The following is a 69712-nucleotide window of genomic DNA, read 5'->3' on the forward strand; positions in this document are numbered from 1 at the left end:
TTACTTTCTGTTCTTCCTGGTTTCTTGAGTCTGGCACTTATTTAGGAACAGGCAGGGGCTCACACAGGCTCCCATTATCCTGTACACACAACCATGCACAAGCACACATATGCGTGTATCTGTGTGTACAACAGGCATGTATATGCACCTACCCATGCACATGTACAAAGACACGGCGATTTGTATATAGATTAGCACACACCTTTGTACCTACACACATGCATGCACTACCTACATAGAGAACATGCACATCCTCACCATGCCACCTCCTACCTTTGGTCTCCTCATTCTTCTTCCTCCCCACTACTCCTTCTTGGCTCCTATGTCTTCCCTGACCCTACCTACTGTCTGTCTTCCTTGAGTCTGGCCTTCAGTGAGCTCCTCTGTAGTCTCCCCATCCTCACCCTCACTTCTAAGTACAGTCAGCCTGCAGTTCCTAGCATGGCAAACCTCTAGTCACTGTGCAAGGGTTCCTGGGTGATGGAAGGGAGGAGATGAGATAATTCTGCTTCTTAGTTACAGATAAAATAAACTGAGGTCTGGGGAGTGGGAGTCATATCTCAGCTCAAGGAATGGAGACCAATGAATCTAGATTCCTCCCATTTTGTTCGCTCAGTGCTCTGGCTGCATCAAAGCAGAAGGCCCAGAGCAAGGAGCTGTCACTGCTCTCCCTGCCTCCCAGCCCTCTCCCATGATCCCCTGCTAGTGCCCAGGAATCCCGAGTCCTCTACAGTAGGGGGTAGAAGGAAGGGAGAAGAAAAGGGGGAGTTGATTTGGGGTAAGATTGAAACTGATATCTGACTCGAACATTGTTCATTTGGCTTTCCACAGGAGCACTGATATGGTAGTGGGCAAGGCCAAGGCCCTGGGCATTGGCCTGGGGGAAGCCACCCTCCAGGACACTCTCCTTGGGGGAGCCACACTCCAGGGCCCCGTGAGCCATCCCCTGGTCCACATCACTGAGGAACTAGAAGAAACAGGACACAAGAATGGGGAGCCTGAGAGGGTTGCCATGCTGACCTGATATGGGGCCTGAACTAGAATCTTCTCTTCTTAATAATCACCTCCTAAAGGCCTATCTTCCTTCATATCCAGCCTGGCACTCAGGGGACCCAGTGGTCTCTGAGATCCCTAGTTGTAAGAATGGGGCAACCAGCCAGGCATTTTTAGAAGATTGGCTCAGTGGTCCTGATAGCATGTGGTTATATAAAGCCACCCCTCCTTTCCTTTTCACTTCTGCTACGGCCCATCAAAGGGCCTTAGATGGAGGCCTCCTCACCTCTATCCCATCGTACATACCCAGACCTGGTGAGCCTTCCAAAGTTCCATCTTGCATGCCTCACTCTACAGATCAGAAGCCTTCGATGGATCCCTACTGTCCAGGTCTTTTTCTCACCATTCCCTAAACATAGATTGACCTTTCCAGACTCCTTAACTTTGCTCAGTTCCCCACCCTCACCACTCCCCCTTGCCTCATCCCCAGGTCGGGAATGCCTTTCTTCCAAGCCAGCTGAAGCTCCATCATTAACACGAAGCCCATTCGCTTCCCTAAAGCCCATTAGGAAAAGAGAGGTCCTCTCTCTTTGCACACTGTTCCTTCTCTACAGCTTATATCAACTATCACATGGGCCTGACCACACTCTACCCAGTCGGCACCAATTTATGGGCTGGCCTTTTATCTCTCCAACCAAACTAAGCTACTCAGGGCAGGGCCCACAACTTCTACACATCTAGATTTTACCACCCCAGTGCCTTGCATGGAGTGGCATTTGTACAGAGTTCAGGGACAGCTATACTCCAAAGACCCCTGGGTTCTGACTCACTCCTCAGCCCCACTCTTCAGCCAAGGCACCTCCCTGCACCTACACCCAGCTTGCTTGCTGTGAAATCCCACATCTGAGACCCTCTCCACTTGCCGACTCCCAGGCTTCTTACACTGCCCGTATCCTAGTGCTACCACAGCCCTCTAGCCAGGTGGGTCCACAGCGCATCACACGTCCCCTCCCTCACGGCCATTCCTTGACCTAGGAGGCAGCAGTGCCCTGGAGTGAGTGGCTACTGGGTGCTTCTAAGAAAAGGGGCTGGGGATTTTCTGAGTGTCTCTCTTCCCCCTCTCCCAGCCCCATACTCCACACCTGAGTAACAGAATTGGAGCTCCACGTATGATGGGTGCAGACCCAGGTCCCGGTCCAGACAAACGTGAAGAAAAACCCAACTTGAGCAGGTGCCAAGCGCACTGGGGAAGAGCAGGGGACGCTGAACTGAGCCGAGAGACACGTGTGATTATAGTCGCGCCACCTCTTGACCTCTTGGCGCCCTGTGCAGTGTACTGCGGGCGTGGAGGGGCTCCCTCTTTCCGACTGGAAAAGTCTGCATTTCAAGTTGTGAGGCTCTCTATACTTTGTTTGGGGTTGCACTTCCTGGTTCCTTACGGGACCGATGCTCCCCAGGAAAGGCCAGTGTGCGGACTACAGCCAGACGGCCGGACTCCTAAGAGCAGCTCTCAGACCCCCGGGGTACAGGGGGCCCACGCCACCAGCCCCGGGGTCTCAAAGGCAGCGAGCCCGCAGCTCTGGGCAGCAGCGCCGTGGGAAGCCTCTGTCCCCGCCCCCCGATGCCGCGCCCATTGGCTGGGCTCCCCGTCAGCCCCGCCCAGCGATCGCCCCGCCCGGCGTTTACGCATGCGCAGGAGCCCACCGCCGCCCGCGACCGCTTCAGCACCAGAGCCCGGACAGCGGCGCCGCCCACGGGCATGGACCGAGGTAGAGGCAGTACCAGCAGCGTTCCGGCTCCCGGCCCCGGTCCGGAAGGGGAGCAGCGGCCGGAGGGGGAGCCCTTGGCCCCAGACGGCAGCTCCCCGGACAGGTAGGGCGGACGGCTCCGCAGACCCAGCTCACAGACCTTCCCAGCACCCCCGCCCCAGTTATCCCCAGTAGCCGCCATATGTCGCCCCATTCATTCCCCAGCCTCTCCCAGAGCCCCTTCCGGCACCTCAATGCTCCCAGTCCCCTGACCACGCCCTCATTCTGCCGGGTCAATTTTCTCTCTCCCTGATACCTACCCCTTACTGTGAGCACCCGCAGCGCCCTCACCACCCTGGTGCCGGCCCCACCCCCTGTTCCTACCTTACCTCTAAGGCCTGGGGTTCCCCACGGGTTCCCCACCCCTCCGGCCTCCCGAGCCCCTCCCTCTAGGCCCTGTCCCCGTGTCTTCTCAATAAGCCCCAAGCCCGCAGCGACCTCAGTCTGAGTTGCTGCATGTCAGTATGCTCGAGGGTGCGCATGTATTGTAGACGGGAGGCTCGCCAAGGTGTGTGTCCTGGGGAGGGCAGGCGCTCGTCGGCCACGCCTGGGACTGTCTTTGTCCATCACCGTCAGTCTCCACCCTGCCCCGCATGGCGGGCTGCACACGTGTGGGCTCGAGTCTCTGCGTGTGGCAGCTACCTGCCCTTGCTGGGGGCCCTAAGGCGGGCAGGCTCTGAGGCTCAGGCTGTGGTCAGAACTGTCCCTGAAAGAGCCCCAAGCGGACAGGACCGGAGGAACATTTTCCTACTGAGGGCCCTGATCTCAGTGCTTCTCCTCTCCCTTTCTCCACCATATGTGTGAGGGAACAGCCCAGCCAGGTAGCAATATGGCGCAATTTCTGTGCCCTGACTGATCTGCTGCCTCCAGAATCCCTCCCCTGATGTGACATTGCCTTTCTCTCCTGCCTGGACTGAAATAAGAGGCGTTCTTTGGGGGCAAGAAGTAGAAGTGGACACATTGTCTCCAGACTGCCGGAGTAATATGTACATTCTGTACCTCAGAACAAGAGGAGGTCCCACAAGTAGAGAGAAATAGTTTCTTCCCTCAATTGTTAACATATCAGCCTGGACAAGTTGAACCACCTTTCCATCTGAAAGGCACAGAGCTCTCTTCAAGGGGGTGAAACACAGAATGGATGTGTTCCCTGGCCCAGGGGGTTGAGTGGGACTATGGCCTGACCAAAGAGCCAGGGGGGGGGAATGGGCAGGGACAGTGACAGGGTTAGCAGGGGCCTGGGACCAGGAGTATCTCTATAAGGGGCTGGAGAGTCATTAGGTGCCTTGGATATTTTGCCAAGGATTAGCCCTGTCTGGTATGCTCACTTCCCCTGCACACGAAGGTCGTTCTTGGGCACAGGAACCACTTGCTCTCCTCCAGCAACTCCCTGGACATCCCTCTCTGCATGTCCCCAGAGATTCTGGACACTAATCAGGCAAAGGGACTCTGTTCAATTCAAGAAACACAAATACTCTCCTGCTGATAAATGCGCAGTGAATGTTACAGCAAGCAGGTGTGTGTGCACGTGCACCCACACACACACACACACACAGTCCTTTACTACTGCATTGACTAAAGCACAGTTTGAAATAATTCACTCTTTGTGTTTTAAAAATTACCTTTTTATTTTCCCAGCGGCATGAACTGCTCCCCCATCCATCCTGGCCACTGTGTGGGTCACATGGAAGTGCACGTGGTTATATGTCTGTGGGCTGGGGGCAAGGCTGATGCACATGTCCATTGCCCCTACGAGGCTCCCTAGTTGGGGCTCTGCATCCGGGGGCCTGTCAGCTAGGCCCTGACTGCTGTGGCTGGCCTGTCGAGGAGGCCTGCGTCACCGCTTCCCATCTGCCTGCCTGCCCCAGTCACTTGGCTTACAAGCCGGTGGGCCCAGGCAGGCTGCCCAGGAAGTTGTTCATCCCAGTCAGAACCATGGAACTGAAAGGGTAAGAATGAAAGCCCCCTGGGGAGGCAGGGCCTGGAGTGCTTAACTTGTATTATTACTAGGTCTCCTGAGAATAGAGGGCAGCAGGAGCTGGCAGGAGAAAGCTTTTATTCTGAGAATAGTTTGGCTGTTCTCGAGACAAAGGGTTGGTCCTACAGCCATAAGAATGTGGAGGGTTTCAAATTCTGCCACATTGCCAATGATGGGCACAGTTAAGAAGGATAAGATTTGGGAACAGCTGATCCTAGGACCGTGGAGACGGATAGAAGAGGTTGAAAGAAGGGCCTGGGACCAGGAAGACGTCAGTAGAAGCAAATCAATGGTAGGTGCTGGAATTCCCTTTGAATGGAAGCCACCTAAGGAAGGGGTTGGGCTTATGAGGTTTGGCAGACTGGTTAAGGGAGAGTGCTTCCGTTATTTTCTAGTACCCCCTGGAGTGCTGGCTTCCCTTAATGAAAAAGAAACTGACACTCCAAGTGGTGGCCTGGATCCTAGGACAAGCCCAGTGCTCAATGAGTGCTCTAAGGCCATGGGCAGTTGGCATAGGCACCCTGGCTGCCCCACCCTCCTGACTCCTGGAAGGCAGGCCCTGCTCTAAAAAGGGAGACCAGGACTAACGGGTCATCTTTGTGCCTGCAGGATCCAACCCAGACCAAGCTCAGTGCCCAGTATGTGATAGGTGCTCAAAAAAGATCTACAGAATAAAAATCTTGAAGAAGATGTCATAGTTACACATAAACCCAGGACATTTATCCAGCTTCCTTTTGGACAATGAAGATGGGCCTATACGGTCTTTTATCTGCCAGGACACTGGTTGCTATGTGATTAACTTTATGGAGTCATCTGAGGCCTTGCTTTCGAACAACTGGTAGAATTCCTATTTTTATAAAAGTTGAGTTAGTAAAAAAAAAAGTATCAGTGACTTAAACCTGAGATCAAATTCTGCTGCAGCTCTGGATAGCAAAAAGGAAAGTATTTATAATTACATATGTAGTGAGATTCTCAAGGTGTAAGACGTTCTCAAGTAGAAATACATTATCTGAGGTGCATAAAGAGGTCAAATTGTAAATATAAATATACTTCTTAAACTACATGCTCCCTGCAATACTGAGTGTGATAAGCAGCAGGAAAGCAAATGTGCCTTCCACATGCCCGGCACCTCACATGGTGTGTCAGTTAATTCCCATATCAAACCTGGGAGGGGTCGTTGTCATACCCTCACTCACAGACAAGGAGGCCAGTGCTCCAAGAACTGTGTCTTTCCCAAGGCACCAGAGCTAAAGGACAATGGAGCCAGGAGCTCACTTCCACTCCCCCATTTTACTCTCAGCATAAGGGTCATTCTCCCCAGACTGCTATGCCAGCCGGCCAGCCTTCTGGAAAAAAGAGGATGAGTTTACCTGTTCTTTCCAGTTCCTCTTCTCAGTCTCTGGTCAGTACCCAGCCTCTGTGGGCAATGTCTACTTGCATCGGGATTCTGGCTCACAGCCCCGCAGTGCAGCAGGCAAGACTGGAAGCCAGGGGTGGCTCGGCATACACCTGGCTCTCCCACGGGAGCTATGCAAGCTCTGGCAAGCCAGGTGTCCAGGAAGATGGGGGAAGGAGACAGGGCTCTGCCAAGGCTGCCCAGTCCAGAACTCCTGAGGAAACCCTGCCATTGCCCTCAGCACTCTGTTCTGTAGCCATCTTCTCCTGACCTAGGTCTGGTAATCCAGTCACTGAGGCAGGACTCCATGTCCCCTGTATCCAAGGAGTGGGGCTGGGTCCCTGCACAGAGTGCTGTGCTCATGAGTAATTTTGAAAGAGGAATCTATTTCTGACTCCTCCCTGGCAAGTTCCTTGGGGGTGCCAGCCGCCTCTCCCAACTGTGCACACACTTGCAAAGCAAACCTTCTGCCCCATGGCCCAAGGTTGGTGGAAGGGCAGCAGCTGCCTCTACCAGACTTTCCCTCACTACCCCCATCCCTGGTCAGGCTCTCCTCTGGGCCCCTTCAGCCCTCTGTGACTTCCTCTCTCAGAGCACTGAACATATTGGATTGTCCACATCTCCCACCTACTATGAGTGCCTGGAGGGTAAGGGCTGGGCCCTCTTCGTCCTAGAACCACTATCAGCAGCCTGTATGGCACTCAGTATTCATTCAACAAACATTTCCTGGGCACCTTCTGTGTGCAAGATACTGCTCAAGGCCCTGGGGATAGAGAGATGAACAAATGCATGCACCAGGCCCCTGCTCTCCCAGAGCTCACATTCCATATGAGAGACAGGCAATAAACATGACAACTATATAATATAATGTTCGGTTGTAGCAAATGCTCTGAAGAAATATAAAGCAGGTAGGGGGTGGCAGGGGAATGCGAAGCTGGTGGGTGATTATTTAGAGAGGGTAGTCAGGGAAGGCTTCTCTAAGAAGGTAATCGTTGAACTGAGACTAGAATAAAGGGAGGGTGCAATTATCTGTGGGAACAAGAGTACAGCAGGTACTCACTAACTATCTCACAAGACAATGAACCGATGACTGTAGCAGAAAGAGCACAGGACTGCAAGTCAGAACCAGGTTCAAGGCCCAGCTCTTCACATCTCACTGAACCTCAGTTTTCAAATATATAAACATGGAAAATAATTCCCTTGTGGGTTTTTGTAAGGAGTAAATAAGATCCCACATATAAAAGCACATTCACTGCCTAGAACAGTGTCTGTCTTGTAGCTGCCAATAATGTTTTTTGAGTGCATGGACAGATGAGTGAATGAGACAATGAACCCCAAGAGGTAGGTTGGGGATGTAGACCCAGGCGCCCTCCACCTTCCTCATCTTTCCCCCAGGAGTAGTAATAGAGAAACCCCAAGCCCCGTCTCCTTGTCTTGGCTGGCTTACCGAACAAAGCTGGGGCACAGGGTGGCCCACCACCATCCGCCACCCAGTCTTCCCTGCCTTCTCTCTCCCCAGGTCCCAGAGCAAGGCTGTGGCCCCTGAGGCAAGCCCAGAGAGAAGCAGCTCCCTCCACAGCTGCCCCCTTGAGGATCCTTCCAGTTCTTCAGGACCTCCACCAGCAACCTCTACCCTCCAGTCTGTGGGCCCATCCAGCCCCTTGGCCCCTGCCCACTTCACTTATGCCCGGGCACCACAGGAATACCGAGGGGGCAGTTCCCTGCCAGGCCTTGGGGACCAGGCAGCTCTGTGCTCCCAGGGCTCCAGCCTCAGTCCCTCCCCAGCCCGCTCACAGCATGATGGGGCCTGGAAGCCACCATCCGTGCAGCACCATGTGGTCAGCGTCAGGTAAGGAGCGGTCCAGCAGCCTGTCAGCTGCCACTGGAAGGTAGGGCAGGGCTTAAAAGTGGGGCCAAACGCCCAGGCTCTGGAGTCTATCAAGTGGCAGCCCAAGATATCCCCTGCCTCTTATGGAGGAAGCAGCCTGGATGGAAGAGAAAGGAAGGGTTGCAGCTGGGGAGTGGGAAAGCCTAAAAGGTTTAATGCCATCTTCCTCTATGTGCCCCATCCCCACCCCCCACCCTACAAGAGGCAAGCAAGTATATTTTCTTCTCTTCTACAGGCAGGAACGGACCTTCCGGATGCCAAAGAGGTAGGCCTAGCCCTTGTCTGGACCCCGTAGTGACCGGGCTATGCCCAGTATAGCCCTACCACCCCTTCTTGGTGGTTCCTAAGCTCACGCACCCAACTCAACACCAACTCATGTGGGCTCTCTTCCTCGTTCCCAGCTACTCCCAGCTGATTGCTGAGTGGCCAGTGGCCGTGCTGCTGCTGTGTCTGGCTGTCATCCTCCTCTGCACCCTGGCTGGACTCTTGGGGGGCCAGCTGCCTGACTTCTCCAAGCCTTTGCTGGTGAGGGGCCAAGAAGAGGGAGGGTGCCCCCAGGCTTGGCCACCTCAGCTCAGTCTAGGGCAGACAGTTGGAGTGGCCCAGCTGGGGATGGGTTGGCAGTGGTGGGCTCTCAACCTCCAGAGACAGTTGGGGAGATGGTACAGAGGTGATACTTTCATCCAACCATCCAGGCAGGCAGGCTGGCTTTCCCTGCTCCAGGGACCCAAGGGGCCATGCCAAGAAGGGCCAGCTGGAGAAGGCCTCCCCCTGCTTGCCTGATCTCCTGGGCCCTCCTCCCTGCAGGGCTTTGAGCCTCGGGACACAGACATCGGGCGCAAGCTCATGGTCTGGAGAGCACTGCAGGCCCTCACGGGCCCCAGGAAACTGCTTTCCCTTTCCCCAGACCTGGAGCTGAATAGGTAATAAGTTCTCATCTTTCCACTGTTGGGGGGATGGGGGAAAGAATGAGGTCTCTAGGGAGGGGCCAGCAGGTGACCTCCTCAAAGGTGGGTCAGAAGAGCTTGCTGGGGCCCCCTAAGGAGTAGCTTCTGGCCTCCTCTGAACCCCCCACCTCTAGATGGTGCCTGGCATCGATTTTCTCTTTACCGCAGCTCAAACCCCCACACCACTCTGAGCCCCACACCCTGGAGCAGTGCCCAAGAGGGTATAGCCCGGCCCCGGAGGATGGTGGAGCCCCTGGAGGACAGAGGGCAGGAGAGCTTCTTCTGTGGCCCCCCTGGTAAGCTGCAGCCTGGCCAGCTCCTGGCTTAATGGTGGTCCCCACCCCTCCTATTAGAACAGGAGAGCCCAGGAGACCAAATTTGGGCAGATAGAAAGGGAAGGAGGCCAGCTGATTACAATAAAGCCAAGGAAGTTGGGTTACATCTGGGAAGATGAGGCAGGTCTCAGGTGCTCCACCAGGTAGGGTCAAGCTGGGTGTGGGTGGGGCACAGGAGCTGGGATGCAGGCCCAGAATGAGGCAGCCAGGCACAGGTTTTAGGCTCCCGAGAATCTGAACCTCACATGGCCCTGGGTAAGCATCTTCCCTTTGCTGGGCCCAGGACCTGGGGCCACAGGGCTGAGCTCTGGGGGGGGTGTGTTGCAGAAAAGAGCTATGCACAGCTGGTGTTCATGTCCACCTCAGCGGGCAGCCTATGGAACCTACACGCCATCCATTCCATGTGTCACATGGAACAGGACCAGGTGAGCTGACTGGGGAGGTGCCAGGGGCTGGGGGTGAACCATGGACAACAGAAACCTGGTCCCAAGGAAATACAGCTGAGCCAAGACTGCCAGCATAGACTGGGGAAGAGCATTTCGTGCTTAGAAAAGTATTCCAACCCTGCTGAGAGGCTCCAGGTTGGGGTGGGGAAAGAAGAGCCAAGACAAGTGCTAAAAGACAGACCATGCAGAGCCTGGGGATTTCCTAAAGGTCCTGAAAAGGAGCCTCAAGAGCTGTTGAGGATGGCCCCAAGCCCCCAACCCCCATCAATTCAAGTAGTGCCAATGCAATTGTGCTAACTAAAGAACCATAACATCTGCAGAAAGGTTTGCTGCTAAAAACAGTGTGAGCACCACTCAGTAGCCCAAGCTGCGCACTTTACACGAGGGCATCTAAGTACCAAAGACACTGGTTAAGAACATGTGCTCTGGAGTCCCATGCCTGGATTCAAGGCCAGCTCCAATACTCCCTCACCGTGTGACTTCAGGCGTGTTTCTTAACCTCTCAGCACCTCAGTCTTTGTACCTATAAAATGAGGATAAGAATGGTACTTTGTCATCAAGATGTTGTAACGATTAAGATAGAATTTGTAAAACTATAGCACAATGATTGGCAATAGTAATCTCTCAATTAATGCTACTATTGTCACCATGGTCTCAGATCCAAGGCCATACAGCAGCCGGTGGCAGAACAGGGCCTCTAGTTCCCAGACGGGTGCTCTGTAACTTCTCCAGCTTTAGTGATGTCAACAGCAAGTGGGAGAGAAAAGGAGGCCTGAGGTCTGAGTAAGAGACAGCCTTGTGCCTAAGAGGGCTTAAGCAGACCAGTGGACAGAGGGAGGGGGCTGGGGTGTGGCAGTGCCCCTGAGCCTGGAATGTTTTGGCCTCCACGTTTCTCACCATTTGCTTCCAGTTACCTGGACCTTTGGCCCTGTTCCATCTGGTGCTGCCACTGCCACGCCTGCTCCTGGCTCAGGACGTGCAGAGTTGGAGTGTGTGACCGGCAGGGGCCCTTAGGGAGGGTGTGTGACCTCTCAGGCTGAGGCCGCCTCAGGCAGCATCCCTGAGGCTCCTCTTTGATGGAGTCAAGATGTAGGGCTGACTCCTTGGGCCGGGAGACAAAGGCAGATCTGAGAGACAAGCCCTTCGTTCACTGGGCTCTAGAGATACTTCTCTGCCTCTGCCTTGCAGCCTGAAAGGAAGTGAGGGGGCCTTGGACAGGGCTGGGGAAACCTGGGCCCCTGCCCTGCTCCTGAGCTCTCTCCTGCTGTCTGTGCCCTACAGGTCCGCTCCCATACCCGCTTTGGGGCTCTGTGCCAGCGCACAGCAGCCAATGAGTGCTGTCCCAGCTGGTCCCTGGGCAACTATGTGGCCGTGCTCTCCAACCGTTCCTCCTGCCTGGACACTACTCAAGCAGACGTAGCCCGCACACTGGCCCTGCTGCGGGCCTGTGCCCTCTACTACCACCGTGGTGCCCTGGTGCCCTCTTGTCTGGGACCTGGGCAGGACAAGCCCCCACGCTGTGCCCAGGTTCCCACCAAGTGCTCCGGGAGCAGTGTCATCTACCAACTCCTGCACTTTCTGCTGGACAGGGACTTTCTGAGTCCCCAGACTGCTGACTACCAGGTGCCCTCCCTGAAGTACAGTCTGCTCTTCCTGCCCACCCCAAAGGGTGCCTCCATGATGGGCATCTACTTGGACCGCCTAGCCACCCCCTGGGGGCTCTCTGACAACTACACGTCCATCACTGGCATGGACCTGGGACTCAAGCAGGAGCTGCTGAGGCACTACCTGGCCCAGGATACGGTGTACCCCTTGCTGGCCCTGGCTGCCATCTTCATCAGCATTGCTATCTACCTGCGTTCTCTCTTTCTCACACTTATGGTGCTGCTGGGGGTGCTGGGCTCCCTGCTGGTGGCCTTCTTTCTTTACCGAGTGGCCTTCCGCATGGCCTACTTCCCCTTCGTCAATCTGGCGGCCCTCATCCTGCTCAGCAGCGTCTGCACCAACCACACCCTCGTCTTCTTCGATCTCTGGCACCTCAGCAAGAGCCAGCTGCCCTCTGGGGGGATGGTGCAGCGCGTGGGCCGCACCATGCACCACTTCGGCTACCTACTGCTCGTCTCGGGCCTCACCACGGGCGCCGCCTTCTACGCCAGCTACCTGAGCCGCCTCCCGGCCGTGCGCTGCTTCGCCCTCTACATGGGCACGGCCGTGCTGGCGCACCTGGCACTCACGCTGGCCTGGCTGCCCTCCTCTGCCGTGCTCCACGAGCGCTACCTGGCGCGCGGCTGTGCAGCCCCGGCACAGGGCCCCTGGGCCGGCAGCGCCCCGGGGCGGCTGGCACTGGCGCTGCAGCGGCGGCTCCGCGGCCTTCGGCGGGCCACCACCCGCACGTCGCGCCTGCTCTTCCAGCGTCTTCTGCCCTGCGGTGTCATCAAGTTCCGCTATATCTGGATCTGCTGGTTCGCCGCGCTGGCGGCAGGGGGCGCCTACATCGCCGGTGTGAGCCCCCGCCTGCGGCTGCCCACCCTGCCGCCCTCCCGCGGCCAGGTCTTCCGGCCCAGTCACCCCTTCGAGCGCTTCGACGCAGAGTACCGCCAGCAGTTCCTGTTCGAGCGGCTGCCTGAGGGCGAGGGCGGCCACATGCCCGTGATTTTGGTGTGGGGCATCCTGCCTGTGGACACTGGGGACCCCCTGGACCCTCGCAGCAACAGCTCACTGGTGAGTGATCCTGTCTTCTCCGCCAGCAGCCCTGAGGCCCAGCGCTGGCTGCTGGCTCTCTGCTACAGAGCTCGGAATCAGAGCTTCTTTGGTGCCCAGCCGCAGGGCTGGCCCACACTGTGCTTCGTGGAGGCCCTCCAGCACTGGATGGAGAGTCCGGGGTGCGCCCGCCTGGGGCCTGGCCTCTGCTGTGGCCGCTCAGGCTTCCCCTGGGCTCCCCAGGTTTTTCTGCACTGCCTCAAGATGATGGCTCTGGAGCAAGGCCCCAATAGCTCCTGTGATCTGGGACCCCGCTTCAATACCCAGGGGGGCCTGGCTGCCCTGGTCCTACAATTTCAGACCAACTTCCAGTCCAGTCCAGACTACAGCCAGGCCCACCACTTCTACACTGAGGTCAGCCACTGGCTAGCCGCTGAGCTGGGCAGGGCGCCTCCCGGCCTCCGCCAGGGTTGGTTCACCAGCCGTCTGGAGCTGTACAGCCTGCAGCACAGCCTGAGCACGGAGCCTGCTGTGGTGCTGGGCCTGGCTCTGGCGCTGGCCTTCGCCACGCTGCTTCTGGGCACCTGGAATGTTCCACTTAGCCTGTTCTCCGTGGCAGCTGTGGCAGGCACCGTACTGCTCACCGTGGGGCTCCTGGTTCTACTCGAGTGGCAGCTCAACACTGCCGAGGCGCTCTTTCTCTCTGCCTCTGTGGGCCTCTCGGTAGACTTTACTGTTAACTACTGCATTTCCTATCACCTGTGCCCCCACCCTGACCGCCTGAGCCGCGTGGCCTTCTCGCTGCGCCAGACCAGCTGCGCCACAGCCATGGGGGCTGCAGCCCTGTTTGTGGCTGGGCTGCTCATGCTGCCCGCCACGGTGCTGCTCTACCGCAAGCTGGGCATCTTCCTCATGATGGTCAAGTGCGTCAGCTGTGGCTTTGCCAGCTTCTTCTTCCAATCTCTCTGCTGTTTTTTCGGACCAGAGAAGAACTGTGGGCAGATCCTCTGGCCCTGTGCCCACCTGCCGTGGGATGCTGGCGCTGGGGAGCCTGGTAGGGAGAAGGCAGGCCACCCACGATCAGGGCCAGGGGGAGGGCCTGCCGGGTCCTGCTCAGAGCACTACGAGCTACAGCCCCTGGCGCGGCGCCGGAGCCCCAGCTTTGACACCAGCACAGCCACCAGCAAACTGTCCCACCGGCCCTCAGTGCTCTCTGAGGACCTACAACTGCATGACGGCCCCTGCTGCTCCCGGCCCCCTCCAGCACCTGCCTCCCCACGGGAGCTGTTCCTGGACCACCAGGCAGTTTTCAGCCAATGCCCGGCCCTGCAGACCTCTTCCCCCTATAAGCAGGCTGGCCCCAGCCCCAAAACCCGGGCCAGGCAGGACTCCCAAGGGCAGAAGGCTGAACCTGTGCAGGCCCCCTCCGAAGCCCCAGCCCACACCCCCAAGCGCAAGGCTGCAGAGCCACCTGAGTGCCTCTGCTCCTCAGCCAGCACCCTGGAGGGGCTCAGTGTCTCTGATGAGACCTGCCTAAGCACCTCTGAGCCCAGTGCCCGTGTACCAGATTCTGTGGGTGCCTCCCCAGAGGACCTGGACGAAACTGAGCAATCAGTTCCTGAGCGGGGCCAGCTGAATGGGAAGCGGGACACCCTGTGGCTGGCGCTGAAGGAGACCGTGTACGATCCGTCACTGCCTGCCTCCCACCAGAGCAGCTCATCCTGGAAGGGCCATGGGGGGCCAGGAGATAGCAGCCCTGTGGTGCTGCCCAATAGCCAGCCAGATCTGCCAGACGTTTGGCTGCGCAGGCCCAGCACCCACACTTCAGGCTACAGCAGTTGAGGGAGGCCCAGGACGGCTGGACCAGGGCACAGAGCCTGTCAGGGATGACAAGGCAGGGGCAGAATCAGGCTGGAGCCTCATGGTGTTCCCTCGTGTCAGCATGGAGAGGTCTCACCCTCCAGCTGTGGATTTTAAAGCCTGCCAGATATTCCAGCCTTGATCCAGACTGCCGCTTACTTCCCACATCTGGAGGATTCCGTGGGGAAGGTCTTTGGAGGGAAATGCCAAGCTCTCCTTGTGACCTGCTAAGGGCTCGTCTGCCCCACAGTGCCAACCAGGACCCACCCTCTGGAAGGGGGAAGGCCAAATATGTAGCTCCAGGTATTAGGGAAGGTGGACCTGGCCCCCATGCCACGCAGCAAGAAGTCCAGTGGAACTAAGGGACCCAGCTCTTGGGACCCTGTGGGGGTACCTCAGTGAGCAGAAGAGCCCTGAGGAACCTCAGTAGCCTCCTGGGCCTCACACCTTTTAGGGGCTCTTTAACAGGACACTTTCTTTTCTTTGGGGAGCTTCTCTGGGCCAGTATTGGGCTGGGGCTTCTGTCCTGAACTGCCCCCTCACACAGCCCAGTCTGACCAGAAATTCGTCAAGGCCGGGCAGAGGTGGCAGCTGGGAGTGAGGCAGGAGGAGAAGCGCTGGCCGGTCTCAGAGCATCCCTGTTCTATTGAAGGCTTGTACCTCGTGGGAAGCTGTTCTGGCAGAGAAGAGTGGTCTCCCTTGCTAACAGTCAGAATCCTTTCTATCCCTGCCTCTTTCAGTTTACAGAACACTTCCATTCCCACTGTCTCCTTGGAATCTCACTTCACTATGGGGTAGCCTGCAGTTGGCTAGGCTCTTTTGCCCCTAATTTATAGGTAAAGACATTGAGACTAAGTAAAGTTAAGCGATTTACCCCAAATCACAAAGCTAGTAAGGGAGAACAGGTTTCCAGACTCCACCACTACAACTCCCACTCTCCTTCTCGCTGCCTACCCCAGGGACATTGGTCTGTGGCTGTCCTCATCTTTCACCGCCAGCACCCTCCTGTTACCGGCATCCTCTGGGGTCTCTGAGTAAACTCCCCTCCCCCCCTTTTTGGCTTCCATCTCCAGAGAGAGCTACTGTGAGCAAGCCTGGAATTCCCCCATCATCTCTATGTGTCCCGCCTGATGAAGGGGCCTCCCTCCCCCTCCCAGACAGAGGACAGCAATAACTTAGGCCTACCCCTTTGGGGAGCGTGTGAGTCTGAAGCTGTTTCCCAGGTAGGGTTCCCAGCTTCCAAAGGACAGGTCTCTCTGCTGGCCCTCAGCAGACCAAAGGCTGACTCCTCCTCCCCAAAGCAATCAATCTCTCTGGAAGGTTTATCCCATGTGAGAGCTCATGACAGAAACATCAGCAAGTTTCCTGAATACCTGCTCTGCATATGGTACTGCAAGGGGACAGAGGCATGGAAGGAAAATCAACCTCTACCCTCAAAGAGCTCAGCCTGTAGCGGGGTAAAATGCTTACACATCTGCACAAGCATGGGTCACTGAGGCATCTGCCTGTCACCATCAGTATTGCTGGAGCTCAAGTACCCAGGACTGGGTAACCAGGAAGGCTTCCTGGAGGAGGCATGACTTGAGCTCGGCTTCAGAAGTCTTATGTATCTCAGACTGGAAGGAACCTTAACAATCATCTATTCCAGCAGTTTTCAAACTTTGTAGCCTCAGGACCTTTCTTCAAAGAATCTTTGTGTAGAAACACAGTATATAAAACATAAAAAACAGCTGCTCTGGTGAGTGCTGGGTGGGGGAGGACAGAGCCAGTTCAGCCTCCTTTTCTGCTGTGCCTCTCAGGGGGCCCTGGAGAACCCCTCAACTTCCTGACTCCTGCACAGAATGTGGTGTGAAAACCCCTGACTCAGGCCGTTTTACAGATGAGTATTACAGAGGGGAAGGGAGTTTCCCAGGGACAGTCTGTGTCAGAGCTGGAGACAAATTGGGGTATTTTGTTTTTATCCTATATTGTGGAGACCCACCTCGCATCCCAAGCAGCCCATGAAAAGTGGGACAGAAACCCAAATGAGACAGGCGTTGTGGAAGAGACAGAAGACTATGGACAGGATACTTTGCAAGATAAATAACTCCCACCCATTTCACTCGACACCAGGAAGTGGAGGGAGGGAGTCGGACCTGACTTGGACCTGTGCCCCTAGAGGTCTGCTTGGGCCCCTCTCTGCTCATGTCCAAGTGGAATTGAGCCTCTTTGGCTTCAGGCTGCTCCTCGGGGTCCTGACTTCTCTGCACCACAGACCATGTCCTTCTGTTATCACATAGCCAGGCTGAGAGAGCCCTGGCCTCACCTGGGACAGTCAGCCAGAGGGAGGACAGGTAAGCCCTTCCTCCCGAGCATGAGCAAAAGTCTGGCCTTGACTCAAAAGAGAGTCCGGCGTCGTAGATACTTCTCAGCAACTCACCGAGGTTCTTCTGCCCTGTGCTGTGGGAGGGCAGCCGGGACCTGGACCAGAGAGAACCTGCTCCTCCACACCCTCTTTTGTGTCTTGCAGGGGGAAACATTGGTGTCTGGGACTGGAGCTTCCAAAGCTTTGCCAGAACACAACCACTGAAATGTGAGAGCCAGGGCATGAGGTGGGCACCAGGGATTTGGGCACACCTGAGGACCTTATTGGGAATTTCTGGGTCCCATTCTTCCAGGCCATGGCCATACAACCCTACTGGAAGGCAGAGGAGCCAGAAAAGCTGATGTACTGACTGGATTTGTTTTTTGTGCCTCTGGGCCCAAAGGACTGGAAGAACCCAGTGGCAATCAAAAACTTCACTTCGTACCAAGAATGGCCTAAACCCAACAGCAGGCACCCCACTTCAGCGGGTAATCCAGCCTGCCTCTCTAGCCCCAATTTTGGAAAGCATGATTTAAAGCATTTTCAATTTCCTTTGAGTTTCAGCAGATATAGTCACTTTGTTATTATTGTAGGTGGTTACAATCAGCCAGTTGGCCCAGGACATGTGGGGAACGGCTTAGACGCATGTTGTGAGGCCAGGGAAAACCAGTCAAAGCATTCACGTTTGGTCTGGAAAATTCAAGAAATGGTCTCTTACCACTGAGACACTTTAAAATACAACTACATTGACACTCATTTGGGACTTGAGAGTATTTCTCCTAATCGTGTCACAGATCCTTGAACTCACAGATTATGTGTGGTGTGTTTTTAACATGTAACTTGGTATAGTGTGTTACTATGGGAAAACCTGTCCTTCCATGGCTGTGGCGCTTTAGTGACAACGTTAAACAGAGATCGATTTGACTCTCAGAATCTTAGATTCTGGCACATGGCATATGCTATACCATGGTATTTAGGCAACATCCCAGCTTGAGCCTGATTCTGAAAACGACATCTCATAAGAGATTTATAAGCCAAACTTGCTCAGCCTCCTGCAACTCATTCCATTCTTCTCCCAGTGAATGACAGACAGGGAGGCAAATGAGGGGTATCAAGAAAGAGGATACATTGATTTACAGCCTTCGCCCGGTGTCTGGAGAATTCCTGTTCTTTTATCCCATGGTGGCCCCATCTCGGCTTTGGATAATACACATGGGCAATAACATGCCCTCTGGCACCCCATGCCATGCATCAAGATCCCGTTTGCTGGGGGATAGGAAAAGCAGACATTCCTCACCCTTTCTACCCTCACCCTTGTTCATAGGGGCATCGGTAACACAAGGAGTGGAGGTATTTATGTTTAAGAGAAGAAATTGTGACACAATCCACCAGGAAGATGAGAAACGAAAGAAAGCCATTATGTGCTATGTAAACGGCTAGCTGTCCCAGGCCACCTGCGCTGAAGAGCCCTGGAAGGACTTTGATAAACTTATAATTATTATCAGGCCTCTGTGTGGTTATTCATGTTATTCCTCAGCGTAGGAAAAAGATCAGCATTTTACCAAATTCACAAACATTGACTAAGAGCTTCAGTATTGCTGAAGAAAATCACACAGGTGGGCAGATGGTGTGGATCTGAAGTCATGACCTTCAACCTCAACTGGAACCTCAGCCCTGCCTAGCTGGTTTCCATTCTAATTACTAGCTTCCATTGTTTGTAGTGACCATTTCGTACTTTCTCTACCTTCCCCAGATATCTGATGCCCTCCACCTTCCACACCCCCACTTTCAGTAGACAGCTCATTCTTCATAAAGAAAACTGGAGGTATCAGATAGAAATGTCCTCACCTTCAAGGCCTCAAGTCCCCAACTTACCTCCCTCTGCACCAGCCTGCTTCTCTCCCCATCCCTTCTGTTACAACAAAGGAAGCACTAATGGCTCCATCAATGGCTTCACACACTGCACCAGAGGCCTTCAAACTAAGGCTTGCATTCCCACAGCAACATGAAGGTTTTCCAAAAGGTAGGTAGACACAGACCGTTTTTCAGGGAATCGATTTCCAGAGCTTCCTTCATAAGTTCCTTCTCCTCTTATTGATCAGCCTAAGAAGGAGCCTTAGGTCAGCCAGTTCTGCTTGATCTCCACTTTCCCAACTGACTCCCTCCTTCATTTTGAATCCTACTCTGGCACATTGCTCTGCAGTATAAAAAAACAAAAGGACTACTTGAGAATACTCTGCTTGAAGAAGTCCTTGAGAGAGCAAAGCCTAGAGAGTTGCTTTGAAAAATTTTGAAGGGGGCAGCCCTGTAGCTCAGTTCTGTGCCTTCTCCATTTAATTTGAATTCTTTATTTTAATTGAAAAACAAAATTAAAAAAAAAATTTTTAATAAAACAAAATCTTACGTTTTCTGATGGAAAGTCAATCTGATTTGGCTGATGGGTTTGACACAGAGGACTGGCTTTGCAAATAGGATATATGGTGGACATTTTCCAGAAATGGAATCTTTTAAATCTGAAGCTTCATGGTTCGAACAAAAATATTTTTAAAGTACATATACAACTTCCCCTTCCAGCCAAGATCGAGTAGCAGGGACCAGATTTACCCTCCTTTCTAAAACAACCCACCAAAGAGAACAGTTTTCACAACTCTGGACATAAGACAACAAAGGACAGTGATCCCGATGGATAAGAAACAAATGAGGTGACCCTATGATTGCCTGGCTTACTGCTTGAGAGAGTTTCCAGGATATATTGCAGGGAGGGAGAACCCAGGCAGGGCCAGGCAGACTTCCTGAGCTGAGGAGATAGCTCAGAGTTTGGGGCAAACAAGGTAGCTAGAGTGCTCAGGACAGAATACTGGAGAAGAGAAAGGTGCGCAAAGAGAGAGCGAGAGAGACAATTCTGGAGATCTACAAAGGGCTTCCCTCAAGTATTCATCAGAACACTGCTCATCGTACAAGTGTGAGGAAACTATTTAAGACCAAGGAAACAGAACCATCAAAATGATTAGAGGGAACTGTAGCCACTAGTCACACAGGGCTGGAACATTACCTATTCCCATTAGCCAGACTGGAAAACCTCATAATTTATGGAGCATTGGTTAGAGTTCTCAGAATGGTCTTGCCTCAGTAGTGAGGACTCATTAGCCCTAGTTTAAACACTGTTCATTCCCACCTAACAAATCTTAAAAGCAAGACCCGACAGAATCAAACTGTTTCTAAGTAATGTAACTGCATCCCAGAACAAACCTCCAAAATATCTACAGGAACACAAAACCAGCACTCAAAAATGTAAAATTCACAATGTTTGAGGCCTAGTAAAATTACCAGTTATGCAAAGAAGCAGGAAAATATGACCCAGAGCGAGGAGGAAAATCAATTGGCACCAACTGAGAACTGATACCTGTATGAGTCACCTGACAAGGACATCCAAACGATTATTATAACTATATTCCATATGTTCAAATAGCTAAGTAGAAACTTGGAAGATATTTTTTCAATACCCAGATTGAACTTGTAGAGATGAAAACTAAAATGTCTGAGATGAAAAATCAATGGATGAAATTAAAAACAGTTTAGACTGCAGAAAAAAGATTGGTGAACTTGAAGACATAGCAATAGAAATTATCCAGAATGAAATACCAAAAGAAAAAATAATTTTAGAAATAAATAAAGAGCATACATAATATATAATATTGTGTTTCCCTGAAAATAAGACCTACCTGGACAATCAGCTCTAATGCATCTTTTGGAGCAAAAATTAATATAAACCTGGTCAATATAATATAATATAATATATCCAGTCTTATATTAATTTTTGCTCCAAAAGATGCATTAGAGCTGATTGTCCAGCTAGGTCTTATTTTCAGGGAAACACGGTAGGTAGAAAGTGTGTCCTTTACAAATATTTAAAATTATGAAAATATTTAGGCATTAACTACAAATGGGTGAGAAGGTACATTGGTTTTTTTGTTTGTTCGTTTTATTGTTTGTGGGAGTACATGAACAAAAGAATTTGAAGATGCTGCTGTAGATGCCAACTTCCTTTCCTCTTTCTCTATGGCTTTGCTCCTTTGATCATCCCTTCTGTCCTCTGAAGTAACCTTTTCTTCCTCTCAGCTGACTCATTCCCTTTGGCACATGTATCAACTAGGATCTGCATCTTCGAGATTCCCCCCAACCCACCTCCAGTTGCTGCCCAATTGCTCTACTCCATTCACAAACTCTCTATACTTGCCATCTCTGCTTCCTCATCTCTCATGTACTCTTCAACCTGTTCCAACATGGCTTTCACTCAAATCTCTCCACCAGAATTTCTCTTCCTATACAATGACTTATTTGTTGCTAAATTAAAGGATCCTTTTGATTTCCCATCTTGCTTGCCCTTTCAGTTATTTTCAATAGTTTACCACTGCCTCTTTCAATAGTTCCTCACTTCTTCCTTCTTAGCTACTAAGATACCACCATTTATTTGTTTTCTTCTCACCTCTCTGGCACCTCTTTATCAGGTTTTTTGGCTGGCACCTTCTTATTGTAACTTCTAAATGCTGCTGTCCCTGTCGTTGGCCCTAAGTCTCTCTGTACACTTTTTCCGTTGGTGATCTCATTCAATATCACGGATTTAAATGCATCCATATACACGTGACTCCCAAGAGTGTATCTCCAATCTAGACTCTCCTCTGGGCTCAAAGCTTGTATTTCCAACTGCCTGCTTGACAGTTTAAACACTTGAATGTCTCAGAGGCATTTCAAATGTACCATGATCAAAACTAAACTCTCAATCCTCCCCAACACAAAATAGTGAGCATCCATACAATTATTCAAGCCTGGGAGTAATCCTTAAGATCGCCTTATCTCTTATCCCTCCTCCTCCCCCCCACTTCCAATCTAGCACCGAGTCCTGAGATTCACCTACAAAAGCCAAGTCTTAAATGTGTCTGCTTCTCTCCATTTTCACTAAACCACCACCATCATGGCCAAGCCACCATCATCTCTCGCTTGAAGGATGACCCTCCCAGTGGTCTCCCTAGTTCCACTCGTTTCCTTCAATCCATTCTCCCCAGAAGTGGCCAAAATGAGCTTTTAAAAATATAACTTGAGTAATACTCTCCTGCTGTAATACTATAATGGCTTCCCATGACTCTTAAGATAAAATCTCATTTCTTTACCTGTGTCCTACAAAGGCTGCCATTCTTCCAGCTTTATCTGTACCACTCTCCTTTCATCTTTCAGTCCCTCCTAGGAGAAAAACCCATTCCTGCCTTAGAACTTTGCATTTCTTGCCCCTCTCCCATTGGTCATCTGTTTAACTCCCACTCATCCTCTGTTAATCTAACGTTACTCAGATGTCTTCCCTGACTCCCCAATTTAAACTAGGTCTCCCTGCTTTTCTCCCTAATAGTACATTGTATTTTTCCTTCATAGTTGTACTAGTTGGTAAATATATATTTATTTGGTGTTTGTTCAGTTTTATTGAGATATAATTGACAAGTTCGTGTGATTATTTGTTTACTGTTTTCTAGATTGTAAACCCCAGGACGGTAGAGCCAAGGTCGGTCTTGATATTTGCTACACCACCCCAATCGGCGCACTTACAATAGTGGTCTGGCACATGGCAGAAACTCAATAAATATTTGTTGACTGAAATGAATGAGTGAATTAAGTGCTTGAGAACTCTGCCCTGATCGCTAGGAGTAGCGTTGAATTTCCGCTTAAAATCTGGATAAGTGCTATAAAAGTTAGGACTACGAGCAGGTCCCCCAGATATTTCAGCCCACAGATCCTCTTCAAACCTGTAATGTGTAGTTTGCGCCCACCCAACTACCCTTTGCTTTTGGCAATCAGGCATCACATAATATTCCTGACAATCACAAACCAAACAAAGGATTGTGACATGGACTCTTAACGTGACTGCGTTTGCGTCCCAAGCCCGGTGGCTCATAGCTCCGTTCAGGCGGGCAAAGTGCACCACTCCCCTCCCGCGCCCAGAGCCGGGGGCTCCAACACCCACCGCCCGGAAGCTCAAGCTCGCGCCTCAGCTCCGACCTTCCGTACAGCATGGCAGCTCCCGAAGGCGTAGCTCTCTCTAGTGTCTGACGTACAACATGGCCACCTGCAGGGCGCTCACGGCCGCCCCTCCCACCCGATCACCGGAAGTTTCCATTTGAAACCCAGGCGGCAGACTCAGCCACCAGTACGGCAGTTGCGTTGGAGCATCTTTTGAATCAGAGCGACGAGAGCTGCGGGCAGGAGGAGCAGACACCTGGGTTCGGTTCTCCCGGGGCGGGGGACTGGGCTCATGTGTGGGGCGGACGGGATGGGTTGTAAATAGAGGAATTTTTCTCTCCCGACTCCTCCCCCGAGCCGGAGCCGGCTGGGTCACTCTTCTGGCCTTTCACCAGCGGGGGTGGGGGTGGGGGGTTGGGGAGAGGAGATGAGGGCTGGCGGGGGGAGAAGGGGCCGACCCACCACGGGATAACCTTCGCCTTCCAGCGCCCAGCCCTGCCGCCTCGTTACGATGACCAGCGTGGCTAAGACAGGGTGCGCCCTGCAGCCTCCCTCTGTGCTGAGCGGCGGCCCACCCGCAGGTGGGTGCCCATGCCGCTCCTCGGGGGTCTGGAGGATCAAATCGGTGGCCGTGAGTCGGTGGCGCGGGCAGGTGGGAGGGCGTTCTATCGGCTCTGACAACCTGCTAACTCCCCCAGAATCGGGCTGTCCAGGTTTATGATGACAGGTAGGGGAAGGGCCATGCTGTAGGGTTTTAGACCTGCCCTGCAACCCGTGCTCCCTCAAACCTAACCGTGCTACGTTCACCAATTAGATGCAAGCTGCTGATTGCTCTACGATATTCCCATTAAGCTAGGAATCCCTTTTCAGTTACCCGTTTTATTTCCAGACTTGGGCTATCTGGAGGGATTGGTTTGGTTGTCAGGAGGAGAAAGGAGAGAAATTTGAGAAGCAAGATACATGGGGGAAGAAGCAGGGTTTCCCGCCGTATCTCGTTCACATTTGTATCAGCACAGTGTCTCTCATATAGCACATTCTCAATAAACATTTGTTGAGTGAAGTGAGGGAGAGGGGTCAGGCCTAGCTAGAGCATTTGAGAAACGGGAGAAGAGACACGATTAGAACTTTTTTATTGCTTTGCATCTTGCTTTATGTTACTTGACTTGTGGTTGAAAGTCATTGCCTATGGTCTGCAGGTGTCCAGCTGCCTAATCTAGAGATTATATAGCACAGAATAAGCTTCAAACATCAGAACCTGTTGTGGGAGAATTTGAAGCATCTGTTTAAGAGCCTTTCCCAGTGACTACATGCAGCTAGTTGACCAGCAGTAGCAAGATTGATCTGTGAAATAAATAGGCTTTTCTCTGAAGGTTTAAACGGTTATCCTGCTTGTCTTATGTTACCGCAGAACACCTGAATAGTAATCTTGGCATCAACAGGGCCTAGCAGTGGGTGGGGGAACTGGAGCCACGTGTCCTCACTGCCTTTCCCTTAGAGGGCAGTGCCCATCCATCAGTGGGGAGTGACTGGCTCTCCCCAGCCAGGTTGAAAGTTTTCCTCTTTGCTTTCTATGCCTGTCCCAGCTTCATGATCATAAGTAACCTCACTGGTTTAACATTTTCAGGCTGTCTCCCAGGTTTTTTGTTTTGATTTTGGGCATGGGTTTGTTTGTTTTTTATTATATTTATTGAGGTAACATCGGTTAATAACATTATATAAATTTCAGGTGTACTACTTAATAATATGACATCCGTATATGCTATTGTGTGCTTAACACCCAAAGTCTAGTCTCCTTCTGTCACCATATATTTGACCCCCTTCACCCTCTTCGTCCTCCCCCTCCCTCTCTGGTAACTACAATTCTGTTGGCTGGATCTATGAGTTTTTTTGTTTGTTCGTTTGTTGCTTTTTGTTTTATATCCCTCATATGAATGAAATCTTATGGTTCTTGTCCTTTTCCATTTGATTTATTTCACTTAGCATAATACTCTCAAGATCCATCTATATTGTCACAAATGGCAATATTTCATCTTTTTAATGGCTGAATAGTACTCGATTTGTTCCACATGTTGTTTATCCAGTCATCAGTTGAAGGACACTTAGGTTTTTTTCCATGTCTTATCTACTATGAATTGTGCTGCAATGAACATAGGGATACATATATCTTTATGAATAAGTGTTTTCACATTTTTCAGGTAGGTACCCAGAAGAGTGATTGCTTAGTTGTATGGTAGCTCTATTCATAATTTTCTGAGGAAACTCCTTACTGTTTTCCATAGTAGCTGCACCAATTTACATTCCCACCAGCAATGTACAAGGGTTCCCTTTTCTCCACATCCTCTTCAACACTTCTTATTTCTTGTCTTATTAATTATAGCCATCCTAACAGGTATGAGGTAGCATATGGTTTTGATTTGCATTTCCCTTATAACTAGTGATGTTGAGCATCTTTTCATATATCTGTTGGCCATGAAACTGTAAAGAGTTCGATTTATTCAACAAGCAGGTATCGAACCCCTGTTAGTATGCCAGATACTCTCAAGCACTGGGGACACAAAGACATATTTTAGAGTAGTTAGGGAGACAGTCTGATCAAAACAACTATGCAATAGGTAAAAGAAACTCACAGCAGTTTGAGCGTGGCCTTAGGAGAGCTTAGCAAGATGGTTCGATTCCAATGGTGTCTGATGAAGGATTCAGCTGTATTTTGTCCTGCTTACTGCCACACTGCCCCTCATTTAGCTCTTTGCTTGTATCAACCTCCACTTTCTAACCTTTTTTTTGGGGGGGAACAGGACTTTATTGGGGAACAGTGTGTACTTCCAGGACTTTTTCCAAGTTAAGTTGTTGTCCTTTCAGTCTTAGTTGTAGAGGATGCTATTCAGCTTCAAGTTGTTGTCCTTTTAGTCTTAGTTGTGGAGGGCGCAGCTCAGCTCCAGGTCCAGTTGCCATTGTTAGTTGCAGGGGACGCAACCCACAATCCTTTGCGGGAGTCGAACCAGCACGCTTCCTCCAACTAAGCTATCTGGCACTGGCCCATGTGGGAATAGAACCAGCAGCCTTAGGCTTTAGGAGCACAGAGCTCCAACCGCCTGAGCCACCGGGCCGACCCTCAATCTTCACTTTCACATTTATACCCCGTGGCCATTTGGTTTTGGCTACACATAAACACACTGCACTGTCACATTGAAAGAATTTTGGTTTCTGTCCCCAGTTAGTGTAGAAGTCTTATTCTTCGAAATTAATTTTCACAAACTGAGTTGGCCAGAATGACATACAGGTTTCTAACTTAGAATGGAGCTCTCTTTGTTATAGAGTTGCAGGTGTTAGGTCACAGCGCTTGAGGTTTCACCCCCCTGTTTTCCTTTGCAGACACACAAACTCGAGCCACCTCTAAGAGCCTGTTACCTGTTAAGTCCAAAGAAGTCGATGTTTCCAGACATCTTCATTCAGGAAGTTCAGAGAATGACGTTACAAAAATCATCAAACCAAGACGAGAGACTGGGTGAGTCAGATCGTTGGTATCCAGTTAGAACATCTTGCTAGTAATTGCTCAATACCAAGAATTTAGCAAATCGGCTCTTTTGAGAGCACAAGGCACCTGAGCGATTGACCTGTAGCCAGTGACCCAGAGCAGTGCAGCATTGCAGAGCTGATTGTCCGGACCCTCTGTGTTGCTCATCTGAAGAGGCACAGCAAGGGTTATGATAAGAGGTAGTCTTGCCTTTCTCACCACTGGCTCTGCGTGTATAAATGGCATTACTGTGGTCAAACACCAGCCCTAAGTGGGTATCATGGCAGGTGGGGGCTAGTTGTTAGCCTATGTTGCTGTTCTGAGCACCGTCCAGCCCAGTGTGTATGTATGTCCCTCTACGCAATGCTCGGTCTTGCATTGTGACGTTGACATGGATAGTCACAACAACCACATGAGCAGGTTGAGGTGGTCAGGAAGGGAGCCCTTTCCCTATTAATAAGCCTTTTTCAATAGTCTGGGCTGAAACAAAAGTGCATGGGTCCTCAGCTTCTCAAGCTTGTGCTATCACATTTGCAATGTATATAATCTCTAGTTCTCTTCTCAGAAAACCAGGCTCTTTGTTCTGCCTTTTTCACAACACACATAACGACATACGACGATTCTCTGATTCCTTTGTTATTGTTTTTTAATTGAGGTATAATTGATATATAACATTAGAGTTTCAAGTGTACATGATAATGATTCGATATTTGTGTATATTACAAAATGATCACCACACTAAGTCAAATGAACATCCTGATCTCTTTGTCTTTGCTTCCCTAGGCAGGTGAAAGCTGCAGAAACTACCGGCAAAAGGAACGTCAAAAAGAGGTGAACATCAGGGTAAATGAAATCTGGCCACCATTTTAGGGTAGTGGCTCTCAATCCTGGTTGTACATCAGAATCACTCATGTTTTATGTGTTAGAGTCTGGCTGCCGCCCCAGAGATCTGAATGGAATTTTCAGGGGTGAGACACAGACAGCCTGGTTTGAGAAACACTATGAGGGCAAGATCAGTGATGTTACTGTGTTCATTGCTAGGTAAGAGCTTTTCGGGCTCCATGCCAGGACCACTGCTGATTGGAAATCAAAGCCAGCTATGACCCATCAATGTAGTATGAAGCTTTCGGGAGAGGAGGGGCTGTGTGTGGTTAGTGATTCTGAAATGGTGTTTCTTTCTGATGGTGGTGCTGGTGCTGGTGAAGGTGAAATCCTGGAGAGGGACCCATCTTTCTCTGAGGCTAGCTTGGACATTTTGTGGTCCTGAAGACACAAATAACATAAGCTGAAAAGTCAGTAGAAATCAGTTCTAATTCCAAACCTGGGCATGTTTTACAAGTTCTGAAAACAAAATACTATTAAGAAAGACTCTGAGAATTTTGAAAAGAAGGTTTAATATTGATGGTGATAGTGGCCATTATTTATTAAATGTTTATTATGTGTCAGTAACTGTGCTAAGAATTGTACTAAGAATTGTGCTAAGAACTCTCCCTTATCCTTCACAATAATATTATGAAATGTGGGTATGATCCTAATTCTAAAAAAGAGGAAACAGCCTCAGAGAGGTTATGCAACTCACTGAAGGTCATATGTCACTATGTAATGAATCCAGGATTTGAACCCCTGTTTGTGAGACTCCATAGCTCATCCTCTTAACCCCTCCCCCTCTTCATCTAAGTATATATATCATTACAGTTACAAACCAGTGAGTAAGCAGAAATCAGAGGAAGAGCTCAAGAATAAGAACCAGCTCTTAGAGGCTGTCAACAAGCAGTTGCACCAGAAGTTGACTGAAACTCAGGTAAGAGACCCTCTGCGCTTGTGCCATCAATTGCACTGGGCGATACATGTGGAATCCGAGGGACAACCCGTCAGATGGAAGCAAGCTTGTAATGCCCAGGTGCCCAAGTGCAGGAAGTGAAGGTGCCAGGCTTGTACTATGGCTGTCCAAGAGCAAGGGCAGTAAAGACCACGCAGAGGAGTGGGACAGGCCTGATCTGTCTACGTGGCACCCCAATAGGAAGAACTGAAGGACCTGACCCAGAAGGTGGAGCTGCTGGAGAAATTTCAGGACAACTGTTTGGCAATTTTGGAGAGCAAGGGCCTTAAACCAGGTAAGAAGTAGCACGCAACAGCCTTCAAAGGGATCTGTGCATGTGCCCCCTCCTGGGATGATTCTGGACCAAGCGTCAGGAGTCCAGCATGGCAGCAGCTGGCCCAGTCAGTGAATGGATTGCCTGGCAAAGCCCTAAAGATTTGGGGGAGCTCCTCTTTGTTCTTTTGTGATACGGACTATGCCTGACCAACAGCATTTCAGATAGTTGGGGAGAGAGGATATTGCTTTCTTATCTGAACACTTTATTCATTTGGTGCAAATTAGACTAGAAATATTTTATTTCTTTCAAGGGAGATAGCATACAGGTAACTGTCCCTGGTAGGAAGAGAAAGAGTTGATACTGTTTCAAGGGCTCCTAAACCTGGCTAATCGGCCGAATCACAGTGGTTAAAATGTGATTCCTGTTCTGACCCAGTCCCTTTGCAGAGTCTGTAGCAAAGAGGAGAACACAAGAAGAAATTGCCCGAAGCCTGTAAGAGGGTCTCATCCTGACTCGAGGAGCCTGAGAATGCCCAGGGGAGGGAGCCAGGCTGCTTTGAATTAAGGAATACTGACTTTGAAAGCTACTGGTTAACCTGTGCATTTTAGGATATATTCTTTATAGTCTCCATATATGTTTTGTATGATTTTAATTTGCTTATGCCTATGCACTACTTTTACCCAAAGTAATAATGATTTTCAAGGCCTGAAAAGCTTTTAAAAATAGCTCTGTGTTTATAAACAAAAAAGTCCAACCTATACATCTCCTTTGGACAAATTTTTTGCTGAGCTTTGGAGAAAGCAGAATGAATTTTTGGCCATCTCCAAACCTAGAGAGGAGGGAAGTAAAATATAGCTCTGGAGGGCAGGCATGGGTGACCCTGTCAAGGGGAAAACTCAGAGGTGAGAGGGAGCATCTGCCTGGAGAAGTTCCTCTCCTGATAACTCCTGTGGTTGTCCTACAGGGATTTTATTTTCTTTTGTATAAGTACAGTTCCTTAAGCAAGGCTGACTTTGTTGTCTCCATCAGTTTTAGGCAGTGAGACCCTGGCATCACAGCAAGAATCCACCACGGATCACACGGACTCTATGGTGAGGGCACAGGTGTGAGTGAGCGAGGGCCCAGGTACCGTGGGGTTCTACAACTCTAAGAAGGTCTCTGCCATATGCTCAGCAAACCCCGAAAAGCAGCCTTTAGTTATCTAGGACAGTGAAACAGAGCGGTGGATGTGTACTTAAAATATTATAGCATATTTTACTTGGCAGATGACTTTGTGCTTACAAATATAAGTGAGTCTGAGTTGAAAACATGCTACTTTAAAACACATAATAGGATGGGCCCGTATAGAGAGCTTTCTGGTTTCTCTATTCTACACTTTACCAAGTTTCTCTTCTTATTCCTTTGCTGAGAACTATGGGATGTAAAGGTCCAGCCTGAATTCAATTTGGCTTCTCTTTGGTTCCTTCCCTAAGGTAGGGAGGTAATTGTTTGGGATTAAAGTCTTTGAGCTTCTATGATCTCTTCTCTAGGAAGATCAATTGTCATCTTAGAATCATAGAATATTAGATATGGAAGCCTTCCTCAGCTCTCGCAGGCTATTCGTCACCCGTTCAATGGCTACTACGTCTTGTTCATATTGCCTGTGTAGCAGAGCTCATGGAAGCAGGGTAATCTGTCTGTCCTGTGCACTGACTTCCTCCAGGGTGCCCAATAGAGAGCCTGGCACATGTGTGGACGCTCAGCAAATGATGGAACGGAAGGGATGTTAGCAATCATCTAATTCAATTCTCCTTTCATACAAAGAGATTAGTTTACATGAAGAAAATGTTCACATTTCAATAAAGATTTATTACATTGTACTTTCCTTTTAGTTGCTGTTAGAAACTTTGCAAGATGAGCTGAAGCTTTTTAACGAAACAGCCAAAAAGCAGATGGAGGAGTTACAGGTGAGAGGCAGATATCACCGTGCGGCAAGATTACCATTTCCCACCACAGTAGATGGATCTATGAGGGCTCTTTCTTATTTATCTACTTATTTATTTTCAATAAACTATTTTATAATTTCAGATTTATAGAAAACTTGCAAAGATAATAGAGAATTCAATTCCCCTGATATTAACATCTTGCATTATCATGGCACATTAGTCAAAACTAAGAAACCAACATTGATGCGTTACTGTTCACTGTTCCAAAACTTCATTTGATTTCACCTTTTTTTTCCAACTAATTTTATTCTCTTCTAAAGACTCTTAGAAATGTTCACATCTGCAGAGCATTGAAGCAGAGTGCAACATACTAGGTTGCTCCCAGTTAAGAGTGGACACCTGGGTGAAATCCATGCTGGGGAAACTTGATACCACAAGGAAACCTATAATAGGAAACCCAGCTCCTTGCATCTGGACTGCTTTGGATTGCTTGGATGAATTACACTGAATCCTAGCGGATTTATTGCTCTGGTTTAGATAGAAAAGTCTGTAGTAGAAAGGGAGAGTTCCTAAAACCAGCACAGATAAACAAATCTAAGTTAGAAAATACAATGTCAGTGTTCCTGTGGGCTTCCTCAATGGAAGAGAAGCATTATGTTCTGACATGGTATTGTCTTTCCTCTGAGTCAAAGTTTTGTGGGTTTTTTTGCTTGTTTGTTTTTCTTTTTGAATGTCTTTCCATGCAGGCCTTAAAAGTAAAGTTGAAGATGAAAGAAGAAGAGAGGGCCCGGTTCCTGGAACAGCAGACCTTATGTAATGGTCAAGTAAATGATTTTACAACAGCTCTTCAGGAAATGGAGCAACTATTAGAAATGTGATAAAAAGCAGTGGCTACATGGCTCCCTCTTGGGGATAAGCTCTCAGAGGAAGCCACTAAAGACATCGGCTTTTGGCCATGATCTTCTAAGACTCACCATCCCCAGAATGGAAACAGTTTCTGCAGTAGGATTAAGGATAGTTTGTGCTGAAATGACAGTTTTTCCTTTAAGCAAGTGTTCCCAACTTCCAGATGGGCCAGCTCTTCTGAACCTCACGTGTAAATAATTGAGGTCTACAAGAGGGGGTCCTGGAAGCTTGGATCAACTACTAGGCAACAAAGGAGCACACTGTTAGAATCAAGAGACTAAACCAGCCACAGCCAGAGGATCCAAAAGGTCCCATTCACATGTGCGGGAAGAAGCCCTTAATTGTACAGTGGAGCACAGGTGCTCCACAGGAGACATTAAGAAGCCATGCTGTCCTCTTCTGACTTGGAGCACATTCTGTCCCATCCTGATTGGGCTCTATACCTCATTGTAAATTTATGAACTTGCAGTTACTTGAAATGGCTTAATAAATGGGCTGAAGGAATAGATCGCAATAACACCTACCTGAAACAGTACACCTTGGAGCTTTTAATCTAAATCACTTCTGTGAGTTTTTTTTAATATAAAGGATTACTTTTAAAATAAATATTTCTGTAACTATTTGGATTGTAACATTGAGAAATGAAAATAGACTTTTAACCTAAATATATTCACTGAAAACTATTGAACTAATCTAGGCAACAAGTTTATGACTGATTTAATCCAGAATATTTTTTCCTTGCACTCCTGCCTACCCGTCTTCCAGGAGCATTAGCTAGTCTTCTGAGGCTATTTCCTGTTAGTAGCCGTGGGTGTCAGCCTCTGAAGGTTTGTGTCACTGTGTAGCTGCCCGTGTTCTCCCTGTACTCCTAAGCATGGTCATATACCTGCTATTTGCTTTATACTGGCCCCGTGGATCCTTAATCAACTAAAGCGCATGGCATGCTGCCCCCCGGTTTACCAAAGGCTCAGCCATGTTTCATTGCGTAATCAAACGAGGCAAGCTTTGGCTTTGGCCAGCTCCCATTTTTTCTGCACCTTCCAATGTTTTTCACCAAACCTCCCCACCATTCAGCATTACTGAGGCTTCCCAGAGCCACCCAATCAAGCCAAGTAATGCCCCGACTCTAACTGACAAGGCTAAAATTCTTTGCCTTCACACACAAACATTCATGCATTTGGTTATGTCCCAAATATTTTGAGGGGGAAAACCAGTTAATTCTCACCAATGAGGGGCTGAACATTTTCTCCTTCCCATTTTGGGGATGTTTATAGTTTAAAAGATTGTTTACCCAAATTATTTTTTGTTTGTTTTTTGAAGAACTAATTGGCTTTAAGCGATTCATGAATCAGGCAGCATCCCATCTAGTAACTAGAAGGGCGCTCCCATAAATGAGTTTTTAATTGCCATTTCTAGCCCCCCAAAATGTTCTACTTCTTTCTTGGAAGGAGAGGGTAGGAGACTTAGTTGTGGGGTCCTCACCTCCTTGTCATGCCTCCCTAGTTAACTCCTAGGAATGTAACTTTCAATATTGTTATTTATCCCAGTGTAGAATTCCTGTTCTCTCATGGCCTGGTCTCACCAAGGCTTTTGCCACCCAGTTGTACTCTGCACCACTAGTCAGCATTTGTGCACTCTTGCCTTTTGTTCTCTGACCTCTGCTGTTCCATCTGCCTTTTGTACATGTGGCGGTGTTCTGGGTGCTTACTCTGATCTGGAGCCTGAAAAAATTCATACATAAACTCAGCAAATAGTGATCTGCACCTTCCACTTTACTAGATGCTGTAGGAAACTTTAAGGGAGCATGACATTCTTAACTTCAAAGATGCTTGCAGTCTATTTAGTAAAGCAAAATGTGTAGGTGATACAGAAGTTAAATAACAAAAGGCAATACTGGGCCAGCCTTGTGGCTCAGGCGGTAGAGCTCCAAGCTCCTAATTCCGAAGGCAATACTGACAGGGTTGGGTGATACAGTTGCGTTCTGTAGTAGTTCACTATGGGCTAGTCTTGGGAAGGCTTCATGGAGGAGGTAGACTGGTAGACTGGGGACTGAAGGAAAAGTAACAATTTGGAAAGAGGACCTTCCAGGTTGGTGAACATGTGGAGAATTGGGAAGAGCGGTGTTCTCAGGAGGCATGGACGCTCCACGTCCTTTCCCCACACCTCCTATGCTTCTCTTCCATCTGGCTGTTCCTGCGTTATAGCCTTTTATAAAAAACTGGTAATCTAGTAAGAAAAACGTTTTTCTGAGTCAGTGAGCCATTCTAGCAAATTCTTCAAACCCGAGGGGATCATTGGAACCTCCAGGGAGAAAATAAAATGAAAAATTGAAAAGAAAAAAAAAAGGGACTACCCAGATGAATTTTAGGAAACTGAGTGAGAACACTGGTTAGGCTTGTTGAGAGGGTTCAAGATGAGAGGCGATTGTGTCAGACACTTAACTGAGCACTTGTAATATGCTATGTGGGTGTTTATGTTCCTCCTTATGCCCATTCTCGTGTCATCCTCATAAGCACTATTACTCCTTTTTAACAGCTGGTGAAATAGGCTCAGAGAAGTGAAGTTGATTTACCAAGGTCAAACAAATATTGGAGAAAACTTTGAGCCAGGGAATAACTGGAGTGGAAGATGCATGGTGTTACCCGAAGTTGTGAAGAACCTGAATGCCAGGTTCAAGTGTGGAATTTTATATTAGGCCAGTGGTTTCCAAGCTTGCTCAGTTCATGATGTCCCTAGTGTTTCAGTAATATTTTTGACACACCAAAGCAAATACCTAACAGTTCTACTCTTAAGTAGTTAGATCCAAACAATAAGTACTAATGTCCTGATAACTATTTGAAAAAATATACAATTCTAAAGAAAAAAAAGTTTTTTGATGGAAACCAAGGCTTTTGCCACCCAGTTGTACTCTGCACCACCAGTCAGCATTTGTGCACTCTTGCCTTTTGTTCTCTCTGACCTCTGCTGTTCCATCTGCAGAGGAAATGGAAAATTTTTATTAACTGCATTACACACCTCTATATACTTTTTTCCCTGCCAGTTTTAGCTGTTTACATTTTTAACCTTTTAAAAAGGTTTTATTAAAATATAGCTAACATACAATATTAGTTTCAGGTGTACACCATAGTTATTCAACATTTATATACCTAAAGAATTGATCACCATAAGTCTAGCAACCGTCTGACATCATACCACGCTATCACAATATTATTGACTATATTCCCCATGCTGCCCATTATATCCCATGACTTTTTTTAAATTTCACATTAATTTCAGGTTTACTGTGCAATGGTTAGGCATTTATATAATCTATGAAGTAAACCCCCAATAAGTCCAGCACCCATTTGACACCCTACGTAGTCTTGACAACATAGTATTGATTATATTCCCCCTACTGTATTTCACATCCTCATGACTGTTTTGTGACTACTGATCTGTGCTTTCTAATCCCTTCACCTTTCTCACCCAACTCCCACCTCTCCCATCTAACAACCATCAGTTTGTTCTCTGTATCTATGAATCTATGTGTTCTTTATATTCCACATATAAGTGAGATCATATGGCATTTGTCTTCCTCAGTCTGACCTAGCATAATATCCTCTAGGTCCATCCAAGAAAATTTTTTTCGTTTCATTATTAAGTAACTACACTTATTTAGTAATGGGATGTTTGGCACTGCTTAATTTCTCAAACCTTGGAATCAAATTGGATACTACTGCCTTCATTCCCTGTTTCACACTGAAAGGAATGTAAGACTGGGTCTTATATTAATTTTTGCTCCAAAAGATGCATTAGAGCTGATGGTCTGGCTAGGTCTTATTTTCAGGGAAACACGGTGGTTGTGGAGAGCGCAGCTCACTGGCCCATGTGGGAATCGAACTGGCAACCCTGTTGTTCAGAGCTGATGCTCTAACCAACAGCGCCATCAAGGCACCCCCCCATGATGAATGTTTTAGAAAAATGAATCTGGCATTGGTGTTAAAGATGGATGACAATATTAAAATCAAAAAACATATGAAGACCAGCCTTGAAAATTCTGAACTAACAAAACCAGTTTAGTCATACAAACAGCTTAATTTACCTTATTTTGCAAGACTAACTTGACCTGGGTCATTTCTTGCTTATGCTTCAGGCAATCAATCATAAGCACAACTTGAACCTCCAAGTCCAAGACAAGATAACCACTGAAAATTCTAATGTAGTCAATCAATGAAGAATAAACAGTCACTGCATTTGTAACTGTAGAACTAGCTTAGCGCGGTCCTATTCTGTTTCTAACAAGATACTGAGTCGCCTTTCAGAGTTAGGAGACCAAAACTGCAAATCAAAGCCCAATCATATGCATAGGAAAGAACTTCGAGCTCCAGCTACACCTGGGGAACCAAAGTTCCACCCCTCTCATGGAATCAAAGGGCTGGAACCTGACCAGAAACACTGAAACCCTTTCAGAAGGAAAGGGGCCTTTGTACAGGAAGGTCCCGTGCTGAAGCATCTTACCATATCTTATCATAAATGGCCAAGTTCCAAAGCTCTCCACTCAAAACCTTCATCATCTCAGCCTGTTCCCCTTAACCCCTAACCCTCAATCTATGTCTTTAAAAACCCTTGATTAAAAGCCATAGGGGAGTTTGGATTTTAAGTGATAGCTTCCCATTCTTCCCTGGCGCCCTGCAAATCAGCTTTAATTTCTCCCTTGCAAACCTTGAGTTTGGCTTTGCTGCACATTGGGTGGGCAGACTGGTGTTAGTTTCGGTTCGGTTTGGTAACACTTTCTCATTATATAAGCTGCTTGATAGCACTATACCCCAGAGCATCATTCCACGTTTTGGTTTGAGTGCTCCCAGTGTGCAAACTATTTTTGTTGTGTGCACAATAAGCTTTTACTAATTACTATTTCGGTCATTCATTGGTTTTACTTCAGCTATTTCTGCACCTTTGAGAGGATTAAGAAAATGGAGTCCAGGACACTAGGACAGCATAGGAATCAAATGTATTAGGGACATGACAGTAAAGGTGTAAAGAAGGATTTGAAACACAAGTGTGAATGAAAAAGGGGCCATGTACTGAACCTGACAAGCTCAGGGGAGGCCAGCATGACAGGCCCTATAAACTCAGAGATCGAAATTAATAACAGAGGGTAGGCTGAACATAAAAATTCCTAACTAAAAGGTCATGTTGGGGAGTCACATCCTGGGCCTGTAGATTTCTTGACAAAGGTCAATCTTTACCTCAAGTCTGTCTATTGTCTGTTTGCATCTAAGATAACACACCCTTGGAATGTCAGAGTAATCCCCTTTTCCGGACCCCTCAGGGCACAACCCACCACACCAGAGCACAAGACCACAGAACACTTCATTTGTATGCTGTTCCCCAAATACCATCTCTATGTGTTGTAACTGTTAATTATTAACTATCATGTGAAAGATAACACCAATGAAAAGGAGTATGTATCTCTTCATTGTACTTTTTATCGAATCCCAGAGATTTCTGCCCTTTGCTTTCTCCTACCCCCTTAATCTACCACCAATGGATTTCATGTAACCCTTCTTACATCTCCTCCTTTGATTCTAATGTATAAAATAAGGTGCAAAACTGCCAGTCTCCGGAGCATTTTCTTAATCTGTTGAGATTTTTCTACCTGGCAATTGTCATCAGTTTGGCTCAAAAAAAAAAAACTCATTAAAATTATCTACAGATTTGGATGTTTCTTACGTCAACACAAAACTACAGGAATTGATGGCATAAGGGTGTGGGGACAGAGGAATCTACATACAGAGAGGTTTTGAGCAAGGGTGACAGAATAAGAATTAGTGATAAAGTTAGGATATCAAAAAATTTCAGCTCGCAGCCCATTACCAGCTAGATGGAGCTGGATTGGGATCTTAGCCTACCTACTGTCCAACAAACTCAAACAGAGTCTGGAGGCTTTGGCTAGGAATAAATTATAAAGATTTATTTAAGGGTCTCAGGGTTTGCAAACCAGAAACACAACTAGGCAATACCCACAGTGTTCCGAAGAAAGAAAAGCTGAGGGTTCTTATAGTAAGAAGTGCATTCTTGAAAAGAATCAGTCCTGCATTCTTCGACTCTGGATTTGTCTGAGATGGTAATCCTCTAGATGACCAGAGGTCTGGATAACGGACATCAAGTGGCCAGGATATATGAACATTCTTTCCTTAGTCCTTCAAGGGGGTAAGCAGAAGGTCATCTGGAGATTTCACATATATCCAGGCATTGATGTAGGACTAGAAAGTTCAAAAGTTTAAGTTCCCAGTGTGGGGACAGAGCCAAGAGTGCAGTTTCCAGGCTCTCGGCCTCACGTGGAAAGGTGCTGGCTCAGGTAGTAAATGGCCATCAATTGTGATTGGATGGCCATCAGCTGTGGTTAGTTGACCGTCAGCTGTAACCAGTGAGCCACTGGCCACTAATATAACTGCCGTGGCTATGCTAGCAGCAAATGGGGACTAGCAAGAAGATGGTGGCTGGCAAGCATGATTGCAGTTAGCACCGCGGAGAGCACTTAGCAAGGGGTTGGTTGGTTGACAGAGAAGCGGACGGCAGGTTGCAGATCGTGTGGCTCCTGCTTCCTGTGTCTCCAACCCAGCCGCTAGTGAGAATATAATGGTCTGACTCCCCTATCTGTGGCTCCGTGGGTGTTCCTTTTTGGCCTCACCATGTCCTGCGTTCTTATGTAGGGAGCGGGACCAGAGACTCCAAATGACACCCTGCGTGACACCAGCCTAGTTAAAACAAAAATAGAATCGTTTCCTCATACCTCAATCTGCTTGATTTCAGTAATTTAGCAGCTTGACTATAGTGACTTCATTTTATTTCTTCACTTTATTCCTCACCACTGAAAACTGATCTGTGGCAGATTACTTCTCCCAGTCTAATTTCTTACCATTAAGAAATAATATCTATCTTGTTAGGTTGTTGTAAGAAAGAATTATGTCCAGCACCTAATCCAGTTCTTCTCAAAGTAAGTCAAATCCTGATGGTTACTTTGGCTCAAAATAAACTCATTAAAATTCTCTACAGGTTTGGATGTTTCTTACGTCGACACAAAACTACAGGAATTGATGGTTACAAATCCTGATGGTGGTTATTATTTTAGTTCAAATTTTATCTTGGTAAATGATTCCCTTCACAATTTTGCCCTTAACTTCTGATACCATGTTGGTGCTCGCTCTTGCTCTCTTCTGTCTCTTTGTCTTTCTTTAGTGCCCTGATTTTATCATGCCTTTGCAAACCTCAGACATTCAACTTCCCTGTCACTGGGATCTCTCAACTTTGATGAGGCTCAAATCACAGCCATCTTTAAAAAAAGCAAGTGAAACAAATCACCCATTCTCATCTCCTTTACTACCTGTTTCCTAGTCACAGTCAAATTTCCCAAGAAGTGTTTTCACTCATTGTCCTCTTCATCTTCCAATCTGGTTTAAAGACAAAAACAATTATATGGGACAGCTGGATGGCTCAGTTGGTTAGAGTGCGAGCTCTGAGCAGCGGGGTTGCTGGTTCGATTCCCACGTGGGCCAGTGGGCTAAGCCCTCCACAACTAAATTGAGGGACAATGACTTGGAGCTGATGGGCCCTGGAGAAACACACTGTTCCCCAATAAAAATTAAAAAACAAAAAAACAAACAAAAAAAACCCCAATTATATGAGGCATCTAGAGTAGGCAAATTCATAGAGACAGAAAGTAGACTAGAGGTTACTGGGGCTGGGTGGAGGAGGGTACCAAAAGTTATTGTTTAATACGTAGAGTTTCTGTTTGGCATGATGAAAAGTTCTAGAAATGGATAGTGGTAATGGAGGCATTACAACATTGTAAATGTACTTCATGTACTTAATGCCACCGATATACACTTAAATACAGTTAAAATGGCAAGTTTTTTTTTTTAATTAATTTTATTGGGGTGACAATTGTTAGTAAATTTACATAGATTTCAGGTGTACAATTCTGTATTACATCGTCTATAAATCCCATTGTGTGTTCACCACCCAGAGTCAGTTCTCCTTCCATCACCATATATTTGATACCCTTTACCCTCATCACCCACCCCCTACCCCCTTACCCTCTGGTAACCACTAAATTATTGTCTGTGTCTATGAGTTTTTGTTTCTCATTTGTTTGTCTTGTTCTTTTTGGTTTATATACCACATATCAGTGAAATCATAGGGTTCTCTGCTTTTTCTGTCTGACTTATTTCACTTAGCATTATTCTCTCGAGATCCATCCATGTTGTCACAAATGCTCCTATATCATCTTTCCTTAACGCCGAATAGTATTCCATTGTGTATATGTACCACAACTTCTTTATCCATTCATCTATCGAAGGACATTTTGGTTGTTTCCATGTCTTGGCCACCGTAAACATAGCGGCAATGAACATTGGCGTACACGTATCTCTATAGAGAAATGCTTTTATATTTTTGGGGTAGATACCCAGGAGAGCGATTGCTGGGTCATATGGTAATTCTATTCGTAATTTCTTGAGGAACCTCCACACTGCCTTCCATAGCGGCTGCACCAGTCTGCATTCCCACCAACAGTGTATGAGAGTTCCTTTTTCTCCACAGCCTCTCCAACACTTGTTACTATTTGTTTTGTTGATGAAAGCCATTCTGACTGGGGTGAGGTGATATCTCATTGTGGTTTTCATTTGCATTTCTCTGATGATTAGCGATGTTGAACATTTTTTCATATGTCTATTTGCCATAAAATGGCAAGTTTTGTTATGTATATTTTACTACAATTTTTAATAAAGTGTATTGAGGCTTACCAAAGTATACTAACCTTAAGTATACAGGTTAATAAATTACTGCCCCCCCCTCCAGAGGGGCACTATTCTGACAGAAAATCACGATCTGTGAATATTCTTTTCTTGAACTTCGTATAAATGCATTTGTCAAATATGTTGGCATGAATTGCTCAAAATATCCTTTTATTACTTTTTCCATGTCTATAGGTCTGAAAGCTATTCTCCTTTTCATTTTTCCACCCCTTTTTCCACCGCCCTCCCACTCCAGTTGTTTCTCAGTCTCAGGGCCGTTTTTGCCAGCACCGGCAGCCCAGCTCCAGGGAGAGCCATTGTTCACAATCTTAGCCATAGAGGGCGCAGCTCACTGGCCCATATGGGAATCAAACCGGCAGCCTTCAGCGTTATGAGCGCGGTGTGCCAACTGCCTGAGCCACCAGGCTGGCCCTCAATTTTCTTAGAATAGAAGAGTTGATCATTTCATTTCAATTTCTCTTTTCCAGTTGTGAAAAAAATAAACATCAGGGCAAAATGGAGTCACCTTTGCTAAACCATTACACTAAACCAAAACTTAATAATTAACCCCATTGCAATTTCAGACTCTTCCAGGAATGGAATTTTTAAACCAATCACTCTCGGATTTGCTGGTCAGCACTACTTAGGTAAACTACCTGATAAGACCCCCTGCCTTCCCCTAGAGGGTTGATGTACTTGCCTGAAATAATCCACTCTTTTAACTTCTTAGTCCCACACTGTCTGCCTATAAAAACCTTCCATTTTGTACAACTCATCAGAGCTCCCTTCTAGTTGCTAGAGGGGATGCTGCCCAATATATGAATTGCTTAGTAAAACCAATTAGATCTTCAAATCTACTCTGTTGAATTTTGTTCTTTAACACAGTATATGCATTGACAATTATAAATTTCCCTCTAAAGGCCAAATAGCTGCATCCCACAAGTTTTGCTTTATTTTCTTTATCATATTGTTTAAAATATTGTCTAATTTCTATTGTTATTTTTTTCTTTAACCTATGGATAATCTAGCTTCTTGTCTCATTACTCTGCCAAAACAGTCTTCGCACAAGTCACCAATGACTGCCTATGGGTAAATCCACTGGACTTTCAGTTTTATTTTGGCCTTTAAGCAGTTGAGGACACTATTAACTACTTCCTTGAAGTTCAGGCTCTTGGCTCTGTGGGGAAGGAACCAAGTTTCCTCTACCCTCAAGGTTCTGGCTGGTCTAATCATCAGTTAGACAGGATGACAGACTAGCAAAAGGAAATAACCAAATTTAATACACACATGTGTATGGAAACTGCATACGTGAGAGACTCAGAGTCCCCCACATGTAAGAGAGGTACCGAGATAAAAAGGGGGGTTGAGGTATATAAGTTAACCTGAGCTAGGGATGAGGTAATGCACCTTGGGGGCTTCAAAGGGTCCTTGCAGAATAAGAGCAGATATTTAATATGTAAATGTTTTCTCTGTCATACATGTGGGTCAAAAAGATATGTGGGTCATAATCTTTTATTTTGCGCAAGGCCCCCAATTCAAGCTCTTCTAGGTAGTTAAAAGGAGGGGCAGAAGTTTCCCTTGAGCCTGAAGTTAAAATTGCCTTTAGCTCAAAACAATCTGCTTACCATAGAAGCACATCTTGGGGTGACTAGCTGTGAACCCCCACAGTTCTCAACTGTGTTGCACTCTCAAAGGTGGTGGCATGGAGTCTTGGAGAGAGACATTCTACGCCTTTGACTGAGTTATGGCCCTTGAAAACAGGGTGAGGTAAGGGGCAAGACCCTGTTCCGAGTCTAGACAGAGAACCTCTATTTGGTGTTTACAGGGGAAATCCTCTTCCTCTACGGTAGATGGTGATATAAGAGGCAGTGAAGTGAAGAAGAAAGCCTTATATCTTGGCAAGTTTACAGAGCCTGACTTTTATCTTTGCTATGTTTGAGACCTTGCACTAATGGGTACTATAAGAAGGAACAAAAAGTGTTGTCATTAAATATGCAATCTCCTTGGGGCCAGCCCCATGTCTCAAGCGGTTGGAGCTCCGTGCTCCTAACTCCGAAGGCTGCTGGTTCGATTCCCACATGGGCCAGTGGGCTCTCAACCACAAGGTTGCCGGTTGGACTCCCGCAAGGGATGGTGGGCTGTGCCCCCTGCAGCTAACAACTGACAACTGGACCTGGAGCTGAGCTGTGCTCTCCACAACTAAGATTGAAAGGATAACAACTTGACTTGGAAAAAATCCTGGAAGTACACACTGTTCCCCAGTAAAGTCCTGTTTCCCTTCCCCAATAAAATCTTAAAAACAAACAAAAAACAGAAATTCTTAGAAAAAAAAAAGAATGGGGAAAAAAAGCAATCTCCTTTATTCCTAACAGCCTTGCAGTGGGTGGTATTATTTTCATTTTGTAGATGATGAAACAGAGACAGAAACGACCCAAGAAACTTGTCCAAACTCCCAGTTAGGTAGTGGGACTGCGACGCTTAGGCTTAGTGGTTGGGTTTAGGGCACTGAACTACCTGAGATGAACTGTTCAAGGGCATTGGCCCACCACAGAGAAGGAGTAAAATAGTGAGAGGCGGGAGGGGATGGAGGCTGAATTCCATCAGCTGAATTCCATCACACACCACTCTTCCTTTCCCGTCTCCCACCCCAACCCACACCACCCCCGATAAAAAAAAAAAAAAGTCCTGCTATTATTGTAATTAAATAATTTGGAAGACAGCAGCCTCTTTTGCATAAAACTCGAATCATAAATCAACAAACCCTCTTACATAATGAAGCAAAATTTATTGCGTTATAATCAGTGTGCTCACTAGAGCGAGCCTACTTTCCCAGGCTGAGTTATCCCAGATTTGCCTTAACAATTTATTCCCAAGCACTGGGCATTTGGGAAGTTTTCCGTTTGCTGTTTTAACACGTGATTTCCCACAGAGATAGACTTCTGCATTTAGGGACTGCTATTTCCACGCAGGGAAGACACTATATCCTCGATTCAAAGAACAAGGCACTTTTCTGGTTATTCTACTTCAAGACCTAACCTAGCGTCTGTGCCAACAGGTTCCGAGCCCCGGCACGCACAGCCGCCCCACGCGGAGTCCGCCGGCAGAGGTCACCACTGATTGGCTCGCGTCTCGGCCAAGGGCAGCGCGGCCTTCCGCGGGCTGCTGAGGGGTGATAGGCTGCTGGAGACCCACCCCCTCGCCGCCGGTTGTGGGCAGCAAAGTACGGGATTGGTGGAGCCCGGAGAGCTAGCTCCTCGCAGCTGCGGCTCCCGCTCCGTTGCAACGCAGAGATGGCGACTACGGCTTGGTTCCTGGGACGGCGAGTTGCAAGCTGGAGGCTTCGGGCATCGCTGTCGCCGCTCGCAGGCCTCGTTTGCCAGCGGGCTCACTCTCTGTTGCCCGTGGATGATGCGATCAACGGACTAAGCGAGGAGCAGAAGCAGGTAGGGAGCTCGACCGCATTTGCGACCCCAACGCCTCCTGGCCCGGCCCCACCCTCCCGCTTCGTGGTCGCCGCGGCGCTCTTCTGCCCAGCGCCCAGCCAGTCGTGGCGTGTGCGCGGCTGCCGGAGTTCCATGAGGAGTAAAAGATAGGAGTCACCTATATGTGGCAAAAGGGCCCTCAGTCTGTCTGACGTCCCCTTACACCTGAACACTGTCTAAGGCTGTGGTCCTCAAACCTGGTTAATCATCATCCCCCAGAAATCTTTTTCCAGTACACATCTCCGGGGTTTTGAAATGCACAGTGTAATTTGCCCCCACTGAGTTAGAGCACGAAGTTGAACAAAATACATGAAAAATGCTATTACAAGTGGAGCTGAACGAGAGCCCTTCCAGGAGGAGGCTGTTCACTTGGACAGATTTCCCCGGAAACAGGATTCTCCTGTGCCTACGCCTCCGGGAACTCCAAAGACCACTTGGGTTTACAGTCAGCAGACAGAGCTTAAAAATCACCCTGGACAGAAAGGGTTCTTTCTATCCTACTCCTCAAACTTTCCTGTCAAGAGGAGTTTCTAATCTCTTTTAACCAACGTTTAGAAAAGAACCTGTAATGCACCTAGAACGGAAGGGATTGGGGCTGGAGCACAGTAAGTGGGGGCAGGTGGTGCTACGGGGGAAGGGTCAGCTCATGCAGGGCCTTCTAGTAATAGTAAGTACAGTGGAAAGCCATGGAATGATTTTATGTAGGGGACAGGTATTTAAAAAATAATCTTCAAGCGGTCTAGTCTGAGGACCTCAAAAGAAAGGGGTGAAAATCATCTCCAAGGAAGCATAAACTAGTGGTCCTGTAAGTTTCTGTCGGATGCTGTTTGGTGAAGTTACTTGTGGACTGTTTCCCTGAATGTGTCCTCAGTGGTGGAGATGCTGTCCTCAGTGGCAATAATGTACTATTTCAATCTGTCCACCTCTTTCCCTCTAGCTTCGTCAGACCATGTCTAAGTTCCTTCAGGAGCACTTAGCCCCCCAAGCCCAGGAGATTGATCGCATCAATGAATTCAAGAACCTTCGAGTGAGTTCTGAGGCCCACACTGGAGGGGCAGGGAGGCAGTCTAGGAGCTAGGCGGGGCTGGTCTGGGAGTTGCACAGCTGCCTGGAAGGGCTCACAGTCTTCCGGTAAATGAAACCTCCCTAAGTATGCAGCCTGTTTCTGTGAAGCGTTTGGGTTTCCTTGTCCCAGGTGTCCAGGCACCTGTGATGGGCTGCCTTCTCACAACTCACTGTGCTCACTCCATTCTGTTGGCAGGAGTTTTGGAAGCAGCTGGGGAACCTGGGAGTTCTAGGCATCACAGCTCCTGGTGAGTAGAGTTTCTTGCCCTAAAGAGAGCTTTTCTTGAAGGCCCTTTAATACCAGTCCCAAAAGAAGCAGGATAAGAGGGGAAAGATTATGCTCAAAGAAACGCAGCACTTCCCCCCTCTTGGATCTGAGAAAGCACCCATGGACTGTCAGCCCAGAGTACAGCCTTCTATTTCTTTAGGCAGTGACATTGATAAGGGAGAGAGTAGGCCGGTGTGGTTCACTTGGATCAGGATCATTCAGACTCTTGAACTCAGCATTCTTAATCGCTCCCGCAGGTGATTCTGGTAGCTGTCTTAGTACCTCAGTCATACTATCTCCCCTAATCCCTAAGCTCTGCCCTACCAGTAGCATCCAGGCAGGACGACTCAGGACAAGTGTGTCCCTATGGAGACTACCTGTGTCCTCTGCCCATAGCTTGGTCCTGGAGCTCATTTGGGAGCAGATGGTGGTGTGAAGGAAAAGGGTGCCTGTCTGAGCCTCCACATAAGGTGGCCAGATGATGTGTTTAATAGGCTCTCCCTGGGCCTGCCCTAAATCCCCTGTGGGTCTTACCACCTATTTCCAGGGATAAAGGGCAGGATTTCCAGGGATAAAGGGCAGGGAGCTGGTGGGCTCTGGTTTAGATGTTGGCCTCTGAAGGAGAGGCCCAGCCTGGCTTGTAGTGCCAGTAAATAGATGAGCCAGTGGCCTCACCAGCCAAAGCCTGGATGGAACACCCTGCTTTGGCCTGTATTCACTGGGCATTGGAATAGAGCTAAATACAATATACTTCTTACATCTTTCCCTCACCACTTCAGAGACAGTTCTGGGATTTGAGCTTATCACAGAACGTTATATCATGAGTAATGATAAAATGAAACCACTTAAAATTTAGACCACCTTAATGGAAAAATGGTAGGGGAAGGCCAGTGGGAACTCCCAAACAAGACTCCTTCTTTCACTGTGTCTTGGCGTTTATGAACTCCCATAGATAGTATGCTTCTGAATCAGATGGTATTTAATGGAAAAGAAAGGCAGTTAGAAGTCAGATGAAAACCCTTTCAAGGGGGAACCTCGAAAAGAAAGCCAGATATGAGTTCTGGTTTCCATATGGTTGTCCTGCTGGCTGTTTCCAGTGTCACTCACCTTTTGGCTTTCCTTCCTGGAATTGCAGGGGTCGGGTCAACCTTCCCCTAGAGCCTTGGATAAGCCTGACTTCTCGGTCAGAATGAACATGTGCAGACGGTCTCACCAGGGTTTACCCAAATAGCAGGGCAGGGGATTGGTACTAGATGACCCCGCCATGTTGATTTTAAATCTGCTACCAAGGAAAAAGCAGTTTTTATGAGGAGTTCTGAAGTTTCCTACCAGCATTTCTTCTGCCCTCTGTTGCAGTGCCCACTGGATTTTTTCTCTCAGGCTGTGGCTCTCCTGTCCTCTGTTACTAATCTTGCCTTTTTTTTTTTTTTAACTTTTTTCATTGAGGTATATTGATATATAACAATGGGTACGTTTAAGGTGTACAACATGTTGATTTGAAAATCCTGCTTCTTGAGGTCCAAACTTGCTATGAAAATCTCACCTTCCTCCGGCCTTTTACACACGCGTCCTTTGCTTTGTATCTGTTCTTAGTGCTTTGATCCTCCCTCTTTGTGTTTCTTGGTTAAACTCGAGGTCTTCTTCTTCATTTATTCATCTGCCTCTGCACTTCCAAACAGTGGATACTCAGGTTCTCTTGTCTTCACTGAGAGGTCTCTCTGCGATAAAGCAGGAGTTGCATTGACTGAACCACACTTCCACTGACAGAGGCAGCAGACAAAACCAGTTCTGCATATTCGTAAACAGCCCATGGCATCGACCTGTTGACTTTGCTGGGGCAACTTGGAATAGGGGCTACAAGGGTGTTTCTCTGCTGTCAATAAATGTAAGGTTCCTGTCAATGTCCTAGTTTAATCTGGGCTGCCTTTTCCACTCCCCATTACAACTTCCACTCCCAGTCCAGTATGGCGGCTCTGGCCTGGGCTACTTGGAACACGTGCTGGTGATGGAGGAGATGTCCCGAGTTTCTGCAGCGGTGGGACTCAGTTATGGTGCCCACTCCAATCTCTGCATCAACCAAATTGTGCGCAATGGAAATGAGGCCCAGAAGGAGAAGTACCTCCCCAAGGTGAGGAAATGGGAATGGAGAGATATACCCTGATCTCACGGTGCAACCACCAACGGCACTCTTTGCCACTGGCGAGGGCAGGTCACACTTGTCTTCTGTAGCATGCTGCCCGAACCAGATATGGTTAGTTTAGGAAGGGGTCAGGGTTTTGCTTTCAAATACTTCAGTCAAAAAACTTAAAAATAGGGCCAGACCTCCTGAGTTCATCACTGGACACCGTTTTCAGAAAGCACTTTAAGAAACAGAAAACTAACATTATAAGTGTCCTTTTGGATCTAGTTTGATGACAACCATTACAAATTCAATGCAATAATACTTGCTGATCACTTAGTTACACCAGGACCTTGCTTCATGCCAGAGATACAGAAAATAATTAACCATACTATCCTTGCCCTCAAAGAACTCACAGATGATCAGAAAGGGGGATACAAATGAGTAATCATAATACGGCATACTGAATCAGAGGTCCAAAAAGTGCTGTATGAATACAAATGAAGAAAATCTGTCTGAGAAGACAGGGAAGGCCATGGAGAAGGTTCATCAGCTGAAAGGAGCCTTGAAAGATGGCATTCTGCACTTATGTTTCCTGGGACAGTTGCTAGGGGCTTTACAAATGTTTATTATTTGAACAGAAATCTGTTGGATTGCTAGTGTAGTTCCCATTTTTAGGCTAAACAGGAATACTGAAGATAGCGATGTTAAATTCCTTGCTCCAGGGCCACATCGCTAGCTGATTAGAGAGCTGGTATGGGGGGGTCTTTAAGACGATGGGAATGGCTAGTAATAAAACAGCATTTTTATTATCATGTCACTCTTTTCAGATAGCTGAGTCCTGCTAAAGTGTTTATTTTCCAAAACAGTCTATTTTAATATCTTGAAATCTTATTTGTATTTGGCATTTTCTTACTAAGCATTTTTATAGATGGTGCAAGGGAAAAGCAAATCGCCTCCCACTGGAATTAGCATATGCTTCATATCAGTATAATATAAAAATATTTTTCACTATTAAAGATTATTAACTATCAGACATCTCTCTAAGACAGCTGTCCTATTACTTTTCACATTCAATGAAGTCTTTAATTTTATCAATAAATCAGGAAAAGAACAACAATACAGCTATTTCCATCTTGAGAAAAATATTTAGGGCTCTCCATTAAATCCAGTGCCAAATATTTTGTTTATTTTATCTTAACCTGTATTAAGATGAATTTTTTTTTAAGATTTTATTGGGGAAGGGGAACAGGACTTTATTGGGGAACAGTGTGTACTTCCAGGACTTTTTCTTTTTTTCCCCCCAAGTCAAGTTGTTGTCCTTTCAATCCTAGTTGTAGAGGGTGCCATTCAGCTTCAAGTTGTTGTCCTTTCAGTCTTAGTTGTGGAGGGCGCAGCTCAGCTCCAGGTCCAGGTGCCTTTGCTAGTTGCAGGGGGCGCAGCCCACCATCCCTTGCAAGAATCAAACGGCAACCTTGTGGTTGAGAGGATGAGCTCCAACCAACTGAGCCATCTGGGAGCTCAGTGGCAGCTCAGCTCAAGGTGCCATGTTCAATCTTAGTTGCAGGGGGCACTGCCCACCACCATCCCTTGTAGGACTGGAGGAATCTAGCTGGCAACCTTGTGGTTGAGAGCCTGCGCTCCAACCAACGGAGCCATCCTGGAAGGCAGCTCAGCTCAAGGTGCCATGTTCAATCTTAGTTGCAGGGGGCGCTGCCCACCATCCCTTGCGTGACTCGAGGAGCTGGCAACCTTGTGGTTGAGAGCCCACTGGCCGGTGTGGGAATAGAACTGGCAGCCTTTGGAGTTAGGAGCATGGACCTCTAACCGCCTGAGCCACCGGGCCGGCCCTAAGATGAAATTTTTGACTTGGTTTAATTAGAAATAATGTACTGAAGGTCAACTATAATTTATATATATATATATATTCATAGGATGTACAATACAGCATAGGAAATATGGTTAGTGGTATTGTAATAACTACGTACAGTGTCAGATGGGTAGACTTGTTGGGGTTATTTGTGAGGTGTGTAAATGTCTAATCATTATGTTTTGTACACCTGAAACTAATAATAAAAATAATTTTTAAAAAGATATAACGTACTGAAAACTGTATGACTGGTTTATTTCTATGCCTATTGATGCAGGTAGAATGGCAAATTAGCTAAATAATGATACCTTGTTAATGAAATAGTGAAATAGGCTCTCCTTAGTTTTTCTTACCTATCTAATTATGTTTCTGTATCAGGTGAGGTCAGAGTGGTTTCCTCTATTTTTGAGCTGAAGCAACTGAACACAAAGGTCAATTTAAAAAGCTAAGAAATATTTTACGAGTTCCACAAAAGGCAAAAAAATCATGGAAGACTAGAACTTGCTGTGCTTGCAAAGGGAATGGGAAAAGGAGAGAGATTTTCAGCCTTGTAGATACAGGGCTTCTCTTATAGCACTTTACTAATACCCTGGTCTGGAGGGAAATTTGAAGGGGTGTCATATGAACAGGCAAGAAGTATCTGTGAGCTCCTTTAGGTACTTCTGAAGTCATAACCAGACCCTTTGGGGTTTTCCTTACAGCTAATCAGCGGTGAGTACATCGGAGCCCTGGCCATGAGTGAGCCTAATGCTGGCTCTGATGTTGTCTCCATGAAGCTAAAAGCAGAAAAGAAAGGTGAGTCCCGTCTTGACTTGGAAGCTGAAATGGGCAGAGGGACGGACTTTCTCAGGCTAAGGAAGCAATCACTGGGTGGCCACCTCTGCTGGGTTTCCAGAACGGTTTCCCAGCTGGGCAGCTTTCTGCTTAGCAGCAGGTCTGTGGACAACTGGCTGAGATGAGCCAACACAGATGGAGTAAGTAGCCAAATTCCTGTTCTCAGGAGATCACTATGTCCTGAATGGCAACAAGTTCTGGATCACCAATGGGCCTGATGCTGACGTCCTTGTTGTCTACGCGAAGACAGATCCGGGTGCTGTGCCAGCTTCTCGGGGCATCACGGCCTTCATCGTGGAGAAGGTGAGTGGAGGGGATGGCACGGCAGGAACTTTTGGTCTCCTGACAGCGGTGCCAAGGATAGATCCCTTCCACTGATCGCAAACACGATCCTTGTGTGCTCTGCTAAGGCTCCCTGGAGTGGGGTGAGGCAAGAGCAGGCTTAAAGGGGGGTGGCCAGAAAGTGGAGTCCAGGGAGGATGGGTCAAGTCTGAGATCGGTGGAGCCGGCCACACAAAGGGGGCCAAGAAGATGAGGACTGAAAGGAGACACCTGGACTTGACAATCGGATGTCATGGGGGGGGTGGGAGCTGCTGAGAGCTGCGATGGGAGACTAAGGTGGGAGTGGAGACAATAAAGACCGCACCTTCCGAATCTTGACAATAAAATCAAGAGGGAGATAGAGCAGGAGTTAGAATAAAAAGCTGGGAGTTTGAGTTTGTTTTTAAGAATGAGCAAGAACTGAGCAAATTTTTTGGTAAAGAGAAAGGAAAATAGGAGAGGGAGAATTTGTGATGTGTGGGAGCAAAAGAGCAAAACACAATGGAGAGTTGCGGGAGAAGAGATAAGGCTGGTTACAGGTGATAAGGGAGGAATCTGCCTGATGACCTTGAGGTGGGAGGCCAGGCATTGGAGGGCTGGGGACCTTGGGGTGGGGGAGTTGGTAGAGCGTTGTAGAGGCTTGCAGTACCCTCCCTAGGGAGACGGGGGTGGGAGGGGGTGGGGGGGAGGAACTGACTACAATTGGAGGACATGAGAAGTGAGTAGCCCAAAGGGACTGGCTAAGATCACAAATCTCAAGATTGTGAGGTGCCACTCTCATCATCCAGGAGGTGAGGGGAGCAACACATGCGCTCAGCTGGGCACTTGCCAATGCACACTGCCTCTAATTAGTCCAGGTCAAAGCACACAGGTAGTTGAATGGATTCCGGATGGGACTCAATTAGGTACAGATGGCAGAAGAACAAGGGGGCAAAGGAATTGAATGGGCTGGTGAGAGTGTCTTGGAAGTGATTTCCCTGAGGAAAGAAAGCCAAGAAGGGTCAGGAGGACCCCAGAGATCGGGTGTTTGGGAGAACTACTCCCGTGAGAACACAGGCTAGCAGCAGAGGAGGCTGGGGTTAGGGTAGGGTGTTAGGGCTGGAGCTTCCAGGAGTGGAGCAGTTGTGCACAGGGTCGGGGCTCAAGGAGTAGGATGCTGGCCGGTCGTGAGAGTAGAGGAACTTGATGCGAAGGTAGGCGTTTCTCAGGGGTCTTCCCTTTACTAGGCCCCGTTGGGGCCTTGTCTGTAATCAAGGTCATGTTCTGTTTCTGTAAAGAATATGCCTGGGTTCAGCACCTCCAAGAAGCTGGACAAGCTGGGGATGAGGGGCTCTAATACCTGCGAGCTCATCTTTGAAGATTGCAAGGTTCCTGGTGAGTCTGTGAGAAAGGGCGAGCCCGTCCTGACCCCTTCATAAGCTGAGAAAGCCCATCTTGGGGTTACAGAGGCTCCCCACTGTTAGTTTATCAATGACTTAATGGCTAGACAGTGGTCCTGCTACTGCTGTCCTTCCCACTGGCCCATACATGTGGGGCTGGGGGCCTATTGGGCAGCTATTTTTCCTGACTGTGGCTGCAGTGTGGATTGGATTCCAGTCTCTGGAGTGGAAAGGTAAGATCTGCCCTTGCCCACTAATGTCCTTCAGACATCCTTGTTTGTACGTTTCCCTGGACAGCGTGTGTGAGGTATTCACTGATGATACTGAAAAACCAGTACAGATCCTTCTTTGTCAGCAGAAAAAACTCCAAGGCCATCCAGGGTCCTGGCTTCCGGGGTGGAGAGGCGCTCAGCAGTTTGGCACTAGGGCTGAATGGCTCGTCTCTTAGACGAAGATTCTTCCATGGGCCACCCTTGAAGGGGCGGGGGTGGGTGATACTGGACCAGAGCAGAATCGACCTGGAGGAAAGAGTAATTATGCACACAGATGTAAAAAGAACTAGGAAGGGATTGGATGACTTCTAGACCACATTATCTTTTCTTCTTTCCCAGCCAAGGCAGTGAAGGAAGAAAAGGGGAGGATCTAAGGATCGGGCCTTTGTGTCTGGTCTAACAGGGGGGGTGTGTGGTGGTGGTGGTGGTGGTGGTGGGGTCCATCTAGCAAGCTCCACTTCTGGTTGAAAGTGGTAAACTCCATCCTTTTCTCTCACCGGAACCCTAGTTGAAGGTCAGGTGACATTTTTTTGTGCCTCGAGTGGGAGCCATGGTACCAAACCTAGTAGCTTTTATAAAAGAGAGTCTATAGCTAGCCCTCTTCCCTCTGACCAGCATTTCTCCCGGCAGCTGACAACATCTTGGGCCATCAAGGTAAGGGCGTCTACGTGCTGATGAGTGGGCTGGACCTGGAGCGGCTGGTACTGGCTGGTGGGCCCCTTGGGTGAGTATGAGCTGAGCTTTTGGACTCTTTGGCAGTGGTACCCTCACAAACAGCCGCTGCACCCATCCCCTTGTGAGCCAAGGGGAGCTGCCTCCTGGCAGATGCGCCTTGTCTCTTGGAGGAAGAAAAACCTCCTCCTAAGCGTGTAATTTCACATTGAAGGGAAGGATCATTAGGTAATAGACAAAAGGCCTGAGGAGCAATTCTCCTTCGTTACTTGGGTTGTGAAACAGGATGCCTGGGCTCTAGGGCCCCTCTATGCAGGGGTCCTGCCATTCTGTCTGATCTCAGGGGAAGGGGCACAAATCCTGGACAATCAGTGCAGCGACTAAGCAGGGGTGACAAATGTCCTCACGCTCCTTTTCTCCTCCCTAAAACTCTAGCTCCTTGTCTCACTGAGCTGTCCCCTCAGGGCTTCCCACACGGGTATTTTGCCACCCCAACTGGCAGTGGAGGAACAGTGAGGCACTGCCCCTGGGTCTTTCTCCTTTCCACAGGATCATGCAGGCTGTCCTCGACCACACCATTCCCTATCTTCACGTGAGAGAAGCCTTTGGCCAGAAGATCGGCCACTTCCAGGTGAGTGGCCTGCTTTGCTGAAGTGTGCTTTCATTGTGCTCAAGTTTTCTTTAACAAATGAGTACACAGTGCACGTGCCATTTATTATCCTTCCCCAGCAAAATGTGTTTGAATGCTTGTCAGACAAGCTTCCTCGGCATGTTACCTGGCTTTGAAAGTTGTCAGGAAGCTCATCACATGTCACCTCACTTCCTATTTGAGATGACTGAATTAGGCAATAAGATTAAAGGATGAAGTGTACAGGTTGTGGGGAGGCCTGGGGGAAAGGGAGTGGCATTTTTAATCATACTTTCTGGTCTGAAGACACTGCAGGACATTAATGAGGGTGGTGGGGGGTGAAGGGCCATTTCAGGGTACAGCGGCAACCCTCCGGCCTTATCTCCAGACCCGTTACCATCTATCTCTGTGATCCTAGGCAAGTCCCATCTCCTCTCTGTGCCCTGATGTCCCCATTCCTGGCTGTCAGGTTGCTACTGTTGACCTACTTTTGGTAACTAGGGAGAGTTTCTGAGAGGCATGTGACTCTAGCATGTTGACTTGTGACCTCCCTTTGTGCCCAGCTGATGCAGGGAAAAATGGCTGACATGTACACCCGCCTCATGGCAAGTCGGCAGTACGTCTACAATGTCGCCAAGGCCTGTGACGAGGGCCACTGCATTAGCAAGGTAAGGGCCAGTCCCGGAGAAGGCAGTGGGCCGGCTGCTGGGACTTGCTGTCTGCGTGGCCTTTGCAGGGCCCTGCTGACCAGGGCTGTCCTCCCACAGGACTGTGCGGGTGTGATTCTTTACTCAGCGGAGTGTGCCACACAGGTGGCCCTGGACGGCATTCAGTGTTTTGGTGAGAGGCTCCCCACCCCCCACCCCCAGGACTGTGCCTTGCCCCCAGAGTCTGTGGCTGCCGGAAGGAGGTTTCCTCTTCACCCCTCACTCTGAGCTTCAGCTAGCTGCAGTTGAGCTGATGCCATTAGGCTCCTAGTTACTGGGGGGACAAGGAAAAGTAAATGAGAATACAACTTCCAGAGGCCATTAAGTTTCCACTACTTTCAGCAATGCCCTCCTCTCATCCTCTCTCCCCAAGCTCCGCCTGGTCCTGTGGACACTGGGAAGTGGGCAGAGAGAGATGCCTCAGAGGTGGGACAGTCTTGTTTCAATGCTGCACAGTAGTTAAGAGCACAGACTAAAGCCAGATGGCCTAGGTTTGAATCCTGGCTCTGCCACTGACGGGCTGTGTGACTTGTGCAAATGACTTTCCCTCTCTGGGCCTGGCACCAGTAAGTGCTACGCGGTATCCCCTTGTCTCGCTTCTCCATGTCTGCCAGTGGTCGTCCCTCTCCCTGCCTGCTGTCCTCCACACTCTAGGTGGCCTTCCAGCCCCTGTCCACCCACCTCCCAACTAGGTGTTCCCTACACCGCTCCTTCTAGCCATCTTTTGCTGCTTCCGTTTAATCCGTCTCTCCTCCTCTGGCCTGTGTATATATTCTTGGCCTTCTGTTGCTTCCCTTGTTTTGCCAACAGCCTATCACTTTTCCTGTTGTCCTTTCTTCTCTCCCTAAACCCCGGCTGCAGGTGGCAATGGCTACATCAACGACTTTCCCATGGGCCGCTTTCTGCGAGATGCCAAGCTCTATGAGATTGGGGCTGGCACCAGTGAGGTAAGGCGGCTGGTCATCGGCAGAGCCTTCAACGCAGACTTCCACTAACTCCAATGCCTCTCCCCCCTCCTCCCAACACCTAGAGGCCTTTGGAAGTAGAGGAGTGACAACTCTACTCCCTTGCCCGAGGCTGGCCCTGCTGCTCGGCTGACCTTCTTGAATTCGTTCTCTGGCCTCTGTATGAGGTTGAGTTCTCCATAACGGCTACCAAAGCACGGTGGGCCTCAGAGCCACACCAGCCAGCCAGCCAGCCCACCCAGGAAGAGCATTCAGTGGGTTAAAATGGACTTGGCAGGAAGCACAGTGGCTTTTCTGGAGCTGCTTGGGATGGGTTTTGGGGACTCTATGCTCTTGCTCTCTGACTTCCAACCCTGACTCCCCCTACTTCCCAGATGGGCAGGCAGGTGGCCACCGCTTTTTCTTAGGCAAGCCTCTGCCAGAGAGTTCTCTGCTCAAGTACACCACAAACGTTGCCCCTCTCCATTTATTTGAACCTGGTAGCCTCTTTCAGGGGGAAGAAAACCCCCAAACCTTTGTTTCTGCCGATGTTCATCAGCCTCCAGTAGCTTGTGATCAGGTACCCTCTGCATCAGCCCTTCTAGCCTGTAAGGCTTCGTGCTGTAGGGCTGAAACCTCACCACGAAGACGTATAGCTCTGGGAATAGGCATCTCAGAACACCTGTGACACCCAGAGTCCTCTGTCGGACAGAGGCCAGCATGCTTGTGAATGTTCAGATGCTGGCCTCTGTGGCAGCACCTTTGATCCCTTTGGCACTGCTCTGCCACCGCCATCATCTATCTAGTCTTGGCCATGTGACAGCCCACAGCTGAATGGGCAGCAGGCCTGAGGTGTCTGGCGAGTTGTCTGACTTGGCTCCAGCCGAGGCTGCCTGTGGACATTTCTCTGGATATCCTATGGCTACTTTTGTTACAGCTGCACAGTGGCTGCTGCCATCTTGTATTAAACATATTATGAAGCAAACCCATCTGCTTCTACACTGGTGTTTTTGGGGAGAAGCAATAGACTTGCTACTGCTGCCTGTCTGGCTCCAGCCCCATGTCTTTGAGAGTGGCTGGGCCAGGTCCTGTTCCTGCCTTCCAGTCTGCTCACTGGTGAAGGGGGACAAAGGTGTGGAATCAGTCCTTAGGAGAGAGGAGGTCTCTGCCTCTCAGATCTCCCAGGGATTTTTAAAGGTGTGAGGGAGACCAGAGTGGTAAGAGTTTTAGAGCTAGAAGGAAACATACATTTCCGGAAACCATCCCCATGTTTTTTAAAAGGTCAAGATAATTTGATTTTCCCAAGGTCAGAATTTGAGTTATAATTCAGATCACGAGAGATGGGGGTTCTGAGAATGCCAACCTGTGGCTCCACTGCACAGCTGCCTGGATGGAACAGAGTGGAACGTGTGGGTGATTCCAGCCTCATCTAAGATCCCTAAAAGAGAGAACTGTTTTTCTTGGCTCTCAGCCCAGGAGTATGTCTTCTGACTTTTGCTCCTGGTCTGTAGGCAAGTGCTCTTGTACCTACCCCAGCACAGTTCCAACCTGAGAGGAAGATCCAGGGCTTGTGGCACTGTCCCTTCACTTCCCCTCCCTGCCTCCTGCTGGGAGGTGAATGTGGCTAAAATGGTAGCCTTGCTGCCTTTGGTGTGTAGCTAGAACAACCAACCTGGAGACATTCAGAATGTGACAGAATCGGATGGTTTGTCTAGTCAGCTCTGCCACCAACTTAGGGAAAAAGTTACTGTTCTGATGCTATATGTGAAATTGCTATGTTTAAAAATAAAGCCAAGGGCCGGCCAGGTGGCTCAGGCGGTTGGAGCCCCATGCACCTAATGCCGAAGGCTGCTGGTTCGATTCCCACATGGGCCAGTGGACTCTCACCCACAAGGTTGCTGGTTCTACTGCTCGACTCCCACAAGGGATGGTGGGCTGCACCCCCTGCAACTAAGATTGAACAGGCACCTTGAACTTGAGATGAGCTGCTGCTGAGCTCCTGGATGGCACAGTTGGTTGGAGCGTGACCTCTCAAACACAAGGTTGCTGGTTCACCTCCCGTGAAGGATGGTGGGCTGCATCCCCTGAAACTAGCAACGGCAACTGGACCTGGAGCTGAGCTGCGCCCTCTACAACTAAGACTGAAAGGACAACTTGACTTGGAAAAAATCCTGTTCCCCAATAAAGTCCTGTTAAAAATAATAATAAAATAAAGCCAAACAGAATAAAGAAAATGTAGCCTGAGTCATGAATGGATGGACAGAGGGCACTTCCACTTTGGTTCTTGTGGGAGATTCTGGTTGTTTACATGTATTGTGCAACTATAAAATAGCTGCCACCCAACTATAAAATAGCTGCCACCCCTGCTCCTTCCTGAGGCTGCCTCTAAGTCCACTGCAGTTATAGGCAGGTCATACTAGCAGCCGAGCTCCCCTGTTGACTGCCATCCCTGTTTTCCTACTGCTTGCCTTATGGGATGGTAACAGAAGCTACGGAAATGGTTCTCCAAGTGTGGTCTGGGTACACCCTTTATCAGAATTTGGCAACCTGTAAGAAATGCAGATTTCCGAATCTGCCCCAGACCTAATCACATCTCCAGGGGTAATTGATTTTGAGGCACAGGAAACCCATTAAAACAACTGACCTGGGACCTAGAGGACACTTCCCCAGAGACCTAATTCTAAACCCACGCAATCTAGTATTGGCAATCCCTTCCCTGCACAGCCCTCTCAAGTCTCGTTTTGACATATTAGCTCCTTGATGTTCGCGACAACTCGACAACTCGGTGCGGGAGACGAGGTTACACAAGCCCGCATTCCAGGAGACCGGTAAGGTGAGTTGCCCAGGGCAAGCAAGCAAACGGCGGGGCGGGCAAGCCAGCCCCGCCCTGATGCTGGGTGGAGCCAGAGCTGGTGTCAACGCGGCGTGGGGGCTGGGGAGGGGCGCCCCGTTCACGTACCTCCTGGCGGAGCCTGGACCCAGGACCCAGGTGGCCGTTAGTCGCGACCCCCAGTTACAGGTAGGTTCAGGGTCCTCTCTCTGTCCCCCTCCCACGAGGCATCGCGCGACGCGTAGCCTTAGGCTCGCGGGCTTGAGCTCGGGCGCGGCTCCGCGGGCTCTGCGTGGAGCTCGCCTGACCCCTGCCGGCTGCCCGTGGGCATACAGGCGCTCAGCCCTCGGCCTTTGCCCGGTCCCGGCCTCTGATTTCAAGCTGTACAGGGCTCAACGACGTTTTGTTTTGCCAAATGAGGACATTGGGGGGGAGGGGGGGCGGGGGCGGGGGGAACAGCCGGCTATCCTCTACCTTGTATCATTTCATACAAGAAAGGCCACTTGTAGCAATTAAAAAATGTAGAAAGGACTCAACAAAAGCCAGTGGGTTTTTTGTTTTTTTTTTAATTTTGTGTTTTATGTTCATGGGTTTTAAAATATGACAGTTTAAAAGGCTTATTTCTTTAAAAGAACTTCCCTGGCCCTCCCACCGAATGAAACCACATTTGAATCTTTTGAATCTTTAAGAGATTTATTTTGGTAATTCACTTCATTCTTCTAAGTGATATACTACTTACTTATTGATTTAATTGCAGACACTTCTAACGATAATTCTTTAAAGTGCATACATTTGACTTATAAGAGCTCGTTACATGCCCATGTTTCCCTCACTTTCTCAGGCCAATCCTATCCACAGGCGAGCATTTGGGAGCCCTAGGATCAGAAGGTACAGAGTCCCCTCCCCCTGCCCACACTTAGTGCTTCTCAGTACCCAGAGTGCAGAGCTATACTACTTCTGGGTGGGAGCCCGCCTCTCCCTGTGTGCTCCACATGGTCACTCTGGCAGAGAGCTCTTCTTAAACTAGTCTCTCCTACTCCCACTACCCACCCACTCAGACAGTGCTAACCTGTCTAAATATTTCTTGGATGCACAACAACCTGACAACTTGCTTGCCTTCTTACAGTCCACGTCCCTCAACCCTGAGCCAGAGTGCACTACCAAGCTCCCCCTAAATCCTTCAGTGGCTCCCGGCATCTATCAGATCTAAGGTTTGGCAAGACAAATAGGACTCTGACCTGCCTTGGTTCTCCTTTCCCATGGCTCACCTCCCCACCCCCACTGAGAACTTGTGTTCCTGTTGCAAATAGTCTGCCTGGTGCTGTTTCTTACGCCTGTGCCTTTGTCACAGCTGGTCCCTGTGCAGAAGATGTCCTTCTAGCCCTTCTCCTCGCCCTTGCCTCGTCGTCCCTAATGCCTCAATTTAGGAGCTGTCTTCCTCAGGAAGACCTCCCTTTCCCAACCTTTCCTCGCTCCTTGTCCCCATCCCAGCCATCCTGAGTGGGGCCCCTTCCTGCTTATTCCCTGCGCATGTCTACATCAGTGGGCTTGCCCCAGTGTTGTATTTATCTCATTTATGTGTCTGTTTCCCCTGCATTAGGCTAAGAATTTAAGAGCCAGAATTGTGATTTAACTGGTTTTATGTGCTCACTATCCAGCGGGGTTTCTGGCACATACTAAATAGGTGCTCAACAAATGTTTGTTGAAAGAGTAGATGGGTAGTCATGTGACACCTAGCTCACATTTTGCTGGTACCATAGTTATTTGTGTATGTGACCACCTCTGAGTATACTGTAAGATCTGAGGTCAAAGACCATTTCTCACGTATCTGAATCCTCCCCACAGCACCCAGTGCTCACAGTGAGCACTCAGTGCCTATGTTCATGCCGAATGAGTGAAACAACAGGTGGGCCAGAGCCTTGGCCTAATCCCCAGAGTTGGCAGAAACAGCAGAGCCAGCTGGCCTTGCCTGGCCCTGCTTTCCTTAGGCCTTCTCACCCTGGAGTAGCCAGGGCCCAGCTACAGAGGGCTGGCCCTCACCCCCCGCCCCATCTTCTTCTGACCCTCTCAGAAACAGAAAGGAACTGTGGTGAGGGACAGTATGGCCCCTCTTCTGACAGCTAACGACAAGAATGGGGATTGGCTGGGGAAAGGGGGCAGAACTGGGGCACACACCATCCTTCGTGTTTCTCGTGTTTATGGTAGATACAGAAGAGTGCGTAGCATGCATATGTGATGCAAAGGACAATAATAAAACAAATCCCTATGTATCCAGCACCCAGGTCAATGAAGAGAATATCCCAAGTATCATAGAAGCCTCCGTTACACGGTTTCCCCAAAGGAACCACCATCCTGAACTTAGTGACAATCCTCTCCTCGCTTTATGTTTTCCTACCTCTGTATGTATCCCAAAACAATATTGCTTAGATTGCCTGTTTTTAAACTTTCTACAATTGGACTCATACTAAATGTATTCTTCTGTATCTTGTTTCCTGGCTCCTCATACAGATTTTTTCATGTTAATAAGTAGAGCTGTAATGTGGTCATTTTTTCTTCTTCTATAGTATTCCATTGTGTGAAGATACTACAATTTAATATCCATTCTAGTGTTGATGGACATTTGGGTTGTTGCCAGTCTGAGGCTACTCTAAAACATTCTGTATATGTCTTCTGGTTTATGTGTACAAGAGTTTCTCTAGGCACAGTGCCAGGAATGGAAGTTCCGTGTTATAGGCCATATACCTGATCAGCTTTACTAGGTAATTCCAAACTGTTTTCCAAAGTAGTTGTGCACCTATATTTTTTAGAATAATGCCGCCAGAGGTGACCCCGGGCCGAAGTGGCATGCCAGCCCCAGGGCCAACTCCATCAGCTTATTTTCAGCAAGGGAAAGACGTCAGATGGAGAAAGAGTGTGCATCACTGCTTCCCTGCCCAGGTCCATCAGCCACTTCGTCAGCAAACCTTTATAGACAAGCTAAGAGCTATGTACTGGCCAGGGGCTGGGAGACAGCGCTGAGTAAACACAGACTAGCCTCAGAGAGGGACAATTATGTTCCCACTTACTCTGCTGGGCAATCCAATACACCTTTGCCCTGGGAGACATGGGAGAGTAAACACTGGATGGGTAAGTGGGAGCCTTTTGAAGAGAGGAACAATATTCCAGGTCCAAAATATCTCGTAACTTCCTCCTCAGATGAGGACAGTGGGTCAGTGAAGGAAGGAGAGAGGGCTGCGCTTGCCGGCAGTAGAGGGAGGGAAGGAGGAAGGAGAAGACGAGGGCTCTGCCCCAGCCACAGAGATAGACGTCTCTTCATCCAAACACACCTGTTCCCCTGTGCCCATCAGGGGCAAACATGCACACACACACATAGACATACAGATGGCCGCACACACTAAGAGACAGGCGGTTAGACCTGCTGCAGGAGCCGAGGCCAGCAGCGAGCTAGCAGCTGCCCTTGGGAGATAAGCACACGGGGGCTGCCTGCACGGCCTGCCCTGAGAGTACCCCGGCACATCCTCCTGGGCTCCCCACAGGCAGCCTCTGCCATGTGTTTTCAGGACAACGTGGGGGCCCCACCCCAAATGCTTGTTCTATTTATGGGCATGGGGTAGCAAAGGCCTTTAGTGCACTTGAGCCCTGCCTGATGCTGCCAAGCCGGGCAGGGTTGGGTATGCAGTAGTTCCCTTTACTTGGTGAAGTAAATTGTTTAATTAAATGTAAGATGAATTAAGATTTACATAGGGAGAGGAGGACTCTGAAATGAGAAAAGGCTAGGGAGATGAGACTCTGTCCTTTCATAATTGGCCTGCAGCCTGCCCGTCCTGGCTTTCTTTCCAGACTCCCCAGAGTGGAAGGATGGAGTCTGTTGACCCAGAGTGGAGGGTGGGGTTGGGGCCATTGAAGGTTGCTAATTAAAGCTGGAGGTATGTGGATTTTCTATGACTGCAGTTTCCTGGGAGAGCGGGGCTCTGCTCCCCAATGCTGACACTGTTTCCAGTGGCTAAGCTGGCAACAGTTCAGGCTAAAGAATCACCACCCAGATATTCAGACCCAGCAAGTACCAGCCCTTCCTACTACTGCTCTCCCTGCCACCACTTCCCAGCTCCCCCTGGACGGAGTATACACCCTTTGGCCCTGCCAGGCTGAGAAGAGGAAGGAGGGAAGCAGGTTGGCCTTTGGGATCTCCATCTCTCTGGGGTATCTCCCTCTCTGGGAGGCTGCTTGGCTCCAGAGTGAAGGACGGTGAAGTCCTCACTGAAAAGTAGATGAGGCCCTCCTTAGTTTTCGCCTTCAGCACGGCATGCCTGGGTGCTTGGAACCCTGCCACCACCTTTATGCCCCATTCACTGACCCCCAGGGACCAGTTGGAGAGCTTGAGGAGGCAGTTTCCCTGTTCTCCCCACCTGCTCACCCACACCTCCAAAGGGGCTAGAGCCTCAAGTCCTAGAATCTTGAGGCCAGGGGGAGACCATGGGTGGGGCAAGAGCCCTGGAGGTGCCTGAGTGTGAAGCCTGTTGTCAGTAGGTGAAAAGATAATCTGTAAGTGAGGCTATTAGCGCTCCCCAAAGAAGGGTCAGTCAGAAATGTGGCTCCTCAATCTTAGCTTAGTTCAGAGGTATCACCCTCACTAATGGGTACCCTTCTCTATCCCATATTCTGCCTTCCTAAAACTTCCACATTCCCCTCTGCCCCAAGCGGCCACTGCTGTGGGCTCAGCCCTCTTATACTTCCCCACAAGGTCCTCTGATAAGCCCCTTCCCTCCACCTAACCCCCCACCCAGCCTGCCCCTGTCACCAGGAATGGCCCCCTGCTGCCTTATGGAAACTTCATCTCTGCACCTCAGAGTCTGCAAGGGTTTCCTGAGGCCCACCACCCAGTCCCCAGTCAGGGGATGGACCTACTTGTCCAGCTTCCTGTCCCCAGCCGCACACCCCAGGCTCAGCTGGTTGAGTGACCCATCCCTGCATCCACCACTTCCCAGCTCAGAACAACTGGCACTTACCCAGTGGCCACTATGTGTCAGGGGTGCCAAGGATTCAAAGACCTGTAACAGTTATGGGGCCAAAGGAGCTTACAATTTAGTTGAGATAAACATAAAACAGATCAGTTCAATTACTCCAATCAATTCTAATGTTACTCATTCTTTAAGACCTAGCAGGAGCACTGCTCACCCAAACACTCACCCAAACATTACAGTCTCTGGTTTGCTGCTGTATCCCCAGCGTTAAGTATGGCTTAATGGAGGTGCTTGCCCAAGAAATACTTCCATGATGAATGCCTACCCTGAGGTGGGGCGTGAGGGGACCACCTCTATTCCTGTCTCCCTCCACCAAGCTTATCTAAATGAAATCAGATTTAACTGAAACATCAATTGCAGACTTGCAAAGGGGGAGGAGTAGAAGTAGGCAGGGGAAATCCCAAGGCTTTGCCCTGAACTGAATTCTCCGATCTTTTTGTAATACCGTAGTAGCAGCTAAAAGAGCAGGGTTCTGGGGCCACAGACTCTTCTTGGAGAAGCCATCTGAACTGCCGGAGCCAGAACGGGAACTTTTATGTCTCCAGGTTTCAGAGTCTGCCCTGTTGAACTCGTAACTATTGCAATCCAGTCACTGCATTCATCAAGTCAGTAAATTTTCTAGTAAAAATATACACAGATCACAAAACCCACAAACGTTGGAGACTCAGAATCACAATTTGTCCTGAAAATAGGTAAACTGGGCTGGGAGGAGTGAGTCTAAGGGCAGCAGGCAGGGCCTGGCACACACTGTGGCTACAGGAAATAGTTTTCCAGCGTGCAGAGCCTTGCAGGCGCAGACAAAGGTTTAATTTCTCTTGTAGTCATTCATTTATCCATTCATCATTTACTAATTGGTACTGAGCTTACTATGTGCAGGTACCCTGCCAAGCTATGAGGAAACAGTGGGACCCAATGCTGATGTCCCGCCCTAGTCTACTTGGGGAGACAGGTCTTACCCAACAACTCCCTTGCCAAGTCGGGCTTGGGAGGGACAGAAGGAGGGAGGACGCATGGCAGGTTCAGGAGAGATATTGAGGGGCAGGGGTATAGGGATCAGGGAGACTCCCAGATGAGGCAGCCTCGGTTGTCTGTTCCAGATTTGGACCTTTATCCTGACAGCAAGAGCCACAGAAGGGTTTAAACAGGAGAATGATACGATGCGATCTGTTTTGGAAAGATCCCTCTGGTTGCTGTGTGGAAAACAGTCTGGAGGGTGAAGAGGGGCAGAGCCGAAGCAGGAAGCCAGGGCTGCTGTTGCTGGGTTGGGGAGGAGGAGGTGACGGGAGTGGAGGTAAAAGACAGTCAGCCTGTGGTGATGGATTAGATATGGGTGGTGGCTGGGGAGGGAGAGGGAGGTGCCAGGGATGTGTCCCAGGTTTCTGGCTTTCGAAACTGGGTGGGAGGTCATGCCTTTACCCCAAAATGGAAACACTGGGAGAGCACTGGTTTTGCTTGTAGTAGGAAGTTGGTTGAAGTGTATCTGATGTTCCTGAAAGACCACATTGTTATTTCAGTGTCAAAATGAGTGCAAAGGGCAGGGAATGGGTCCTTTTGATAAGACTTTGCATAAGAAATATTCTTTTTGACAATACACTTGCGACATTTTGCCCTTAATCCAATAGTGAGATGAATGTGGCTCACAGCAACTTCATGTGTAAAAAACAAGTAATTTGCTAACAGATGGTTGGAAAACATAAGAAAAGAGAATTGTTTGGGGAAACTCATTTAGGAATAAGTGACTGAGGAACAATTAAAAGTAACAAGGCTGAAATCCGCTACTTATTAGCTGTGTGATGCTGGGCAAGTTATTGAAACTCTCTATGCCTCAGTTTCCTTATCAGTAAAGTGGGATTAATAACAGTACCTATTTCATAAGACTGGTTGAAGATTAAAAGACAGGGTATAAAGAATTTAACACAGTGCCTCGCTCATGGAATCTCTCCAGGAATTTTACCTATCACTACAAATTACACTCCAACAGAGAGAAACAAATGGAAAAGGCAATTGCTGACTTCCCCCTATGCTTTTCAATAATGAAAAAGAGTTGCCCATATAACTGAGAACGATTTTCGCAAATCCCCTTGTAAGATTTTAAAAAATAGAATAACATTCACAAATCAGAGCGAAAATTTTGTCAGACCTGCTGCCTGAGTCTCAGTGTCACCTACCCAGCTATTTATTGTCTAGCCCCATCTTGCTTGGGTCCTTAATCTTTTCTGGGTCCTTCCGTTTCAGAGGGTCTCTCCTCTGCTGTGTGGAGTGGAAGCTTTCCAAGGTCAGATCAATGTTATCTGCATCCTCTTCCAGGTCCCACTGGTGCCTGAACAGTACTGAATGGGAGTGGTGCTGTGTTTGGGTAGCATAGTACTTGTGGCCCAGACTCTAGTTTGTGGACCTCTCCAGGGGGTGTCTCTGCTGGGAGAGGCTAGTGCTGTCTCTTGTGGGTTCACTGGGGTTAGGGGAAAACGGCCAAAGAGCCACGGGTGACTCTCTCCCTCTGCTCTTGGTTGCTGAAGACTAGAGAGGCTGGTGGCCACGGCTGGAAGCCTGCAGGAGATGGAGCACCTCCCCTTGGCGAATGTGATGAAGGATGCCACTGAAAAGCTTTCCAAATGCACAGGAACACGGCTGGGGTCACAGAGACAGCCCTGGTGTTGGGAGGGTGGAGTGGAAAAGCCGTGGGGAGGGAGGCTGGCCCCGCCTCCAAACCCAACAAAGGGAGACATCCAGCCTGCCTAAGGCCAGAGTGGGACACACTGCAGCTGCGTAGACAGAACACAGCCACGGACACCACATAGTAGGGACTCCGCAGGAGAGACAGAGGCGCAAGTGGGTTGTAGGGCTGGATTCCAGAAACAGGGCAGACATCAGGCATGACTACATGGGGGCATGATGCAGTAGATTCATAATTGCTAACGTTTGGGGGGCATTTACCAAGGGTCAGGCACTGTTCAGATGCTCTAGAGCCAGAACTCCAACTCAGGATGACTGGCTACAGATTTTGTATTCTTTAACCACTAGAAATCTAGAAAGAGTAAAAGTTTTAGAGCTACAAAGGGTTAGACCTCTGTTTAACCTTTATGCTAACTGCCATATTTAAAAAAGTAAAGGTCTGGAGCTACTCCAAGCCTGTGTGATCTTGAGCGGTTACTTAGCGTCTCCGGATCTGAGTTTCTTTATACATTTGTAAATTTGAGAATAATATTTACCTAAAAGGGTTGTTGAGGATTAAAGAAAGAAACGTGTTTCCGTGTGTGCCCATGCCTTCTGTAAGACCCCTGGCTTTGGAAGACACTGCCCATTCCACATTTGGGTGTCCCCAGGAGTCTGCAGGTCTGGGTTCAAGGAACTGCAGTGGGTATTCTCCTGGACTTCCAGTCCACAGCCTCCAGGGTTCCTCAGGGAGGGGCCCCCTTTAACAGGCTCCCTGTTTGATATTTGAGCAGACAGGTGTCCTGATAGCAGTGACCCAGAGGAAGCTGAGGTCCCAAACGACCCATATTGAGATCATCACAAGCATTTTATGCTTCTTGAACTGTCCTCCCTTCACCATTAATTAATTCAGTTGCTATTTACCAATCATTTACTATTCAGTTCATCAAATATTATTAGCCACCTACTATTTGCATGTTCTCAGGAATAGTCACCTAGACGAGCCCAGATGCTGGACCACGTTTAATTTTCCTTTCCATCTCTAGCTGGGTCCATGGACCTTAGAGAGTGCTCAGTCAACATCTGCACCCAGGGCAATAATAAAGGCACTATTGGAGATGGGCTGTGAGAATGTGACAAGGCTCTCCAAGTAGATCCAAGGGAGGCAGACACTCCAAGGATCTGGACCATGATACTTTTTGATCTTTGTGGCCACAAACAAGGACCACAAACTTGAAAACCTTGAGGGGTCAGTCAGGTCTCATAAATGCCTGAAGAGGGCAAAGTGGGACCATGGTAAACTAAAGTATACTTCCCCCATAAAAATGACATTTATTTTTTGGCACCAGCCTATTGTTGCAAAGGTCTTCTGATTTTTTAAGAAAAACTGGAAATCTGGATTTTTATTTTAAACTTCCAAAAAATTTAGCATTGGCTCCTAATTTTAATCTTTTTTGAAAGCCCTGTGAGATAAGAACTTGTCAAAACAGAACTTGTCTGCCTGCTGAATTCTGCTCAAAAGTTGCTATTTGGGACCCCTGAATGGATCTGTGGAAGGGGTGAGGTAAAGGACTGTGTGTCCTGGGGCCAGGTTCTGAGGGACCTAGAATGCCATCCTTCCTTGGGTACAATAAGCCATAAAGAGGAAGCTGAAACCATGGTCTTGCCCTCCAGGGATCTGTAGTCTCATTACAGAGACCCAGGCAGAATAGTCAAGAAGAAGTAGCAGGAGACATTGGAGCCCCCTACGAATTCAGGGCATGAGGGAGCAAGGTGGACCTTGCTTTTGGAGACCTTTCTCTGAGCTTTGAGAGACCTTTCCAGAAAGTCAGGCTTGAGACTCTGGACAAGGATTCTGGAGGCAGAGCCTAGGGAGCTCCAACGGCAAACATGAACAGGCACGACCTGTGCTAGGATCCCAAAAAAAAGCCCCCATTGCTTTCAGATGTCTTGGGAAAAGGCTCTCTGTAAAGGGCAGGGCTATAGGATGAAGCTTCGTTGACACCCCCAAACCCTGTCCTACTTGACCATGGTCGTGGTCAGGATGGGCAGGTAAGTGGGGCAAGTCTTTCTGGGCTTGTAGAAGGCAATTGGACCCCCGGGCCCCAACCCTGACCTGAGAGTCAGGCAGACCAGGGTATTGATGAAGGGGCAGGCATTATCCAACTGTTCTAAGATTCGGTTTCCTAATCTATGAAATGGTGACAGTAATCGTGTCAACCTCCTGGGATTGGGGTGAGGACAAGACCTGGCTCCCCAATGTTAAGCACTCAGTCTGATGCCAGCCCCAGGGCCCCGTTTGCCAGCATTTCTATGTGGTTTTTATCAGCAATGCCCACTGCCTGAGAATTCTAGTAACAAGTCGGATGAGGAAAGAGCACCTGGAGGGCGAAGCTGGTCCCCATGTTTGCCTTCTTTGTTGTCACGTTCTGGGAGGGCAGGACTACCTAGAGGGGGAAGGGAGGAGATGGATGCATTGGGCCCTCGCCTGGGGAGAGAGAAGGTAGAATCCCTGCTTGGCTGTGGGAGAAGCACTGAGAGTAACTCTTCCCCAGGGATAGACCCTTTCTGCCCAATCTTGACCTGGGAGGGAGGCAGACTCAAAGTTAAATATCCCTCTGGAAAGCCAGCGATGGATGCAAAGCAGAAGTGCAACATTCCCCGGCAGAAGCCACACCGTGCTGCTCCCCCCAGACACAGATCTGACCAGGCAGGACTCACAAAGCCTGGGGCCACCCGGGCATCTCCCCCCGCCCCTTCCCCGATCTCCGTCCTTACACCCTATTTCACAGCTCTGTGCTTTTGCTAACTCCAGTATCCTTGCTTGGGATGTCCTCAACTTTTCCTTCTAGCCATGGCAGGTAGGGCAGAATGCCTGCTCCTTCATCAAGATCGCTGGTAGCTTAGCTTCTCAGAACATTCTTGCACCTCACGCTAGCCCCACACCGGGGACAGACCTTGGCACTCTTTCCTTTGCTTCCTCAGCAGCCATTACGTGTCGCTGTCATGAAGTTATGTTTATCAAGCTGTTTTCTGTCCTACTTGTCCCTCTGCACCTCCCCCCCCCCCCAACAAACGCATCCTAGACCGACTGGAAGCTTCTTATGAGCAGGAAAACAGTCTTGTTCCTCGTGGTAACCCAAGGGCTAGCCCTTTCGCCTGGGGCGTTCTGGCCACTCCGTATGGGATAGACAGCGGACACCAGCGAGTGGGCGGTTGGACGGAAGAACTAAAGCAGCGGATGGGGCTGCCTTCTTGGAACCCGCGGGTGTGGGAGTGAGGTTGGGGTGAGGTTAGCACTTCAGCCTGTGCAGTGGGCTCCCGCCTACCCCAGCCCATCCGCCCCAGCTCCCGCTCCCGGAGCCCAAGCCCACTGGGCCAGGTGATCTCGAACCGTCTCCCTCTCACACCCCAACAACAAACAACCCTTGCTTTCTCCCTCCGGAGAAAGGAGGTGGAGCCTGACCTCAGCCGGAGGCTGCAGCAGCTGCCGGAGGGGTGTGGGGGAGGGCTCGGAGCTCCAGTCCTTGGGGGAGCCTCTCCTCTAGGGAGTGGCAGGGGTGGGGGCCTTGGCGAGTTCCCAAGCGCCCGGGAAGCCCTCCCTTGGCAGCCTGTACCCTCCACGGGCGAAGGGAGGAGGGGCGGGAGGGGTGGCTTAAGTGAGTCCCTGCTTCCGACTCTGTCCCTTTCGGTCTGGAGTGCCCTCGGACCCCCTCCACCCCATTCACTCCCACTCTTCCTCGAACCCTGTAGCCCCAAGGGCAGGGTGAGACTAGGAGCCGAGTAAACTGGAGGGAGAGGATGCAGCTTTGCGGGGCTCCCGGGAGCCGAGGCGTGCCCATCCCCCACCCCCTTGGTTGGGTGGGGGGCGGAGGGCGCAGGGGGGGGCGGTGAGACGGACCCCAGGGACATGCCGACTAGGGCAGAAAACAGCCTTAAATGGGGTGTAGCCTGCAGTCGTTGGGGCTTTGGTGGAGGCAACTGGGATAAGGGGCAGAGGGCACCCCAAGGGGAAGGCCTGGGTCCCAAAGAGGGCAAGAGTCAGGAGTTGGGAGAGAGGTAAGGAGAATGCAGAAACAGCTTTTTTTCCGTGAGCGGCAGCCCGCAAAGACTGCCCCTGACCAGCAATCTGGAGGCTAGCCCTGGACAGATAGGGTTTTGGACACTACACCAAGGACATGTGTTTCCCAAAGTCCCCCTTGTTACTTCTTATGAAGATACTGGGCCCACACAGGCCCTGGCCTCACCTTGACCTCCCCCAGGCTATGGCAGCGGGTGCCATTAGAGGAGGAAGAGGTCCTGTTCTTTGCTGGGCATTCAACAGCTGGCTTCTTGGTTGCAGGAAGGGGACTTGCCCCTCTAGTTCAGAGTTCCAGAAGAGCACTTCTGCCTCCCCCATCCCTAGGGAAGGGGCCCCAGCAGGTAAAAAACAAGCAAACGTCTGCACTTGCATTTGCCTGGGGGCAAATAATTTCTGGAGATCCCTTTAAGGAGGGGGTTCCGATCCCTTTAAGAAGGAGTGGGTCAGATAAAAGGACTATAAAAGTCCAGCTTTCATTATTTTCCCACCCCCGGGGGCTTCCTAGGATGGGGGAGGGGGCAAATGCTGCAGCCGCATTTAATTGGTGCTTTGGTGTCCCTCCCCCAAGGAGCTGTGCCCTTCCGTTTGTCCAGTGGGGCTGAGAAGCCAGGTGGCTTAGTAAGTGTTCCTGGGTTCTAGAGTTCAGGCACT

At 48.9% G+C, this 69712-nt stretch overlaps 3 protein-coding genes across 10 annotated transcripts; all 3 read left to right on the forward strand.

Moving 5' to 3' along the window:
* Positions 1–2614: 2614 nt before the first annotated feature.
* DISP2 (dispatched RND transporter family member 2) lies at positions 2615–18198 on the forward strand (the record flags this gene model as incomplete). Of its 2 annotated transcripts, XM_081049200.1 has the most annotated exons (8): positions 2615–2865; positions 7692–8021; positions 8296–8325; positions 8462–8585; positions 8868–8983; positions 9176–9303; positions 9670–9767; positions 11070–18198. In XM_081049200.1, the coding sequence occupies 8 exons, from the start codon at positions 2615–2617 to the stop codon at positions 14328–14330; spliced, it is 4338 nt and encodes a 1445-aa protein (XP_080905326.1). In that variant the 3' UTR covers positions 14331–18198. The 2 variants fall into 2 exon arrangements, with proteins under 2 accessions (XP_080905326.1, XP_080905327.1); XM_081049201.1 differs by lacking the exon at positions 7692–8021 and having other exon boundaries at positions 2709–2865.
* Positions 18199–18627: 429 nt separating this feature from the next.
* KNSTRN (kinetochore localized astrin (SPAG5) binding protein) lies at positions 18628–31838 on the forward strand (the record flags this gene model as incomplete). Its single annotated transcript, XM_081049202.1, has 11 exons — positions 18628–18715; positions 22215–22243; positions 22867–22958; positions 23185–23279; positions 26071–26203; positions 26996–27043; positions 27908–28013; positions 28233–28326; positions 29338–29399; positions 30180–30254; positions 30980–31838. The coding sequence occupies 11 exons, from the start codon at positions 18628–18630 to the stop codon at positions 31109–31111; spliced, it is 954 nt and encodes a 317-aa protein (XP_080905328.1). The 3' UTR covers positions 31112–31838.
* An 11209-nt stretch (positions 31839–43047) lies between these two features.
* On the forward strand, positions 43048–56671 carry IVD (isovaleryl-CoA dehydrogenase). Of its 7 annotated transcripts, none has more exons than XR_013993288.1 (14): positions 43131–43359; positions 44336–44425; positions 44660–44711; positions 46690–46859; positions 49422–49515; positions 49721–49857; positions 51153–51249; positions 52157–52250; positions 52748–52829; positions 53390–53494; positions 53594–53666; positions 53907–54099; positions 54395–55173; positions 55216–56671. XR_013993288.1 is itself a non-coding variant. In XM_081047446.1 (14 exons), exons 1-14 carry the CDS (start codon positions 43207–43209, stop codon positions 55966–55968), a joined length of 1395 nt encoding a protein of 464 aa, XP_080903572.1. In that variant the 5' UTR covers positions 43131–43206; the 3' UTR covers positions 55969–56671. The 7 variants fall into 7 exon arrangements, 4 of the variants coding, with proteins under 4 accessions (XP_080903574.1, XP_080903572.1, XP_080903575.1 ...); XR_013993289.1 differs by having other exon boundaries at positions 53907–53959; XM_081047446.1 differs by having other exon boundaries at positions 53907–53959; positions 54395–54480; positions 55860–56671.
* Positions 56672–69712: the final 13041 nt, after the last annotated feature.

Source organism: Rhinolophus hipposideros, assembly GCF_964194185.1.
Source record: "Rhinolophus hipposideros genome assembly, chromosome: 5".
Taxonomy (NCBI): Eukaryota; Metazoa; Chordata; class Mammalia; order Chiroptera; family Rhinolophidae; genus Rhinolophus; species Rhinolophus hipposideros.

What these genes read in the sequence shown, in the direction of transcription:
- IVD (XM_081047446.1), top strand. Translation starts at nt 43,207, where the DNA reads ATGGCGACTACGGCTTGGTTCCTGGGACGGCGAGTTGCAAGCTGGAGG. An exon ending in CTGGCTGGTGGGCCCCTTGG is followed by an intron (nt 52,251 to 52,747) that starts GTGAGTATGAGC and finishes TCCTTTCCACAG; the next exon opens with GATCATGCAGGCTGTCCTCG. An exon ending in GGACGGCATTCAGTGTTTTG is followed by an intron (nt 53,667 to 53,906) that starts GTGAGAGGCTCC and finishes TCTCTCCCCAAG; the next exon opens with CTCCGCCTGGTCCTGTGGAC.